At 35.8% G+C, this 72,089-nt stretch overlaps 6 protein-coding genes across 7 annotated transcripts; all 6 read left to right on the top strand.

Moving 5' to 3' along the window:
- The first annotated feature begins 6,597 nt into the window (after nucleotides 1-6,597).
- On the top strand, nucleotides 6,598-11,141 carry hoxc11b (homeobox C11b). Its single transcript, XM_049471898.1, has 3 exons — nucleotides 6,598-7,623; nucleotides 9,785-10,000; nucleotides 10,957-11,141. The coding sequence occupies exons 1-3, from the start codon at nucleotides 6,915-6,917 to the stop codon at nucleotides 11,013-11,015; spliced, it is 984 nt and encodes a 327-aa protein (XP_049327855.1). The 5' UTR covers nucleotides 6,598-6,914; the 3' UTR covers nucleotides 11,016-11,141.
- Nucleotides 11,142-23,965: 12,824 nt separating this feature from the next.
- LOC125787539 (homeobox protein Hox-C9-like) lies at nucleotides 23,966-26,722 on the top strand. The gene is made up of 2 exons (XM_049471901.1): nucleotides 23,966-25,067; nucleotides 25,920-26,722. Exons 1-2 carry the CDS (start codon nucleotides 24,527-24,529, stop codon nucleotides 26,159-26,161), a joined length of 783 nt encoding a protein of 260 aa, XP_049327858.1. The 5' UTR covers nucleotides 23,966-24,526; the 3' UTR covers nucleotides 26,162-26,722.
- Nucleotides 26,723-26,817: 95 nt separating this feature from the next.
- LOC125787540 (homeobox protein Hox-C8a-like) lies at nucleotides 26,818-35,667 on the top strand. Its single transcript, XM_049471902.1, has 2 exons — nucleotides 26,818-31,614; nucleotides 33,779-35,667. Exons 1-2 carry the CDS (start codon nucleotides 31,182-31,184, stop codon nucleotides 34,117-34,119), a joined length of 774 nt encoding a protein of 257 aa, XP_049327859.1. The 5' UTR covers nucleotides 26,818-31,181; the 3' UTR covers nucleotides 34,120-35,667.
- Nucleotides 35,668-37,540: 1,873 nt separating this feature from the next.
- Nucleotides 37,541-45,253, top strand: hoxc6b (homeobox C6b). 2 transcript variants are annotated; one of them, XM_049471905.1, is made up of 4 exons: nucleotides 37,541-38,514; nucleotides 39,918-40,028; nucleotides 43,744-43,906; nucleotides 44,505-45,253. In XM_049471905.1, exons 2-4 carry the CDS (start codon nucleotides 40,008-40,010, stop codon nucleotides 44,804-44,806), a joined length of 486 nt encoding a protein of 161 aa, XP_049327862.1. In that variant the 5' UTR covers nucleotides 37,541-38,514; nucleotides 39,918-40,007; the 3' UTR covers nucleotides 44,807-45,253. The 2 variants fall into 2 exon arrangements, with proteins under 2 accessions (XP_049327862.1, XP_049327861.1); XM_049471904.1 differs by lacking the exons at nucleotides 37,541-38,514; nucleotides 39,918-40,028 and having other exon boundaries at nucleotides 40,035-43,906.
- A 1,306-nt stretch (nucleotides 45,254-46,559) lies between these two features.
- Nucleotides 46,560-49,087, top strand: LOC125787543 (homeobox protein Hox-C5a-like). Its single transcript, XM_049471906.1, has 2 exons — nucleotides 46,560-47,716; nucleotides 48,648-49,087. Exons 1-2 carry the CDS (start codon nucleotides 47,311-47,313, stop codon nucleotides 48,860-48,862), a joined length of 621 nt encoding a protein of 206 aa, XP_049327863.1. The 5' UTR covers nucleotides 46,560-47,310; the 3' UTR covers nucleotides 48,863-49,087.
- Nucleotides 49,088-49,696: 609 nt separating this feature from the next.
- Nucleotides 49,697-57,770, top strand: LOC125787541 (homeobox protein Hox-C4a-like). The gene is made up of 3 exons (XM_049471903.1): nucleotides 49,697-51,764; nucleotides 54,316-55,657; nucleotides 56,415-57,770. The coding sequence occupies exons 2-3, from the start codon at nucleotides 55,252-55,254 to the stop codon at nucleotides 56,723-56,725; spliced, it is 717 nt and encodes a 238-aa protein (XP_049327860.1). The 5' UTR covers nucleotides 49,697-51,764; nucleotides 54,316-55,251; the 3' UTR covers nucleotides 56,726-57,770.
- The last annotated feature ends 14,319 nt before the right edge of the window (nucleotides 57,771-72,089 follow it).

Genomic DNA, 72,089 nt, shown 5'->3' with positions numbered 1-72,089 from the left:
GATGGCCTGAGGAGTCCAGTCCCAAGTTTTTGATAAGTCTCAGTCGGCTGTGTTTTATCTTTAATGTCTTGCGGGTCTGAAGGAAGAGTTACAGCACGGATAGATGGAGAGAGACGCGCGGGGGAGGGCACCGGGGGCGCGTGTTGGAAAGACGAAATTGTTTTACAATAAGAAAAGAAGATGTCATATATTTAAAGTGATCGGAACGCCAACTTCAAACGCACTCAGTCTCCCCTGACCTGAGAGAAACCGAGTCCTGAGTCGAGAAGGAAATTAAACGTCATAAAGTCGAGACTCAATTAGGGCCTAATGCTTAGCGCGACAGAATGCGGTAGGAAACAAAAACGGATATTCGGTAAGAAAATGCAGGTACTATTTCCTCTCTCATAAATCTGTTTTATATATCAGATACCACGAGGAGAAAAGCACACATTGCTGCCTGTTTTTGTCCATTAGTTTGTTGGAGCCAATTGCAGGAAGGTGTAGTTCATTTCATTATAAAAAAGGCCAGTTATACCAATTGTTTTTGATAAAAGCTATCGAGCTTATATACAAATACGTGATTATACAATGAATAAATAGAAATCAGAAATCATATAACATATACACTGCAAAAAACGATTCTTGAGCCCAGTAAACTTTGCTCATTAATATGAGAAGATTTTACCTAAAATTATACTTTTTGAACTATGCTTAATTAAAACAGTATGTACAACCCAATATTTTGTGTGTTTATTTTGTTTAGAAATTTGGAGAAATATTGCATGAATATTTGAGTAAAATCAACATGATTTGAGCCCAGTGATGTTTGCTCATTATAATGAGAAGATTTTACCTAAAATTATACTTTTCGAACTTTGCTTAATTACAAAAATAAGTACAACCCAATAGTTTTAGTGTGTATTATGTTAAGATTTTGTTACGCCTAACTAAATATTTTAAGGCTGCTTGGGAGACCACGAGGCACTGATACAAGTACTTATCTCCACTGATGAAGAACTTTTGGAAGGCAGCGAGCATGGACTGCATGGGTAAGAGCACAGATTATTTTTGAGATATTTACAGTTGTGCGTTATCTGTGTAGTTTAAGTTCGTTTTAGAAACACGGTGCTTCAGTGAACTATGTTGGCCTGCAGCTATAGGCAAGCATCAAACCGAAAGAAAGGGCAAATGTAGCTAGCTAGCACGTAGGCTAACCACCCGGGTGGCTAATCCGGCACTGGGCGCGTACAAACCGGGCTGGGCCGTCATGCTAACACCGCATTAGCGACCCCGGTGAGTAGACCAGAGTCGGTCTAGCTGGCTTAATCAACTTATTTTTAGCGTGCCGTAATGCTAACACCGCGTTAGCGTGCTGTAATGCTAACACAGCGTTAGCGTGCTGTAATGCTAACACAGCGTTAGCGTGCTGTAATGCTAACACAGCGTTAGCGTGCTATAATGCTTACACCGCGTTAGCGTGCACCGCATTAGAGACCCCGGTGAGTAACGCCAGATCAGAGTCGGTCTAGCTGGCTAATTAAAGTATTGTTCGCGTGCTATAAGGCTAACGCATGTTAGCTACAATGATTGGCCACTTCAACCCCTTTTTTACATTCTCCTTTTCACTGAGCAGCTTGGTGCACTTAGTTCTATAATTATCAGTGTTGGGAATAACAGCGTTATAAGTAACGGCGTTAGGTAACGACGTAATTTTGTCAGTAACGGGATAAAATAATTAATTACTTTTCCTGTCGTTACAACGCCGTTGACGTTACTGGTGATTAAAAGCAGTGCGTTACTATATAATGATATAATAACAGTAATTCGAGCGGACCCCTGCCCAGGCTAGTGAGTAGTAACAGGTGTTTCACCATGAACTGTGACCTATAGAGATCTGTGACTCCAGGTCTAAACAGGTGACAGTTCTCGGTGTAACACCTGTTGAACTTGACACGCTCTTAACACGCCCTGGCCCGACGGCGGGCCAGATAAATATAATAATTAATATCTGGCTGTGTTTATGAATAATTACAGGCTCAATATATCAATGACAGCCTGCTGACTCTCAGGATTACGGAGCTGCTAACCGTTTTACTGTCGGATGTACGGTTCCTGAATAAGAGTGCGTTAGACGGTTCGGTCTGTGAACACGCTCTTTGATCCGCCTGGGGTTACTACAGGACACTCCTCACACACAAACAGAGCATATCAGCGCGTACCTCAGAGTCCGGGCTTCAGAACCCCTCCAAACATCACAACATCCATCAGTCCAGTCTCCAGTAATCCTCATATCCGAGCACTGCTTTTAGAAAAAAATATTATCAACTTTAACGGTTTATTTTAGGAGTTTCTCTTTGTTCTACAGCGATAAACTGCGCATGCGCGTTTCCATGGGCTTCAGCCTGAGAAAAAAAAGAGGTCTGGGCTCAGCCAATCAGGTGGCGAGTTATGCGGGACAGAGGTGGTAGCCAATCAGAGCCAGTGTTTTTACACGTGTGCCGAAGCACACCTGTGACACTCTCTGTAACTGTTTACTTTTTGCTTTTGCTTTTTTTTATATAAAAAAATGTTTTTTTTTTAAAGGATTTTATTCTGCTCTATTCTGATGTGCAATAAATATAAAAAGTTATGTACAAACACCTTTCTGATCTACTTATTTCAACTGACTGTAAAAATGCTTTTTTTTCAGTAATTGGCCTGCAGGTTAGGGAGACAAAGGGATAAAATATTATTTTTGTTTCTACACTGTTTTACAGAGTTTTTGCAGATGAGCATAAAACACATGTATTTCTATAATTACAGACTGTTTGTTAAAAAAAATGGAGTTCATTTGAAATGGTCTAAGACTTTTTTTTAACTGCTTTTAAATATTTAATGTTCAGCTGCTCAACCTGCTGTCTTGCTCATGTTCATCTTACAATATTAAGTTAAGTTAATATTAAGTTTATTCACTGGACAAAGACATTTTTTTATGTGAAGGCGTAAAGTGATTTTTTTTGTACTGTCAGTATTAAGACTTTTTGAAAAAAGGACAAAAAAACTTTAATTAGTTTTATTTAAGAATATGGTGCAACATTTTTGCAAACGTATTATTAAGTATTGCCAGTTTAAGATTTTTGTTAAAAATTAGTAAAAAAATATTTGTTGGTTCTACGTAAAAATATGGTGCAACATTTTTGCAACCTTATTATTAAGTAATGTCAGTTTAAGATTTTAGTTAAAAATGACTAAAAAATATTTGTTGGTTCTACGTAAAAATATGGTGCAACATTTTTGCAACCTTATTATTAAGTAATGTCAGTTTAAGATTTTAGTTAAAAATGACTAAAAAATATTTGTTGGTTCTACGTAAAAATATGGTGCAACATTTTTGCAACCTTATTTTTAAGTAATTTCACTGTAATTTTTTTTGTAAAAATGACGAAAAATGTTTCTATGGGTTTACGTAAAAACATAGTGCAACATTTTTGCAAGCAAATTATTAAGTAATATCAGTTTAATATTTTAATTAAAAGTTATCAAAAAAGATTTGTGGGTAACACTTAAAAACAAGCTTGCAAAAACGTTGCACTATATTTTTAAGTAAAACCAGCACATCATTTTTTACAGTGTATGCTATTTTAAAAGGTAATAATCAATTTAAATTGTGGCGGAGTGTCTTGTTTTAGATTTTGAAATGTAATCTAAAAATAAATGTCCTTTAAAACACTTCTAAATTGGATTTATGTTGTATTTTATTCTGAGCAGTGAGGGTATAGACCACAGTATGTATATGTCTGTTCAAACTGCTCCTAAAAACCATGCGGCCTCGGTTTTGCAAAGTTCTTTATACATTCCAAGAAGAATAATTTTGCAAGAAATTTTCCCTGTGCCTCATAAATGATTACTCTGAAAAATAGAGTAGGAAATTCATTTCAGATGTGAATATATGTGCGGTCTGCAATGATAAATTGTATACAAGAACAAGACTTCTCAAACAGTGGGCGAGGATTAAATGACGTTTCCGACGCAGATTGACGGTTATTTAAATATGGAATATTGTGTAATAGTATATACAGAAATCTTTAATAAAAGATAAAAAAAAATAAAACGAATAAAAAAAACTTAAGCGTTAATGTAAATTTGTACAATTTCTGTTGACCCGCTCTTTCCAAAATCTTGTCACAATATAAACAACTGTTCTGTCAAATGTAAAAAATATATAATATAGATTCAAGATTATTGTGGGTCCGTTACGAAATACAAATTGTTGGCTGTAAATAATTAGAGTCTTGCATATAGAAAAGTATTTGGAGCCTAAGTTGATTAATATTATTATTATTATTATTATTATTATTATTATTATTAGTAGTAGTAGTAGTAGTAGTAGTAGTAGTAGTAGCAGAAGTAGTAGAAGTAGATGTTGCATTTGGTGGTTCTGGTTCTTTTTTATTTTATCGACGCTAAAAAAAATCTTAAAGATGTTTTTAATTCACAATCTTAAATTACAGTTTTGTCGATATAATTATATATGTGTATATGTTTACTGTTAATACACACAGAACAAGTATAACGACGAGGCCGGTTGTGTTACCAATTGCTATTTTATTAAAGCTGGACTGTTCACGGCTCATACAAGCGTATTTAATAGCTTGGCTTACATCCAATTAAAATGATCGGAGCCATGAGGGGACAATAACGTTATTTAATACGCTTGCCACGTTTAGGGCTTGTTTCCGAGCCGATTGATGAGCAGAGAGGGCATCGAACTATTAAAGGCATTTTTATTATTGTGGAGAGAAACACTGGAAAACTCTGTTTTTACCTATTTCTATTTTTTATTTACAATTAAAAGATAAAGAGTGATGGTATAGCTTGTAATCCACTGAAACACCCAAGTCGTAAAGTTTTTCCCTTTCAAACTTAGAAGGGTAAACATTTACTACGCTCTATAAGCCATACTCTTCGTGTTAAAGCTTCTGCCTGCAGAACTGGAGCTCGTTGCTCACAGACTTCTCTTGAAAAATAGAAATAAAAAAAATATTATAATCCAAAATAATTTTATGCAACATTTTATGCATGTATTCTGGAAAATGTCTTCACAGAAATTTTTTTTTTTTTGCTTTCCCCTTTTATTTTTTACATAAATTTGGCAGATTGTCTTTACATTTAAGTTATTGGTGACAATTGGATCCAAATCTTTGTATGGTAACTATTATCCATCGAGAGTGAAAATGTTTGTTCTTCTTTTCTCATTGTCCATGCCTATATATAACAAAGACAAGGCTTTGCACACAACTGCATGACATAGGAAGAGCTCTGAAACTGCACAGTAGCTAACATTGTGGAATGTAACTGGAAGAAGAAGGGGGCACTAATGGTCTTGTCCGGTGTGCGGTCAAAGGAAGAGGACGCGTTTTTGTCAGCCTATTTCTTCGTGTCCAGCTTAGGTTGGGCAGTTATCAGCCTCACTCAGTGTGGTAAAGGATGTGAATCTCCTTTTTTATTCCCGGTTGCATTACAAAGTTCCATTCTTTCTTGTTGTATCTCTCTCATTCGAACGGCATAGCCTATAAATCGCTTTAAACGTGAATATAATCTCACAGACCATAGATAAAGCATCAGTCTGTACTTATATTTAACCGGTAATGTTTAGGTATTTGTAATCTCCTTTGTATTAGAAAACACCTCGATAACTAGGCCTATTTGTGCTTTTATGGTGGGCTAGCTGCTCCCAGGTTTTTAGTGGTCAAATTCAAGGGCTGTCTGGACAGCTGTCTGGTTCCTTTGTACTTGATTGAAGGCGTCCAACCTTTTATCTCCAGGAACGGCCATTTGTACGGACTGGGCAGTGTTGTTTCCTATTCCAAGCTCTATTTTTTGTTGCACGGGCCTTTGCATAGCACCACGTTCTTTAAAACGTTCTCCGCGTTGCTCTGAAAGATATATAATAATATTTTTGTTTCTATCCAAAATGTTTTTGACTTTATTTTAGTTTAAACTACATTCAGGCCGAAGTGGATGTAAATGTTGCTGGATGCTTTGTTGCAGTTGACAAAGCCTTGGATTTAAAAGCAATTATCCCAGTGCCAGAGAGATCTTGGACAAAACGTAATTCAGTTAAATCTCATTCTACGCGGAGAAAAAGGGTACGTTTCTTGAAACTTGCATCTTTTAATATTTAACATAAAATATATCAAATAGGGGGTGCATTAGAGACAGAGAGATAATCACAAAAACAGAGGTACAAATAGGCAGAGATAGATTCGGTACACTAATGCGTGCCCATCTCTAATTCGATTCCCCACATAATGTACAAATGCCTTCATTTAATGTTCAAATCATAAGCTGCTAGAGATGGCAAATGTTTTATTATTTGAAAAGCTTGCGAAAACGGATATAGTTTAAAAAGCTTTTTGATTTATCTCACGTGAATTAAAGGACAGTTTAAAAAAGCTAACTATTCAAGGGGCATAATAGAATAGAAATAGAGATTAAAACTCGTTATGGATCATATATATATATATATATATATATATATATATATATATATATATATATATATATATATATATATATATATATATATATATACTTTTAACATGTGGATAGTGCTAACTACTGCGCATGTCCCACAATATTTCCTTGATTGAAACGTTTATGGTTGAACTTCAGGGGGACTAAAAAAGTGCAGTGATTACTGCTGATTTTCATAACGTTTCTGCGGGCTTTGAAAACCAATCGTTTGTGCCGCCTATATCTAAGTGAACCACTCCTACGCATGTAAGCTTTCCAAATTGATATACGACAATATCTACTTTCGATCACGTGTCTGAGACTGGCGACTTAGACGGAAAGCGCGTCATCTCGCATGCCCAAATTTTCCCCTTCTGCAGTTGGGATCCAAAACATCTATCTGCGGTCATCCGCGCGGGGAGCGCGGGGTTACAACGATGTTTAACTCGGTCAATCTGGGCAACTTCTGCTCCCAGACACGAAAAGAGAGGAGCTCCGAGTTCGGAGAGCGCGCGGGGTGCGCCTCCAACCTTTACCTCCCTAGCTGCACCTATTACATGCCCGAGTTCTCCGCGGTCTCTTCGTTCCTACCCCAGGCCCATTCACGCCAGATCACCTACCCCTACTCCACGAATCTTTCGCAAGTGCAGCCGGTTCGAGACGTGTCGTATGGGTTGGATCCGCCTGGGAAGTGGCACCACAGGGGGAACTACGCGTCCTGCTACACAGGGGAGGACCTGGTGCACAGGGAATGTCTTCCGCCATCGTCCACCACCACCATGACGGAAATGCTGATGAAGAACGAAAGCGTCTACAACCACCACCACCACCATCACCACCACCACCACCCCAGCGCGAACCACCCCGGCGCGGGCTTTTATTCAGGCGTGAGCAAGAATAACGTTCTGCCTCAGGGCTTCGACCGCTTTTTTGAGGGCGCCCACTGCGGACCGGACGGGGGCTCGCTGGAGAACTGTGCGCAGCAAAAGGGCGACCCCAAGCCGGACTCGGCGTCGTCTAACGCCCCCCCGGTCGCCCTCCGCGAGAGCGAAAACCCGGAGACCGAGGAGGATAACATGACGCCGGGCTCGTGCGCCTCCTCGACGGGGACAAAAGACGACAGCTCGTGCAAAAACGACCATTCTAGTAGGTATCTTCAGCTGAGAAGAGGTGAAGGGACAAGCCCAGCGTTTCGTCGGTCAGGTTTTATGTGGAGTTTTATAAGCGTTCAAAGGATTTTATTATAACCTACAAAAGCTCTTTCTTCCTACGAGAAGAATTTTTACGATGGGAAAGCGCTTTGAAAAAACGATATGTTACACACAGGCAAAGCTGTACACGAGTCTGTGAAATTTTAAGAGCCAGCTATTGTGACAAATGCTAACTTTGATCGTGAACTTGTGCTAGGCGTTTTTAAGGGATGTGGAGCTGTGCTGTGGAGGGTAAAAAGCAATTGGGCAGAACAGTGCTTTCGATGACTGGCTAGTTAATCCTATAGGTGCGGTTCAGCTCGCTGATTGTATTTAAAGCAGTTATGTGGCTTCACGTTTCTTGCTGCTGCTCTTGCTTTAGGTATTTGAGGTTCGTTTATATATATACGTTGATGTTGAACAATTATAAAATATCATTCACTATGATAAGATATTTAGCATGATTAAAAATATGCTGCATGTTTTTTAGTCAACAAACATTCAGTTTATCTAAAATAAAGCATTTTTTGTAAAGATAAGTGAAATATGTTAGACTGAAGAACTTTTAATTAGCCTTGGTTTGATTTATATATTTAAAATATTTTTATATTTCCTCACACACACCGTTGTTACTTAATAATTTATGGACCAAAAATAGTTGTTAAAAAGTTCTCTTATTGTAAGGTGAACCATTAATGTTCCAAACGCCATGCGTCCATTTAGATGGCAGACATAAGAATAAGGCACGGGATGTTCTTAGCAGAATTCATAGTATGGGATTCAGTGTAAGCATTAGATGCTCTATTCAAGTTAAACAGAAATATTTTGCATTAATAATTTGATATCACTATGAGAACAAAATGAGACATGAGCCAATTATCCATGGCCAAGGTTATACCCCTGCATGCATGCATTTGGTCATGCAGGTTTGTATTTGTTAATATGGTAATTAAGATGGTATTTATCTGGCAACTATGACGGTAATAGTGGAAATCCATATGTTTAATCGTTTAATCCGGGAGACTTTTTTATTTTGTTTGCATTGTGAATTGAACAGTTGCTATTATTTTTTATTATTTGTGCTATTATTAAACTTAACACGAGATACACGACAGTTAAAGTAAAGCCTGTTTTGTGACAAAGTAAAACTAAAAACCTTATGAGGTCATGGGTGAATCAACAGCGTACTTCCAATTGCAAGACTAGAAATACATAAGTCACTAAATATTGCAAGTATTAAAAGTATTATTGAGCTCGACTGTTGGGAACTTAAATTACAGAATCTAGTGTACAACAATAATATTAAATGTCATCGACACTGAGAATTTGTGCATTAAACATCATAAAATATTTAATTCTGAGTTGAACTAAATGACTTTAAGGAATTTTTTTTCGAAGTCAGTGTACTTATAGTAATAATGAACATCTTCAGGCGAGGGCTGTGTGCGCTTGCTTTGTCAATTAAAACACAATGCGAATGATTAAATATGTTAATTATTTAAAATATGTCATGGCTATTTAGATTGCATTAGTGTATATAGTATTTAGAGGTAGGATGATAATAGCTGTCATAAAATAAGATGTATAATAATAGCTGTCATAACATGTTAGTATTAGGTGCTCCATGTTCTTGATTTGGGGGTTAAAGAGCTAAAAGATATATGTAATTCTGAGTAAATTCGACTTAGACTATACACTATACATTCTAAGAACTATGGCCAAGGTTATGCAACTGTATTGCAATTGTCTATGCTGTGCGATAGCTATTTGTGTACCGTGTTGATTCAAATAGAATAAAATCAAGTCATATGTGTGTTTATGTTTTATCCAAACCAAGATCGACTTCAATTCTCGCTTAACACTGGGAATGAAAAAAGGAAGCAATGTGTTGGTCGCAGCACGTCATGCCCTGTTTACTCGCTCTGTTCGCTTTATTAAAACGAATAGCCTCAATATTAGAAACATGTGTACGCATAATTCACATTTATTCCGTTTATTGATGCAATGTGTGTGTTCTTTACGGTGTTTTGCTGTTGGCTCATGTTTATGGGGGTATAGAGCCATGCAACGCATTTGACCTTGCCCTCTGTTTTTGTTCTGTCTTAAATTGTTCAAAGGTACCCCAAGAACGAGAAAGAAGCGATGTCCGTACACCAAGTTCCAGATCCGAGAACTTGAGCGAGAGTTCTTCTTTAACGTTTACATCAACAAAGAGAAGCGGCTGCAGTTGTCCAGAATGCTAAACCTCACTGATCGACAGGTCAAAATCTGGTTCCAGAACCGACGGATGAAGGAAAAGAAATTAAGCAGAGATCGCTTGCAGTATTTTTCTGGTAACCCTCTTTTGTGAACTGGAAATAATGGAGGTTCGTTTCCAAATCTAGAGTGAACGAGTGATTATGAAGCCAGCAATGAAAAAAAAGTACTAAATGTTCTCGGACTTTGCAGATGAATAATAGGTACTCCATTTAGTACGTTTCTTTACAAACCGCCAACTTCAAGTACTAATGGAATCACAGCTTGTAGAAAGGGGAATCACATGCAAAAGGCGATCATTTGCATCAAGTGAAGGCCCTTTTGAATTTGGAATTTCGTCATTGTATTATCATTATGCTGAATTTTTAGGCCTGTTGTACTGTGAAGATGTTTTAGGCACATATACATATTATGAGTAATAGTAGACTCAATGAAAAGAGCTTTAAAAGGTTTAATAAAATGCAGTGGTGCAAAACTATTTGTCTATGCTATTTGTATTAATTTAAATATACGTCTTCTCAAATAAACACTTAATAATTAACCGTATAATAATATTTTCATTCTAATATACACATGTGCCTAAAACCTTTGAACAGTATCATAGGTTGTATGGTGCTTAATTCAACCGTGGCAAGCAGATACATGCGAAGAAAATACAAATACGCTACATCAACACGATCTTTTAGAACCATTATTTTTTCCACGTGCACTTGACGATGAATTGAGATGAATTCAGCAGCCAAAGTACCATTTATTTTTCACAGTAGTAATGTTTCAACATGTTTTGGATTACAAATAGTATCAGTAACATTATTGTTATTATTGTAATTACTGTATAATGTTATGCCTCCGACTCCCTGTATTTACAAGGGTAGTTGAAGAAATCGTCAAAATACTCACCAGAACATTCTTTAAATATTCTTTGAAACACTATGCAATAGCTTTATCACACGCGTGTTGTATTATTATCTGTAAATATGTAATTTTATTTTCTTTAAATGTTTGTTTTTTCCCACTTCATTATCAACTATAGAGAACTGGAAGGCAGAAGAAGTGAAGAATGCAGGGTTTTCTATTTCTACACCATTGTAAGCTGTTGTTTATGCTTGCTGTTTACATGTTATGCGGAGAAAAGGACGAAAACGATAAGTATTTGCATCACACGCGAAAAGAAAAATGTAACAAAAATAAAGGAAATTACTAAATTGCGGCAGCTCACATTTGCCCAGGTGTTGTATTTTATTCAAGCATACATAGTTAAATACATGTATGCTGCTTACTTATAAACATATCTTAATTGTTTAGCATGTAACTGAAATGTGCAGTTAGCAACATTTATGCACCAGGTCTATGAACCCGGTAGCTATTGATTTTTAAACGACAAACTAATATGCAAAGCATTTTTAGGTAGCTTAAGTGCGCCAAATGTATGCAGGAACACCATTTGGCGTCAGAGCTGATAGATCTAATCAGAACCAAAATCAGAAGATTGATGATGACCATAAAGAATCTTTAAAACCAGTACAGCCTGCTGTAATTGGAAAATCAGAGACCGTTTCCTCTTGCAAATCAATAACTGTGAAAAGTCACCAGCGCAGCGGTCGTATAGACGTTTGTTTTGCAAAAAAAGATCTGCAGCTAATAAGGCTTGATTCATAATTTGTCAGGGTTGTGCAGGAGAACGGTTAGTCTTGGAGACGAAACGTCTGCAAAGAATTAAGGCACGGACTCATGAGGGCGAATTGGTTTGCGTCCAGGTATGACCCTCATATAGCCTAGAGAAAACACGTGCATGATTGGCGTGTGCATGTGTGTGTTAAAAGTCTATAGGAGACTGCTAAGGGTGGGCACTAAAAGAAATTTCCAGCGGTCATTTGAAAACACATCCAGTCTAGACACTGTCGTAAATGCACCCGCACTAAATGGTATTTTTTTTCTCTTAATTGCACCTTCTGCTCAAAGGCACACGATTCCTTCCGCTGTAAAAGAGGAAAGATTAGGCTTAAAATCGGGGAAACCCAATATATCCTATTTTATTTTTTTTTACACATTTTTCGACCTTAATTTCATTACATTTCACAGTCGCCTGCATTTTAGAAGAAATAACGTCGTTTTGCAATATATCTACACTCTTTAACAGCTAACAGCTCAATTCTGAGACAATTCTACCAGGAGTTTCGGATGTAATGTCTCTAGATTTGTTAATGTTTTTAAAACATTTTGTGAAATTGCAAAATAGGTCACATAATCTGCTCAAGGTCCAAGCTTCTCCAGCACACAAATTGTCTTTGAACTTCCGTGAAGTCAAGGCCAGCACCTTTAACCCTGCGTCATAAAGTCCAATGTAAAAGCTTCTACTCTCCCGGAAATATGGGCACTGAATGTGTGAAGGACCAATCGGGGAAAAGAGCAAGAAAGTGGGATGGAAAGAGGAGCAAGGAAAACAACAGTAGTAACTTTATAACAGTGCAAACGTTGTATAAAAGTGGTTTGAGTTAGTTAGTTTTCCATTTTTGTAGTTAAAAATAGTTAACCTTAAATGGCTATTACACCAAGTCAAAAGAAAGAATGCTGGACTCAGGTATATAAAGTTATCAAATAAACAGAACTGAAAAATAAGTACATTACATTGCACATAACTGTACAAAATCCTAGAATCTTTGGTTTGTTTGGGAAGTGGCATTGGCCTATAAACTAAAGTTCCCATGGAGGCCGTCAAATAGGCAATTGAACATCTGGGTAACATTAATTTGTGGTCGATGGATCGTGTGTCAACTTTGAATAACATTTGTAAACCCATAATCGTGGAGGAAAGAGGAGAAGGGATGCGGGCATTAGAAAATTATCATGGGTTTTGTTTAAGTTTGACCTGTTTTGAAGGGATACATTTCAGTTTGTTGCTTAAATGAATTGCATGAATGATAATAACTAGGGCTGGAGATGTATATGTTCAATTATAACTTATAGAAAAGTTTAAAGATCTTAAAAAAGCAATTATACATGTCAACAGACATTCTTAAATATTGATGCAGACACAAAAAACGTAATACAATTTATTTTTATTAAAGTTAATTCATAAAGCATATATTTTCACTGTGACAGACGTTATTATTTAATCTTAAGCTTTCAATGTTTACTTCTTGACTAAACAGTTGTGGCTGAAACTTTTAGGCTGCCTATTGATTACGATTTGGATTAGGTTAACATACACTCTTTTCAACTCAGTCTTTAAGTATCATTGTAAACAATTATAGGTCATTAATTTGATTTTTATTTGTTTGTTTTTTATAAGAAGAAAAAGAGTCTAGGCTCCATATGAATCCTGAAATAAAATCCTTAAAACTTTATGAGGGAGAGTTTTCACACATATGCGCCACTAAATCTGACTCCAAGGAATTCCTACACTAAACATTCCTTGTCCCAGAAAAAGCATCCCTAGACAAGGAGGTTGATTGTATATGTGTGTGCAAATGAATGAATGAAAGATCAAGAATCTCAAAACTTTTACGCTCAGTCGCTCCCTGCAGAGAGACTTTGGCCCTGGCCCCAAGGTTTTCACGACTATGTAGTCTTTCTCCAGCATCGGGTTGCCAGGCCCCTCTTTAAGCCCGCCTCCTACTCGATGCTTCCGCCTATAAGGCAGCCCCGTGTGGACCCCAGCTGGGATCCTGCGCAGTGTCTGGCGGTGTCTGGTGTCACTCAAATTGCAGTACATAACTGCACTAATGTTGTAGACGTCGCTGCAAGGGAGGAGCCATTAAACAGTACAGCGTGTGATTGAGTGATAGCTCTAAACCCTAGAAAAAAGTATTTTGTTTAATATATAAGATTAGATTGGTTGCCCCAGGGAAAAACCTCTTCTGCGATAAGAAAGACCTGCTACTGTGCCAAGAGGAAAACACGGAGCTGCATTTTACTAGTATAAGAGGAATATCGAGTGTTAGAGCCGCTGTGTTTTTTTTGTCTTTGAAATTGAACTCCTGTAAATTGTAAGTTTAAATTTGAGTTAAGATATTTGTTGAAATTTGTTGTAGTAGAAAGTTGCTTACGTAAATAGCGTGCCATGTTTTTAAATTATATATATGTAAAAAGAATACAACATACCAATAGGAACTGTTATTTCGTTTCAGCAGTGGTAAAACATTTGGACACATGGCTATTAAAAAGAAAGCCCTGTTTGGGTGCTTCTCGATGGCTTTTCAAGAGGCATGGCTGACCTGTAAAATAAGCATGGCCTGCTTTAACCGTACTCTCCATACTGTAGTATATTGTATTTATTTGCTGAAATAAGTAACTTCTTCTGGATTTGCATATTGCTCAAATATATTATATAACTAGTCACATTGAACGTTGTTATTTTGTGTGTTTTGGCGTTTTCCTAAAACACTAATTTGCTTTGCTTTGATGTGTATGTGGGGAATTGTATTGTTTTATAGCACTGCATTAAACAGTTACGTTTGATACTATTCAAAGGAATCCAGCATTTGTTACTATTGTGCTGTATTGAGTTGTTTGTACCGGCTCGTGTTTCTAGCCTAACACAATATTAAAGATTTAATCTGGAAGATTTGAGTTTTAATATTCTATACTGAAACCCGAAAGAACTTGATAAATAGATGTTATTGGAAATATAACTTATGCAGTGTTGTGTGTGATAGATACCGTTTGGCACAGAGAATTGCGAATTTGACCAGATGAGTAACATGCAAACGGTATTTTTAAAATTGCAATATAATTCTGTTCTTTGGTGCAATTTGTATGGTCCCAATGTATTCATAGAAATTTAAAAAGCGTAAACTGGAAGAAGCTATTTGTGGTGACAGAACATACTGTGATTGTGTGCCACCCTTTAAATGATTTAAGAAATATAGTAGCTCCAACCTAGTAAATAAAAAGTTAAATTAATTGTAAAGACAATGTATATTTATATTGACCAGTTAATATTAAGGAAATATTCCAAATGTTTAGAGGGCTTGTAGAAGATATTCAATTATGTAGTACGATTGTAAATAAAATAATATTTTGAAATAAATTTAAATAGAGATAAATTATTATTTTTAAGGACGGAAGCAACATTTTTAACGTTAAATGTGTTTACCAGCGTAGGTTAACAAAAAATGAATATCGTGTTTGCAGGTGAAATAAATTCCATTGGATTTTCCCATTTTTATTAAATTCAATTGATAGGTAATTCAGGTAAACTTACTGCCAAACAAGATAAAAATAAAGCAAAAAATAAAAATAAGAAAATTCATGTGCAGGAATTATAAAAGGGATTGTTTTCTGCCACATCGGCCTTTCTTGAATGCTTCGTCTTTACGTCTGAAAATAATCGGTCTGACTAAAATGTTAAAAAAAAAAAAGTTAATAGAGCAAGAATGTGCAATAAAGTATGCATGTTTTTGTATCATAATTAAGAAATGTGTATTCTTTGATCACAGTGTGACAGTGACAGTGTCAAGTTATTGGCAAGCTTAGAAGTTAACATTTTTATTACATTGATGCGCCCTGCTAATGATAGGGGTAATAGTGTCCAACAGTCAAAACATACCGGTCACAATATTTCACATTCGACATAATTTATTCTACAAATAAAAAATAATTGTTGAATTAGTTTTTTACTTAATTAAGGAATTATAAAAGTATCGTTAATATTGTGAATAATTAAATGACGAATGCATGCCTACAAAACAATAAATGCTAATGCAAAACTAAATTAAATAAATTATTTAAATTATAGATCGCTTTACAGATGGCAGTTATCTGTTTTAAACGTTGTCTTTGTCCTTTTTTTATAGCCCTACTATGCAGGCTGTATTATAGAGTAACATGGTTTTGGAAGTATTATTTCTAATTTTAAGGCATGGTTCGGGTTTGGGGGTCCATTATTATTGCCTGTATGATGTGAAGAAAAGGCACTTTTGATTTTCTTTTTGTAATATATAACATTTTCATATTAGATGTACATTAATTCAAGAAATTAAACTGTACACGCCACTTGTAAATATACCTGTCACCAGTAATAATTCAAGAAGCATAAAAGAGAAAGAAGAAAAAAAGAGTCTAAAGTGTAAAAAAAAAAAAAAAAGCTCATCTGCAGTTACATCTTGTGGCCTTCACGATGGCGCCATTGCTCTGCACAAACTGAACAACTTGACTATATGACGTATTTCTCTGTCTGGATAGTCAATGCCACTTCTAATCGCCTATTAGTCTAGTAGTCATGTGGTATATTTTTAGCTGCACGAAAACGCCCATCGTTGATTCAAAAAACATATAGATGGTAAAATGGATCGTCTATGCAGTTAGCTTGACAACTGCAGTTCACAACACCATGAAGATCCTGTAAGTACCTGTATGTTTGAACCTGGTAAACCTGGTGAGAGACGTAGACAGAAACGTACACATTATTGATCTCCTCTGGATGCAAAATTGTATTTTGTCGTATTCACCTAAACAAGAAAATATAATATATATATATATATATATATATATATATATATATATATACATGTATATATATATATATATATATATATATATATATATATATATATATATATATATATATATATATATATATATATTGCAAGTACAATGATGAAGTGATATAATACTATAATAATAACATAAAACAGTATATATATATATATATATATATATATATATATATATATATATATATATATATAATGTTAACCACTATATACTACTATTTACTAGTACCCTCTTCGACACTTTTCCCAATTCACTTCATTTTCCTTTGTTTACTATGTACATTAACAAACGCTTATCATCGACCAAATCTCCATTGTAATTATTAGTTAGTATTGTTATTTATCACGTTGATGCAGACTCGGTTGCGATCTTGTTTCAGCCTCGTACGCTGGTGCAGGAAGACCAAAAAGATTCTGCCCATTATAGACATAGACACAAAAACACGGGTGTGACTTCTGTGAGAAAATACACAGAAGGGATCTGGAAAGGGATGTATATATAGTTTTTTTTATCCATGCACACATGCAAAGCTACTAATGCATTTATGTGAATATACATTATTTTCCCTCTACGCTTAGTCATCATTTGTTCATGTCGGTCAAGTTATCATTTGCGATGTATTGTTTGCTGTTAAAAGTTAAATTTACCTAGAATAAGTCGAGTAAGAAAAAATAACAACTTAAAAACAACAATGACGGTCTCGTGGATTATGTTTAAGAAAATTACTGCCAGATTTTTATCGTGACGTACTGGAGCTTCATCATGTGTAAAAAAACACATTAACTACATTTTAAAATCTTCAAAACTGCACGCACCGCCAGGAGAACATTTTTAGACAGACTGCCGCAGTTTTTCGAAATAAACACTGTCGTTCTTGTGTCGATATTCGTTGCGTCCATTATTGCTTCCTATTATTTCACATTTAAACAAATTGTAATTTTTTTTACCTACTGTCCAATCTTTGAGACTTTGAGAAATTGCATTAAAATACAGCATTACTAGTATTTGTATAGTTTTGTTGAACTGATTTAGTTAATGCATTCTTTTATAGAAAAACCACAATAGAACTAACACAGGAGTACCGCAAAACAAAATCATACGCCTTTATTTGTCGCATGCAAATAATAATGGTTTCTTAATTAAACGGGGTGTTATTAGTTATGTCACATTTCAGAAAATGTATTTCATTTGTATTATGAATCTTTCACAATTGAAAAAAACAAAAACAAGAGAATGTGCTTGAGATGGAGAAAATTAAGTCTAGTATAAGTCTACAACACGTACCTTACTCGTTAGCGCCGCCGTCAGCTTAAACTGTGCATCGCAGTTGCCTGCAAACAGATCATGATTGGGTCCGAAACCGGTGCATGAAGCCATGGAGATTTGAATACCTTCATAAGGTCTTCAGTTAAACAACCTACATGGTGTACACCTACATGTCATCAAGTATATCCTCTGGAGATGTCAGAAACAATGGGATCAAAAAACTGTCACAGAAAAGCGTTAAAAACTGTTTACATGGGCTAGTGATTTATGAATGCTTATCAAATGCATCTTAATTATCAAGGTTGTTATGAGCTTGCATGATCGGAATAATGAACAACATGACCATAACTACAGACGTACTATGGTTTTATGTCCACTACACCATGTGATAATTTGTGTAAATCTAATTGTTCACACGTAATGGATTAAATCGCAACAAAACGCTGTGGTAAAGAAGCAAGCGCGAGTAAAACCGCAAGAAGAAAGAGGAAGTAGATTCTATACGTGATTGTATAAAACTGTCCTCCTTCTGGAAAGGAGACACTGGCTTGAGAGAGAGAGAAAGAGAGAGAGAGAAATTGAGATAGAGAGAGAATGAGAATCCTACCACTGTAAGTGGAGGACTAAGCCATAACGTTGATTTAAATATTAGCCAGATGACCATAATAAGTCAAGGTCATAAAATATCAATGTCACTATGTTAGAGCCGGAGCGCTGGAGCTCGGTTTTATGATCTGCAAATTACAATGTGCTGCAGTAAAGTGTTCTAAAGGTGAAGAGGAGGATGGGCTTCTGCACGGAGCGAGATCCGGAGATGGTGCTGGCGATTCCGTACGCACACAAGGAGGACCTCCTTCTTCCCTGGCGTGATAGCCTAATTTTTTGGGAATAGCTTCGGAATTATAGAGCGGCGAAACAAACAAACAATCCTGGCAGATGAGGAATGGCAGGAAGGGAATGGATATGCTGAGACGCACGCGTTGCTGTCGGAGGAATACAGGACAGCCAAGCGCAGATAACTAGAACTAGACACGGCGGAAGGTAGGACCAGACAGTGACACTATACTTTTCTTTGCTTCGGATGGCAGAACGCTTGCCAGGATCATTCATAACTGGCAGTGTTTTATATGATCGATTATTTAGATTAGTATTGATGGATAAGATATGTATTGTGTTGTTTCTCGTTTCTCCAGTATATTTTTCTTTTGAGGCTCTCCTGGAGCGTGATAGACTTTGTACGTTAAGCTGTTAAAGCTGTTAATGTTTTGAAGATCTGTTGTGATAGAGCTCGTTGCCGCGGGGTTGAAATTTTAAATAGAGCCTTATTATTAATTTGCAATGCTCAGTTTTATTTCATTTAGTTTTATTTCCGTAGTTTTAAGTGCACATCGGGCGATTTTTCTGAATGTTCATAAAAATGCAAACGCGAGGAATGGTTTAGTGTTGTCATATGTTGAAGGTTATCAGTTGGCTACACGTCTAGTACAAGTAGTACATAGCAATTTTTTGGTTGGGCATAAGCATTATCTTTGTTTCAGACGCCACGAACGGGATAGCCTCTCATGTTCAGCTGATGCGTGGTTTAGGTAGTTTCATGTTGTTGGGATTGACTTCCTGCCTCAGCAACAAGAAACTGCCTTGATTACGTCAGTTCGCCTTCATCAAGGGCGTCCATTTCCGCCAAATTACCCCCCAGTCTCTGCAAATGGCATTGTAAATGAACCACCGTCGCCTCTGTTAACTAAAGAACCCCCACCTGTTCTTATACTATCTCCGTTGCACAGAAAAGTCATCTATAGTCTCCTGTGTCTGAATTGGGGTTGTAAAGTGCACGGGGGCTGGAAAGCCCGGTCTTGTCCTGTTCCCAGCTTGATGTTGAAAAACTTAGGCCTTGGGGGAAGATGCTTGTGGAGAAATAGAAGGATTGATAGTGAACTGGTTAGGATAACTGCTGCATTGCAAAAAGGGCCCTGTCTGCAGGTGCTGATCCTGTACAAATCAAGGATAGACAAAGGACCTTGTTATTATTTCTATTTTATTCTTATTCATATTATTGTTGTTGTCTAATTGTTGTCCTAAAAACTACCTTCACTAGTTTAGAAATTTAGATGTCACAAGATTCTTTAGTAGAAAGTTCGATTCTAAGTAAATATAACAAAGGCAATAAAAACATAATTAATTTTATTTTCAACGCTTTCCATTCCAACAATGTGGCAATATATACAGACCAAATGTAGTATTTACTATTAAGACATACATTAATATTGCAGGTCAAATATCCATCTCAATCATTTTTGTTGTTGTGTTCGTTGTTAAAATTTACAGCATCTAAATACCCTGATTTAAGTGATCTTAACACTGCCAGTACATTTTAGTACAGTTTTCTGTGAAATTTTGTCATTAACGGAAACGAAAACGCATGTCGTCGTTTTTGCGCAAACACCTGGCGTCCCTATTTTTAAAAAACGTTTTACTTTCATTTGCAAAAATGCAAATGCAATTTTATAAATGGTACCTAAATCTATAATTGTCGTTTCTAAAAGCATTTTCGCACAGCAATATCGTCTTTACTTACCCTGTCCTACTGAATATTTTATATCGTTACTTTATTATTATTTATTGTATTATCGTATATATTTCCCGGTTTATGTTTGTGGGACAATTTACACCAGTACTCAAAATTAATCGTTGCAAAGTTTTCCAAAGAGTTTCTTAATTATGATTCTGCTGCATTTCCCTTATGCCTTATTGCAAACACCATCAGTTTCGGGGTTTTTGCTCAGCACACTTGAACTCTTTCAATATGTTTATAATTGTACAATATTTCTGAAACTAGACTTAAACTACAGTTAATGCTCCTAATAAAGATTTTTCATCACATCACCATATTCACACCATACCTAAAACCTATCACTATTTTTATATTCTCTCTCTACCCTATTGGTGTGCGACAAACTTTATTTTAAATGGACAGACAGTTTGTTTTTGGAACAATACAAACCCTTTCCAATTATTAGATCAAGTGTTATTAACGTATCATGTCTTACTGAATTCGTTTGTTACACTAGGACAACGTTGTTTTTATGGATTAAATAAAAAATCCAACAATTAAAGGAGCAAATTTTACAACAGTTTGAAATACATTCCAAAATACACTGCATTACACCTCGCTTACAGTCAGGTATAATTTGTCTAATATATGTCAGAAGATAATCAAAGCTTTACTATTGAAAAGACTTACCTGATGCTATATGTTCATTCGCAAGCTATTTTATACCATAACGTATTGTACTTTATTGTTATGCATTAAACACAACAAATTGAAGGACGCGGTTTGCAGCAGTAACTAATTTGTTAGTCGAAACTTTACCGAAGCCAAAGAATATTCAGAGATTGCTGTCTGTTCAAATTTGAACAAAAATCGTTTTGGGATGAAAATTTGTATGACAGGGAAGGTGTTTTCTGACGTCGTCTTTGGAGGACAAGGTGTTTTTATTAATCACATCAGAAGACAATCTTAGCTGCATAGTAAAGTAAGAAATCATGCTCACATTCAAATCTACGTCAACTTTCCCAAATGATGTAAAATATAGTTCACAGTAGTGACAAGAGGATTAGTGGGATGTGTTCTAAAACACAAACGTCATCATCTTAAATTTATTTGAATATATGCTGTGTTTAGCAATCTTCCACTTCCTAAATGACACAGGCACTAAAATAACACCCACACACACCACACACACACACACACACACTTATAGGTAATGGGCCGAAATTATTTCATACTAGTGCAATCAGCTTTAGTTTACAGACAGAAATGCAATCAGAATATTCCCATTTCCATTAGAACAGTATTATATGTTAGTCATTGTATTTTCTTTTATAATAAATAACGTATCAGATATAACATTGCACATAGGGCTTAGATATAATTTACCTGCCTACATACTGCAGTATTAAGGTGAATTTCAATCTGTGAACTGTAAATATATGTGTAATATAAGTATTTAAATGAACATGCTAAAAGATTAAAATTATTATTAAATAGGCGTAAACATCTTGTTATTCTAAACAAAAGGCCTTCAATATGACAAGAAAAGTGTTCACATTGGTTGTCATTAAAAAAGAAATATAAACTGGATCATTTTACGTTTGCTGAACCTCGGAAATAACGGTAAAAAGAAAAAATAGTATCTTCACCTTATAGATTTGTTCAACATATTCAGCTAAACTAACATTAAAATACATTTTCTTTTAATAAAATTTAACAACTTTTTCTTATTTTTTCAGTGTTACAACCAGAAACACAGTACATATGGAAGCATTCCTGCAGTCTGTTTACTCTTCCAAAAAAATGCAATAGCACAACCTTATTTTACAAAAAATCCTCACTTTAAACACATTTAAATCGTGATTGTCATGACAGCTGTAGATTATGGTTTTATGTATTATTTCGTTTTATCGTGACATCTTTTTTTATCACACTGTGTTTGTAATATTCAGAAAACCCTTCTCAGTCCAGCCAAAATCTGCTGTCGCATGCAGGTTGTCAGATATCTTCGTTACTATGGATGGATGCTAAATAAAATAACACATAAAAAAATAAGCTTCCAAAATTACTAATTTAAAGGTTAGCCCATAATTATGGGTTATTTAGGAAACCAAATGACAACATTGCTGCAGGAAATATTTGTACATTTAAGAATATATTAATATAAATATCTTAAGTGAATACAAAAAAACTTCCTGCACTGAGAAAACTGAGAAAAACAAGTGACTGGACATCCCTGCAAACAGAAGTCTGCAACAGCGATTTAATTTCCATATTATGTAAACTTTGTGTTGTTATTATTATTATTAATAATAATAATAATAATAATAATAATAATAATAATAATAATAATAATAATAATAATAATAATAATAATAATAATAATAATAATAATTTATTTATTTTTTATTTGCATAAAAATAATATTTAGTTGTCCAGAACACAACATGTCTATCTTTTCTGCCTGACTTGCTCATAGATCATGCTCATAAAAATTTCGGCATATTGTGACAAGCTTTCTTACAAGAACATTGCAACTTTTTTATGATACATGTTGGATGTTTAAGCACGCCTTTCCCTATGCACTCTGGGTTATTATTCAGATACTGTTATTTAGATCCAGGGACGTATTATATTTTTTCATTATATACACATCCTAACTATTTGATTACCACAATGAAAATATGTACGTTATGCTGTCTGGAAAAAATAAACCTTGAGGTATTGTCCTGTATAGGGTTTAGTGGTTAACAGTTAACAGGTTTCAAAACCAATAACACCATTAAAACTATCTCAAAATGTGTACTATTCGATTTTTTTTTAAGCTGTTCAGCCGGCAGCACGAGAGGATGAAGGGGAAGCATAGCTGTATCTTATGGACGGCGGCGGCGCCTAACGATGTTTGGGTGACAATGGCAATTAATCAAGCAGTCGGCCACCGCAGTGCGGAGTCGGCTCTGTTTTTGAATACTGCTCACGTACACCACAGTAGAAGTTCATTTTCACACTGCCTCCCAATATTTTCCTCGAATGTTCTCCATGGAATGTTCTTCATGACTGTGATTGCGTCATACAACATCTATAGGCCAATACTAGCTTAGTGCTATTAAATAGCTCTTGGTGCTAATTAGCATATGGGGTATTTACTTAGCCTATGTTTACTAAATGTGTTCATGTAGGACGTGCATTGGGCAGAGTTTCTTAAAAGTACCACAGCATCGAAGAACATCTACATTACTTGGTGGAGTGTTACAGTGATAATCGCTGTCATTTATTTAGCTATTTATATGAGCGTTTATTTATTGGTTGATTTATAGAGTGAATACAGACTTTCTCATAGATCACATTTGTTTTTACATAATATATAATCCCATTTGTTTTATTATATATATGTACATATCAACATATTCTTTAAAAAGAGCAAGCTTAACCATTTACAAGATTGAGTTGAATGACGTGGCACATTCTTCTCCTTGTACAGCAGTATTTGCTTTGTGTGGTGCTTTGGTGATTTTGTGTCCTGAGGTTTTTAACGACACGCTTAAAACAATCAAATTGGCTCCCGTAAAAATTTATTGACAGGAGCTACTCCCCTGCCCACGTTTTTTTCTGTACTGGAGAGTAATATATTAATAATGGTTTCATCTGCTGTAAAGCCTTTTTTCCAGATATGTTCTGTCAGAGCTGCAAAGCTATAGCCAACATATCGTGCATTTTATTATGTGTGTATAAGGACTGACTCAGTTTTAGTAGCTATTCAATTCTTAAGTATTTAAAAATGCAGCCTGAGCATTCAACATACAATTTGGATCACGTTTAGCTATTTTTTAGTATTACGTTTAATAATAATAATAATAAAAGTTATACGCATGAAAATATATACGCAATGAAAGATAAATGACGCCTAAGTAAAGGAGAAATAGTGCCTGAGTAAAATGGCTAACGTTGCCTGCCTCTTGCTTTTAAATGCCTGTCAGAGGAGGTTCTCTGATTGTAAGGAATAAACACAGCGCAACCGTGGTCGATCGTTAGATGCGTCGACATAAGAAAATTGAGCGTTTATCAGCTGTTCACATCTCTAGGGCAGTTATAGTCCAAACAGATTTCGCGCATTAATCCACGTTGTAATTTTGGAGAAAATACAACCACGTGTCCACCGCCAGCCAATGGCAGCCAGGAGCCCCGAGAGAAATAATTACCTGACTTGATTGTACTACGAGCACATCAAAAGTACACATCTGCACTCCATAAAAATCTGATCCATGTTAAGGAGACCAGAGGAGTCGTCATGTCGACCACGGGTCCTATAAGCAATTATTATGTGGATTCTTTGATAAATCACGACCCCGAGGAGGTTCTCACGACGCGTTTTTCGGCGCAGGAGATACTTCCAGCCGGCTCGCGTCCATCGCCCCTTGTAGCCGAGTGCTCGGACTATCCATCCTGCAGCTTTGCGCCCAAAACTCCAGTCTTCACCTCTTCCTGGGGTCCGGTGCATTCCCAGTCATCAGTGGTGTACCATCCCTATGCCCACCAGCCTCGTTTAGGCACCGAACCGAGGTATGTGCGATCTTGGCTTGAACCAATCTCAGGGGCAGTGTCTTTCCCAGGTTACCCGAACAACAGCAGACATTATGGGCTGAAATCGGATGGTTTTTCAGAGCTTAGACCTGGAGAGTGCATTGCAACCAACGGACGCGGATACTCAGACTATTATTACAGCCCATCTGAGGATCCGAGAGACATAACGCTGCAGACCGCCTCATCAGAAGAATCTGAACCGCTATTCTCGGAGAAGGTTAAGGAGGATAAACCTGAAATAGATCCGAGTAAGTGACGTTTTGTTGTTTTCCGCCTTTTTCCACTATACACATGCGGTTATGGTGATATCTGGTTTTGTAGACAACGCTGTGTTATCTAATTCCACTTCCAGTTTCCTTTGAACGAGAACGTTTCTTCCTGTCTGAGAGCATTTTGGAGCAAATGCCAATGGCTTTAAGGTTGTAAATAGACCGGAGCCATAAAGCGGCTATAAAGTGAACAATCTCGGAAAACAAGCCTTTGAGGGGCGAGTTGAGGATCTGTTTAGAGCCAGAGAGTCTGGTAGAATGGTTAATAGTAGCAGTAATATCAGTCGTTATTAATTTTCATTTTCATTTCTGTTTGCACAAATCTGGAATTTGTAAATGTGAAGAATAAACCCATTGTGTACATTTTATATTGATATGTGAAATATTTGGAAAACTATTTACATGCAATAGCTCAAAATACTTTTCGAATTTCTAAAATATCTTTCCAGTTTGTTGAATGTGTAGCTAAAAGCAACATTAAGCCAGACTGTGATTTTCATGGTTGCTTAAAAAAAGTAGAGTTGTCCCCAGAATGGGTGGGTTGGCACCTGAAACCTAAGGCTTTTAAAGTATTTTATGAGCCAATAAAACCAATGGACATAGTCACTTTTTATGACAAGACTCTTTACACACAAGAAAAGGGCCTAGTGAAATATTTAGACCAACTATATATTTTAGTACAAATACAACAACCTAACACAGCAACAAGAGCAAAATATTAATACTTATGTTTTACTTAAAAGCCAACGCATATAGCAACGTTACTTAATTATACAATTGGGAGAAAATAACCCAAATCTAAAATAAACACTTTTTATATTTGTTTTTCAGATAACCCTGTGGCCAATTGGATACACGCGCGCTCCACAAGAAAGAAACGCTGCCCCTACACCAAATACCAAACTCTAGAACTGGAAAAAGAGTTTTTATTCAACATGTACCTTACAAGGGACCGCCGTTATGAAGTCGCACGTGTGTTAAATTTAACTGAAAGACAAGTCAAAATCTGGTTTCAAAATCGACGTATGAAAATGAAGAAAATGAATAAAGAAAAGGCCGAAAACAACCAGTAATAACGAGTAGCCAATGCATCCTGGTCGCAGATGATCTGGCTATGGTGAAGTTTCATCAGCAATTGGACCGAACTGGAGCTTTCTGGAGCTCTGAAACTCTTACACAAAAAAGCCTTCTGTACCTAGGCTTAAGCTTCTGCAGTCCACCCTAACACTTTAGTTCAATATTTAACGCTCTTTACTCTAGTTTGTCAGTCTAATATCAAGTATGTAAATAACCTGGATTAGCTTTTTTAAATTTATTTTTTTTAGTTGTACAGTTGAAAAAACAGACCATCGACAAGTTTAAGAGTTTGTGGTAGATGTTGGTTACATGTAGTCTAAAATATGTAGCCTATTTTTTATGTGCTGATGTATCTTACATGCTCTATATATTGTTCATATTCATATTTTGTATTTTGTATGAAATCTTTAAAATAAGAATGTGTAAAAAAATCGAATTTTGAATGTTTAATGTAAATGCTATATTCACTATGTGAAAAAGTGTGTATTAGCATTAGCCGTCAGAGAGAGCGGTGCTACAGAATTTTCTCGGTTCCACTAAAGTGTTTTGAAAAATAATTTGAGTACATTGTGTTTAAATTTTAACTTTAATAATAGCTCACTTTAACGCGTGCACAATGTATAGTCTCAATTTGCTTGTCATTAAAATAATAGGGGTGAACTATTTCGTGTTGAAACGTAGGGAAGAGTGTCGTTTCCGTTAGCTTTTACAGATTAGACGCTGTAGCATAAGCTATATTACGAGCAGCTGTGACTTTGGTCAACTTTCTATTCTTCTTCCTCCTCAATATTGTCAGAATAACTGAATCTAACACGACCCAAAATAAAGTACAAAAGTTTTTTTTGACAAAACTACTCATTAATACACTAAATAGTTATTTCTAAATATTATTTGTTGTAGCATCGATTAAATTGCAACAGTAAAGCACAATAGGTGCAACACTATACACGGCAAAACAGGTTGAATATTTACTTTTGTTTTGTAGGTAAATCGTGAATTTGGCTGTGTCATTCTGTACGCACTGCGACAAACCGGCCTTCTTTTTTTAAGGTGCCACAAAACAATAAGGACAGGATGCAATAGGTTTTAGAGCTCAATCTTGGACATTTCCGTTGCGAGGATCAGAGCAATGCAGGTTTACAGCCTCGAAAGGAATGAAACAAAGCAAGCCTGGAGAACTGGCTAGACGTCTGGGCTAAATTACTTTATTGTTTTAATTGGGGGGCAACGCTTGAGCTTCCTACAAAAGGGGGTTATTACACTTGTTTTTTGGTCTAAGGGTCCACTACAAACGCGTCTACCCTTTCCTTTATCACACCCCACCGCACCGGTCAATGGAGAAGGCGAGTAGGAAGCACTTGAAAAGCCTGAATCTCAACAACACAGTCGTCGTCTAAATGTTGGCGTTACATTTAACATTATATAGAAACACATCTCAAAGGCTTTTGAATTATATATTTTTGTGTATATTATGACATTGTGTGGCTTTAGAATTGTGTTCGTATGTATGTAGCATAGTACAAAATACAAACAAAATGTTTTCATTCGCATAATTAGTAAATTAATTGCATCTGGGTTTAAAATATATATTACTACTATTTAATGTTGCCTAGGTGTATGTTTTTTTATTTATTTAATAATCAATTACAATTAAACCTACGTTTATTTATCACATACGCGGCCGTTCATAGTACAGCGAGCAGCTTTAAAATATTAATGTTAAAATTAAAAGTAAATATTAAACTATGCTTTTCTTTGACAGAATCCGTTCATATTGAAAATCATATTTTTCACTGACTGTCTTTTCTTTAGAAGTCCTCTCGAATTGTACGCATCTAGTCGAATGACAGTTAATTTCAACTGCAGCCTTTTCAAAAAGTCTTGATGTGTAATGGCGCTTGGATTTTGATCTGTCAATTAAATGTTTAGGAGTCATTAGTTTCACACAAAAATAAAGTTCAGGCACACCAAAACTCTTTAGGAATTTTGAATGTTATATGATATACAAAAGCATATTCCCAATATAGATGTAACCATGGGGCTGTTATCTGAAGGTATTGCAACTATTTTCTGATGTCTCATATTTTAGAGCCTCACATTTATATTTAACACACACCCGAAGGCTATTGATGTCAGCATTAAAGTGCTGCTAGCAGACGGACAAACGGGCAGTTAATGAAATCTAACTTCCTGTGAAAAATCGTTGTTCTGAGCAGGAACAGTTAAATAAAATGAACGCTAGATGTCGCTAGCCTTCCACCAATGGTGTGTATCTTAGCTCAAAACCCTGGGCCTTACCATAGAAGTTATCTTATGATAGCTCACCAGGCAGATGTCATTGCAGATCCGAGTGTTCCCAGTAAGCTGAACCCATTCATACAAAGGTAATAATATGGTAAGATATGGTAAAGTTGGTTTTGATACATGCACTTTAATTTCGTTATGCAATGTAAAGGAATTGTGCAACATTTGGGGCTGGATAAAAATGCAGGAAGATACATTATTCTCATTAATCCAAAGGGATGTAGTCTTCAAACAATACATTAAATTAAATTGCAGCTAAATTACTTGGTCTAAAGTGAATAGGCTAGTATCTGAAAGTAAACTTCAAACACATGCTGTTCTTATTAACTCAATGCTCTACAAGGATAACCTAGACGCCTGTTATTATTAAATCAAGAATATTAATAGGACTTTATCTGCTTTTTTTGAGAAAGTACTGTCCACTGTCCTGGAAAGCATTTTGTTCTAGATTTTGGAGCATTGCTGTAAGAATTTGATTCCATTGAGCGAAAAAAACTTAATGAGGTCGGGATGTTGAGTGATCACCACCCTATCTCATCCCCAACTGCCCAACATATTTTTGGAGAGATCGTCATAATTTAAGAAAACACGGTTCCACTGCTCCACAGCTCAACGATGGAAGGTATTAAACCCACGCTTGCAATTAGGTATAGTATCAATCTTTACATTTATCTGCTTCAGTGAGTCATATTGTAATGGAAATACAGGGACTATAAATGTTGTGGTAAACATATGTATCAGCAGGTTGAATGCATTTATCAACGGTGTCCACAATCATTAGGGCATATTGCATTTTCCGGTCCAAATGGGTATTTTAACCTAAACAGATAAATGAAAACCAAAATTGAAGCAAAATTCCTTTCTGTAAATGAAATAGACTAGTATATATAAATATATGTCTAAGACAGTAGATGCATGCTTATTGGTTATACATAATTCTTCATGTTTTTGTCTTTTTTGCCAATTAAACAGCATTCGCAAACGCACAAACAATAACCCATTTTGACCACATTTGAATCAGTAACAGTAACTTATTGTGAAGTAATAAATCTTGTCTAAGTATAATGCAAATTATATACAATACAAATAATTGCATTTGACTTTATAGATTAGCATGCAAAAAGTTTTATACATGCTTGTTGATGCTACCAGTTGAATACTTGATCGCACTATCACATATACTCCAGCAGAGGGCAACATGCTTGGTCTCACAAACACTGAATAATCAACAGTTAACAGGTTTGATAAAAAACAATTACAAACCCTAGTATTTCTTCAGTCACATTTAAAAACCATTAGTAACCAGTCACCTGATATAACAATTTTATTAAAAAGAAAAAGCTGAAAAGAAAAAAAAAGAAGTCAAACTTTATTACAATATATACATCATATTTTATTAATTGTATGCATTTAGCATATAGGCAAGGGAGAACAGTACTGTGAACGCAAGTACAAGAAGCATTTCACAGCTTCTGAATGCCCTTTGCAGGACAATGTAAAAACGTTTTTATCTAGATATTGTGTCTATGTCTAGACACGTCTTCCGACTTTTTATTATAATAATATTGATTAGAGAGTTACAATTGTAATGAGCAGTATAGGACTTAACGCTGCCATAGCTTATTCCCTCGCAATTACACATTTTATTCAATACATTTGCTTTTCCACCATCAATGTAAGCTGTTTTATAAGTTACGGGTGTAATATCTTTGTGTTTTACTCGGTTTTACCCGGTGAAGCACTAATCAAAGGTATAGCATAAAACAACAGGCCTAGCCCATTATTAAAGTAGTTTTCCAAATTTACACTGCATGTGCGCGAAACACCCTGGAATGCATACACCTAATAATAGTAAAATAAAAAGGATTGTTAACTTTATTAGATATACTCTTGTAACTTCAGATAACTAATGATATCAAAGATGTAAGACAAATAGTCACACGTAAACCATCAACTGAAGAAAAATCTGATTTTTTTAAAAATTATTATTACTGATGTATCATTGGGGTGTTCGATTTTACCCGGTCAATCAATAACCAACGTTATGTCATTAAAACAATAGATTTAGTGCATTATTACAGTAGTTTTCCAAATTCAAAGTACATGTAGATACAAATGCCTTTATGTGGAATCTCTGTGGAATGCATAAATTGAATGAAACATGCGTACACGTAGTTATTGTATCTTTGTATCCAATAGTACAGTGTTTCATCACATACATGAGAAAAGCAGCCTCACATGAACAATCAACAACAGAACCTAGGTAACGTTGATACGGCGTGGATTCAAGGCTCGCTCTGCTCAAGGTAGACGTCTCAGAACGCAACAAGGAGGGGAGGGGGTTGAAGGTTGTCGAGGCAAAGGGGGGGTTGCGGGGCTCAGACACCGTTTGTGGCTGTCTGAAGAGCTAACCAGACCGAGCTAGCCCTCATCAACCCATTGACGACATTAACTGGATTAAGGATGGCAAATGGACAATAGGAGGCAAATGAGCCACCAGACATAACCGGAAGGTAGGGAGGAAGCACGAACACTGGTTTGGTTTTTCGTGGCTCAGAGCAGAAGGCTGCCTTGACTCACCTTTTTTGTAATTGGTGGCACGTTTGGTGGTGCGCTTGCATGAGTTTTGGAGCAGATCTGGGCTAGAACTCGAATGTCACCTTGTTGTTTAGGAGCACAAACACTTCTGGGACAAAGGACACAACACAAGACATGAGCACCTATTTTGTAAACCCGTTGTATTCCAAGTATAAAGGCAGCGAGAGGCTGGAACAAACTTACTACGACTGCCGGTTCCCTCAGAGTGTCACCCGGAGCCATGCCATAGTGTACGGGGCTGGGTCAGCCGCTCCGGGCTTCCAGCATGCATCCCACCACGCTCCGGATTTCTTCCACCACGGCACACCAGGACTGGCGGCTGCAGGCTATCAGCAGAACCCCTGTGCCCTGGCGTGCCACAACGATGCCACTACGTTTTATGGCTACGAGGCATTTCCGAGGCAAACGCTTTATGGGGCTCAACAAGAGGCAAGCGTGGTGCAGTACCAAGACTGTAAATCTTCATGTGGCACCCATCTAGGAGAACGACAAGGCCATTTGAATCAGAACCCACCCGGTCTTATGTTCCCTTGGATGAGACCTCATGGTTAGATCACCTATCGATGTTTTTCTTTCTTTTTTAAACTGTATTATAGTCAAGGGGACTTAATGTCCTATAATGCAGTTTGCATGTTTATTATATATTGATATTATGGGGGGTGTAGTCTATGACTACGCAATAAATGCATGTTATGAGCAAAAACTATCCGTAATTATTTATTCAAATATGACACTGAGCAGTTCATCCAGGCAAATGTTCTCGCTCCTCTCAGAGTGGAGCTATGAGTGCCTAAACCTATCATGTCATTAAAAAAGATGTCTTTATATAACGGTTATAATTTTAACAAATATCAGTGTGGTCCTCAGAGAAGGCCTAGTAAAATTTTGGGAGGGTAGTGTTTAGACTGGTATTCACTCTCAGTGCTTGGTTGTGATAAATAGTTCTAAGAAAATAATTTCATTGGTATAGAACCTTTACATGATGTGGAATTCATTTTTTTAATTTCTTCATAAAAATATATATTCTTTACAGTCAGGCAAATGTGTCTATTGCATGTTATTTCTCTCATGGTGCCATTATTTCGTTTTTAATAACTGAGATGCTGTGTATGTCATTGATACATGGCAACACAAAGTAGTCATTATGCTGTTTAGTACAATTGACACTCTCAACAGTAATTCATAGAAGGATATTTTTACAATCTGGATTAGTTCTGGTATATCACTACTCAAGATTCTCAGTTTCTGTATTATATTTAAGTATTTAAGTGTGTGTGTGTGTGTGTGTGTGTGTTTGTGTATGTGGGAGCGTTTGTGATATGTTAATAGTTAAAAAAAAGTATAAGAAAATTCACACATTATGATAGATATAAACATATTTACATGATATGATTATATTAAGGTATGAATGTTTATGTGTGTGGGTGGGGGGTGTGATTTTAGCAATACTAGTATCATAGATAACAGCAATACACAGTGAATTATATTGTACAGTTCAGTAAGATGTAACAGTGATAACATTCCATTGGTGGTTTAAGAAACTTGAATTGGTTCTTCAAAGGCACCACTCAAAAATGTCAAGTCTGAGAGTGTATGCTACAATTATTATATAATTTGTATGCACATAATAGACAATGACAATACACAGTACAATATAATTTTACAGTCATAACACGATTTCTTAAATTATTGTTTAGAAAACTTTAATTGTTTCTGTAATGCTTTAGCACCACTTTTGTACAGTAACACAATTTCAGAATCCAAGAATATTGAACAGTGAAATTGACACAAAATCTTATCTTATAGTATATTTAACTCGAGGACTGTATGTTGCATATTTGTGATATCAGCTAAATGATATCTACATTTTATATCATAGCAACACATATCACTGGATCTATAAAAGATTGTTTTGAAAATGTAACTTTGTTTAACCAGTTATATAAAATATAAAATATTTGGTCTGAGAGTGGTGTATATTTGTGATATAAATTATATCTAGGTAATGGATCATACCAACACATGGAAGTGAATCACAAACTCACAAAGAAAAACGTTTGATCGACTTTATTTTTACAAATATACAACAAAAATTGTAAGATAATGACAGTCATGTCATGAATAATGGTTATGGATAATTGTCAGACAATCCATTGAAGATAAAACAGTAAAATATATAAACAAGATACATATATCATAAAGTTTATTGATGGACTTTAACAAAGCCCAAATAAAGAAATGTTTGAATGCCTACATTTGTCATGTTGTTTGAGGAACCTGAAGGAATTTCAAGAATGTTTTGCAATAAACCGTATTTACATTCTTGAATGATTTAAGTCAGAGCAAAAGATAATAACAATACACATTATGATTTAACAATAATATTTTTTAGAAATGAGTTTAAAACTTGGTTATTCAAGACTTGGTTATTCTATTGAATCACAGTAAAAAAATATATGTTTTAGGAACTTTAATGACTACTCCTAAGTTTCCTACGTTTCTCAAAAGTATGTGCAACAATATATTTTTAAGTTGAATCAGCAAGAAAGCATTTTTGGAAATGTGGTACCAGGATTTTGCGCATGCTAAAAACGAATCACAGTATAGTGCTGACTGTCTTCTTATGTATCATAAACATTTGAAGTGGAAAAATTACAAAACATGTCTCAACGTTTATAAACGCTGAAATCTCTTCACCGTTTCCTCCCTAGCTCCGGGAAGGCGTAGCGGCCGCCAGACTTACAGCCGTTACCAAACCCTGGAGCTGGAGAAAGAGTTCCTGTTCAACCCTTACCTGACCCGCAAGCGCCGCATCGAGGTGTCGCACGCACTGAAGCTGACAGAGCGGCAGGTGAAGATATGGTTCCAGAACCGGCGCATGAAGTGGAAGAAGGAGAACAACAAGGACAAATTTCCGGGTCAGAGGGGCGAGACAGAGGCGGAGGGTGAGGGAGAGGGTGAGGGTGGTGAGGGAGAGCCGGAGGAAGCCGACGCTGAGGGGGATGAGCAGCATAAAAAGGAAACTGCGGAGGAAGAAGAGTCTAAAGAATGATTTTATGGCCTTCGTTTTATGGTTATATGACTTCAAGTTGAGATCCGAGTAAGTGTGTGATAAAGAGAGAAAGATAGAGAGACATAGAAACACATCGACAGAGAGAGAGAGAGAGAGAGAGAGAGAGAGAGAGAGAGAGAGAGAGAGAGAGAGAGAGAGAGAGAGAGAGAAAGAGAGACCACGTTTAACAACCAGTTTTTCTGGCTGAGAAAGTGGAACAAAAATTAAACACACCATAAAAGCTCTTCCGTCTTGTTAGAGGGAGATCACCACAATAAGTAAGAAAAACATACACCCAGTCCTTGATTTAGGATTTTTAACCAAAAGACATTGTTTAGGATATGCATATCCTAAACTGAATTTACAGGTTTAAATTTCATACTAAATGTTAAACCAAATATTACTACCATGTTACAAAACCTTATTTTGGATTTTAATGGGTAAATCCAAACGAAATTCCAATGCTTGGGTCTTCACTTAATCTGAGCCAATTGTGTTAGTTTAGTTAGGTTAGTTAGTTTTTTATTGAACATAAACCCTAATTTTTCTAACCGATAACAAGTCAAAGAACCGCTGGGATCATCCCAGACATACATGGAATTTAACCACTCCTAGTAATAATAATAATAATAATAATAATAATAATAATAATAATAATAATAATAATAATAATAATAATAATAATAATAATAATAATAATAATAACTCTTGAATTGTTACAATTATTAACTTTCGCACTAAAATTTAACAAACCTTTATAGGGACTTTATAGGAACAATTAACCGAATCCTAGCCCTATTTTTTTTAGACATTTAGGTTTTACTGTCTTTCTCTCTTTCTCAAATCAAAGTCATTCTCACATCACGATAGACAATTTTAATGTTTTCATTACTTTTTCAGTTGGTTAACTGTAAGTTTTAGAGAGGTTGTGTCTTTTTTACGGAAGTCGGTATTATAATTATTATCACTCGATTTTTGCATGTGATGCTACCTAACGCGGGAAGTTTGCAATATTCTGTTTATGGCAGGTTTTAAAACAGATTTTACACAACTAATTTTTGTTCTTTCGCAATTTTGTTTATTTTTTTCTTATTTTACTTGTAAAGTTCTCATATAATCATTTATGTAGGTTCCTCTATACCTAAGGTACAGATATTAGAGCTTAGTTACTTAATTCTCTCTAAAATTCATTTAATGTAATATTTATGTAGAAACGTGAAGGGCTTATAAAGTTCAACTTAAACTACCTATTGACATGCGTTTGGTGTTATTATTTAAACTTTGCATCGACCATGTCCTTATATCTGTTCTATTAAAACTGTAGAATGTTGAGGGGATTGGCCTAAATGTCTAAAGATTTCTTATAACTCCATGTTTCGGAGAAAGTTGTCATTCAGGAGATATTGGATGGATGTAAAATGTGTTTGGTAAAATATCAATTGTAACTCCAGTCACTGAAATATTTTTAGAATTGTTTTCTATACTTTCTGAGGAAACCTTATTTGCGTACATATTTTAAACTGAGCTATGAATAAAAATTAAAAATCATATTTTGCAGTCAGAATGTTTTATGACATCAGAAATCCGATAGATATAATATTTGGTTTTGTTTTCTTTATTACAAGTGTTGGATTTGTCAGATTAGTTAGCAGTGGATGTGTGGAGTGAGAAAAATAATGTATACTCTGTGACCTGTACTGTTTTAAAACAGTAAATCCGTATCAGCCTCATACTCGCCCTAAGTATCATACCAGAGCAATCCCAAGTGTAAAGGTAATGCCCACAGCGATGTGCATAGCATTTATTCTCGTATCTAAAAATCAAAACCATCTTTCAGTAAAAGTTCCAGGAGAAGTCAAAGTCTTTCGTTCCATGCACCATTGCATTTTAACACTGTGTAAAAAAATGGTAAACAAAAAAATCTATTTATAAACGCAATATATATATTGCGTAAACAATCTCAAACAATCTTCCTTTTTTTTAAATGATAAGTTAAGAAAAAGTTATTTATTAGCTTTTCCTGCACAACTAAACTGACCGTAGCACCAATTCAGCAATTGTCCAACAGTTAATTGATTGTAGGATCTTACAAATGATTGCTAGAGTTTTAGGAAACGTTTTTACGGTGTTATTTGCTTTTTAAGTAAGGCACTACTAAGCATTGCGACCAAACACACATTTACTCACAAGCTTTTAGATTTGTGTTTTTCGCTCGCAATCCTGTTAACAGAACCGTTTTGATTATACCTTAGCATATTTATTTGCCTCAGTTTTGTTTATTATTTATTTTCTATTACAGGGCATTATTTCATAAGTACACGCTCAACTCTAATACGTTCAAAACAATAAAAAATATTCATTTAAAGCACATACTTACCTGCAGTCTTCTGTCTTGAGCAATGCTGCTGACAGTCCGGAAGTTTTCTGAGGAAGTGACAATTGTATGGGAGTATTGTCCACCCGTCAGACCATTATGTTGTCTGTGGAAAATAACTCTTAAACTGGTCGGAATCGCCTGTAAATTTTATTGGAGGCCAATAAACCTATTGGCGTCTTTGTAAAATTGTCCCCAATAGCCTGTTGGCCCGATTCAGACAGTGTTATTCCCATGCTGTTTAGGGTTTAGCTAGAGCAAGACTGTCCTTATGTTACAGCTTGTGAAGGTTCTTATTTAATGGTAATAGAGGCCCGCTGAAGCTACACATTTAGTTTTTAATTAATGCATTTAAAATCATGCACGGGCACTATAAACTTATTCAATAAGTAATAGTTCTGTTTTAGAAAGGATGTTTTTGAAAGCTACCAGAAAACATACGGCCAGGAAGTAAACAAACTATACTACAGAACTGACCTTACCAATTTCTTTTCTATAAATAGCAATACATCCAGATTGTAATGTCGAAAATTATGTTAGTGTCAAATAAAGTATTTCATCTTACAGGATAAATATTAAGCTATATTAAAACGTTGCACAAATTGTAGGATATTGTACCTATATTTTTTAATAAAGGGGATCCATAGAGGTATATAGTGTAGTAAAATACTTTAATACTATAACAATACTAAAAATTAATAATACTTAATACATTTAAATATAATACAATTACAAGCATACTTTTTCCTTGGACAGTTAAATTATGACGTACACAGCAACACATCAAATATATTTATATAACTAAAAGAGAATGTTACAGTTTTTAATAGACTGGAATATTAACAAATTAAGAAAAGTATAATTAAGCCAAGAAAACCAGACCAATTAAAAAATATATATAATGTAAAGTTCAATTCCGTTTTATATAACATCTCTAAAAATGATTATATATTTTAAACGTGGATTTGATTATCACGTATTTCTGAACTAAGAAACCAGCTATTTTTTTATTATCAGAAGTCACTTAACTAATTATTATAAGCTCTAATTTTCTCCTGATTTCTTTGCATCACTTTTAAACTTTTAGAATTTTTTATGCTCTTTGGTTTACTCTATTTTACAACGGTTTAGCTCTTAGGCCTAAGATCATCATTTAAAGACTCACAACTGTGATCCCACGTAGTCAGTAAAACAGTTTTTGCAACAGTTTATTATTGAAAACCGTTTAATTAATTGTTGATGTTATGAGTTATACATTTAGTCGTTTGGTAAAACATTAAAATAAAGCTTGACATTTTAGGTCCCAAATTACCCTAAGTATGAATCAATGGATTTAAACAGATGGAGGACCAATATCCATAAAGTAGAAGAGGAATGAAAGGCTAAAATGCTGCTAAAAAGGCTTCTGGAACAATGTTTGTGTGGATTTGGGAACAATTAAGGCTTATGAGAAGTGACTGGAATGTGAATATCTGGACGACGATTTAAGAAGGCTCCCTACATTGAAAAGCACGGGTCTCTCTGGCTTGAACGGAGGCGCAACACATTCCTGGTTGTTTGGTGGGAAATTTACAGCTAAGCAATAAAAGTTTACGACCACGCCGTTGCTGGGATTGGCTGCGGAGAGTCACATGGCATGCCCTCCATGAACATGAACTTTATACTGTTGTCTTTGCTCATATTCACTCCCCATTTCTCCAGACGGAACGAAAATGGAGCATTGGGCGCCTGGTAGCCCTTCTTTAAAATCTATATGGCACCTATATTCTTCGTTTGTTCTGCTTCCTCACTTTGTCTCGCCTCTCGTCATCTCGTCGCTGCATCCGATGGCGAGCATGGGGCGCGTGTAACTGGTCTCAAATACTGTGTTCTTGGACGAAACCGAAATTAGAAAAGATATAATGTCTAATGAAATGATTTCAACCACAGACAGAATAACACCACCAATGCTCTCCCTTCAGTTGACTGAGTAGAATCTTCATCGCTTTACTGGGGGTCAACGGAAAGGTTGGGGAAAGCAGGTAAGCTTGCGGTTCCTTACGTTTCTTTTTGGCTTACATTTTGTCGACATAAAAAAGTGAAGAGCAGAGGTTAGTTCAGCTTAAAATGTAGTTAGTATATGAATTCAATTGGTATATGAAAAATTAGTTTGGAAACAGAAGATTGCAATTTGTAGATTTGCAATTTGAAGATTGTGTTTTTTTATTTTACTATTTCCTTGATGGTTCTGAAATATTGGAGACCACTGGGTTGACGAATGCGACCAGACCGATGCATTGACCCTGAAAATAAAAGGACATTATAAATATTTACCCCAAGATAAATAAAGACTAATTGACAAGTTTGAAGTTTTAAATACAGCAGAGAAATTCGAGTACAATAGACTAGTTTTCGCTCAGACTTTCCCTGGAAAATACACCCCGTCATCGTACTTTAATAGAGTAGCCTAAAGTTGAGGATAAATGAATGAGGTTTAAATCGCATGTTACAGTTACACAGGCATTAGAAAACCATCAAATAAGCTGTGAAATGCATTATATACTAAATTAGTTGCATACTCATATTTTTTATTTGGGTACAATGCTTTTATTGTTCTTGGTACATTTCTATTTGACGGTAAAAAAATACAAACATACAAACTAGCATACCACATAATATGCACCAACTGTTGCAAATTTAATATCTAGTTTAACATTTTGTGTAAATGTATTTTTATTTCATATAAGACACGTGACTTAATAACTAAGGTGCAGCTAATTAACTCTTAAGCTTTTTCATGCATTCAGGTTATCCCAAGATTAAATCTTATTCCAAAAAATATCAAATATGTATAGACAGCACCTAATTGTGTACCCACCATATGACACTGAAGAGTAAAGTTCTTAAACATAGCAGAGGTTGATGCTGCCATCTAGTGTTCAATAACAGACTGTTCTATTGTGTCCTTATGAGGGTAAAATCTATATCACCCCCCCCCCCCCCCAAAAAAAAATTAAAACAAGAAATAACAAGAAGAAAGGTTGTAATGGTGACATCATTTACAAATCTGATGTCATTGGAAGGTCGATCATATTTGTCTATGCATCAAAAATTGCATAAATATTAATAAGTAATCTTCCAGTATAGTATTCAGTTACAATAAAACAAAAAGAAATGACCTATAACAGATGTAATAATAATAATAATAATAATAATAATAATAATAATAATAATAATAATAATAATAATAATAATAATAATAATAATAATAATCTGTAGAAACACATAATTGGCCAGTAGCATTTTAAGTGCATTTTGTCTTCACTTTGACTTGAGAGGTTTTAGTGGTCTTTATATAGGTCATGACGTTATAATGTAAGGAATGTGGGAATTCTGCATGGAGTTGTGGTTTATAAAAGCTCATGATAAATTGTGTTGTCTGCAGTCGTTTGTTCTGGGTCAAGCCAAAGTGGGTGAAGCCAATATCCACTGAGCTGTGATATGGCCTGTGAATGTGGGTGGAGCTGTTTTGCCTATGTTCGGGAAGTCAAACGAGGTAATCATTTTAGATATGTCTCCCTGAATTAAAGTACAGACGAAAGTAAGTCCTCTTTATCATTCTAGAATAAATCTACAATATATACATACCTTTAGTACAAGCGGAACCAACAATTCATTTTAATTAGTAAATATACGTGTGATGATATGTGTGATGTCTAATACCTATATTTTTAAATGTCTGACACATAACCAGTTCCTGCCAAACTGTGATTTTTTTTATTTAGTAGGCAAAATAAACTAATATTGTAGCCTATTAGCTTATGTAGTGTAGTGTTTTGAAGGTTTTGACTGGTAAGTGCGCTAAACATATTGCTTTTCTTCATCCAATTATTTCACCTAAATAGAATCAATAATTTATGTTGAATTAATCAAGCACTCTCTGTGTATATTGAATGTTGACTCAGGTATCCTGCAATATGTATTACTGTCTAAGCAAACGTGGACCAATTGTGTCTATTTTACAACCCCCCAAAAGGTCAGCAGCGGAAGTCTCGCTAGTCTTGAAAACATCAGCAACACCCCATAATCATGTTTAACTGTGAAAGCAACAGAGGAGAAACCTCTCATTCTGAAGCTATAAATGATCAAAGGGCTGGCGGTTATAGCTCAATGTCACAGGGTCATGACTCAATAAAAAATTATATGATTATAACATTAATAAGTAGTTATTGTATGCTAACATTAAAGTGATATTGTATTGTAGTAGTGAAACGGGCGAAGAATAGAAAAGTATAAATGAAATACTAGTTTTTACAAAGCGGTGGGAGCTTCATAGGATAAGACTTGTTCATGGTTCTTCCCAGAAATTAGAATTTGTTAATTTGTAAGTGGGGTCAGTGGTTGTTATATAATTATAGGTGTAGCCATTATAATTATAATTTTCTGAGAATTTCCAGCAAAAAATGTACTAATAGCTAAATATATTTTACTCCATTTCACCTTAGTCAAACGCTTATATACTAATTCATTATTATAAAAATGTATTTAACTGTGCTCTTTTAGCTATTTTAAAGTAAAATAAAAAAACAATTAGAACTAGTAGCATTCTATATTTTTAAATTATGACTATTTGTGGAATTTAGGTCACTCTAGCCACCTTTAAATTTTGTGTTTTCGACTGCAGCCTAGTTGTCAAATAAGAGACATCTTCCAGTAGCTTGTTGAGACACGGCTCTCACGGCCCTCCCCAGAAGGATGCAATAAAACACTTTACTGCGCGGCTCTGCTTCACACTCATAAGAACAATCCGCTTCTCTATGCAGTTTATATTCCCTTTATAAATTATGCAATAGCATTATATAGGCCTAAAGGTGACTATCTTACCCATCTGATTTGACGTAGAAGTGCAATCGGGCAAGTTCATTGTATTTCCAATTTTTGTTGCTTATTTGCTACTTTTGACCTACTTTTAACTGATTTAATTGTCAGTTCTGTAAAAGAGTAATCTCCTTTTTTCTCACTGCCACATTTCAACTCAACAGCGCGACTCATATGGGCTAAATTATGGTAATACGCCTGTAAATGTGGTCAGAGTTTCAGATCAAAGTGACATTTCACGTTTGTACTTCCGACGATGTACAGCTTGGGGTACTTAATTAAAACATTTTTCTTCAGGTTCAGAAGAAAATCTAAAGTGTTTCTAGAGGTGATTAATTTTTTGTTCGTCTACATTTTTATGTTATTTAATTTAACATAATAGTTAAACAGCTTTAGTCTAAAACATTAGAACATTTCTGATGATGCTTTCAAGCTTTTGTTTGAAAGTAGTTTTAAAAGTAGTTTCACTGGCATATTAACAGTTATTAACGGTGAATAATATTCTTATGTCTGCAATTTTTAAACATACTTTTAAAAAAAAATACATAAAACTATAAAACAATAGAAAATGTGAAACAATAATTAAATAAAAATGAATATTTAATTCTGTAAGTGCTCTTACATTTAAATGTAGTAGTTTTAAATGTATGCATTGGTGAAATTCGAGTGTAGTTTGTTTAATTATATTTTATTATGTCAGTTAGCGCAAATAAATCAGTTTCTGCATAGCCTAGTTGACCGCATGGTCTATAAGCAGCTGAAAAAAAAAACATTCGCATCGTTCTTTATATTTTGGAATAAACTAAATATAAATCTTCTTTACCAACATACAGGTATCCCTGCTGTAGCCTATTCTCTAGCTCTAAATTGCGTGATTTAATTTTTACTAATTGAATAAATTCAGTTACACTGATGCTACAAGCATGAAAGCGATTTAGGTTAAACAGACCAACTCGTTATTGCAGTGCATAAGCAAAATGAAGAAGTATTCATTAATAAGATCTTTGTTTGGTTTCTTGTTCTGCTGGTAATCGTGCTTCTGCTGTAAGTCGACATTTGTCTAGTTTTATGACTCGGCTCAGGCGTTAAGGCATTCTTTCGCAGTAAAACTGCCATAAACCACCCCCCTTACATTTCCCTGTGCACAAAAGGACATAGCACACATTGAAGTGGTTTTACAAAACGCATACACCGAAAAATTCTCCCACGTTAAGAAAAAAAAAAAATATATATATATATAGTCTACATGCGTGATTTTGTTTCCTGAACATTTAGCTGTTGTTGTCGCTACATTAAAATCGAATTAGTTGGTAAATCAGTTTTTGCTACAAACAGAACTGTATTAGAAATGACCACAGTTCTAAAACCAAAGCTACACGATAAATCACTAGCAGTTTCTCCAGCAGTAAAAATTGTTGGATTTATCAGTCAGAGGAATTTTCTTTCTAACTTAAAAGCGAGGCAAAATGGGATGTAGATGCCTTTATGTGGATAGGTACACATTAAAAACCACTAAACATCTAATGTTATTCCCCTATATATTGTTTTGTTATTTGTTTTAAGTGCATTTGATGTGTTTTACACAATGTAAAACAATGTAAGTTTCTGGATTATGTCTCGTCTTGTTTTTAATGGAAACACTTAATGGTAACACTTTATTGAGAGAGTTTATATAATGTGCTAATTGTATGTGTATGAGAGGGAGTAAAAGGGAGACTAAGGTAGGGTGGAAATGTCTTACTAAAGCGGCATATTCTATGCATCTCAGCTGGATTAGATTTATCGTTAGTTGGGCAAAGAGTATAGGACAACAAAATAAATGTCGAGTTGTATTTTTTCTCCACTTTCTTTGTGGTCACGTTTTCCATTGGACTGAAATTGGTCAGCTGACACTGTCATCATTGTCCAGCTAGAAGGAGGCTTTGGAAACACGGTTGCGTACATGGTGTCTTTATTGGGTCTCGAAATTAAATGACATCGAAATCTATTAAAAAACAGACTGACAGAGAGAGATAGGAAGAGTTCAGTGAGGGAAAGTGAGAGAGAGAGAAAGAGAGAGAGGGGTGAGAGAGAGAGGGAGAGAGGGGAATCAGAGAACGTAAGGGAGGGAGGGAAAGAAAGAGTGGGAGCACGGTTTACGGCGAGAGAGGGACGGTATGAATTCCTATTTTACGAACCCGTCGCTCTCGTGCCATTTGACTGGTGGTCAGGAGGTTCTACCAAACGTGGCCCTAAATTCGACAACTTATGACCCCGTTCGCCATTTCTCCTCTTATGGCGCCGCTGTGGCCCAGAACCGGATATACTCCACGCCGTTTTATTCACCACAAGACAACGTTGTGTTCGGTTCCAGTCGTGCACCGTATGACTATGGGTCCAATGTGTTTTACCAGGACAAAGATGCGCTCCCAAGTTGCAGGCAGAGCCTGGGGCAAAGCGCGCAGGGCTCCTTGGCGCAAGAGTACCCCTCAGAACATGGCAGAGGCGCACCTCAGGACCCAAAAAGCGGCAACATTCAGATCTATCCATGGATGCAGCGGATGAACTCGCATAGCGGTGAGTAGGGACTCAAATACGAGGGGTAAAAAACTTTTTATGACTTGCAACACGTTTTATCACCCCATAAAGCATTAGAGGATCTCCTCGTCGTCTCTGGGCAGTAATGCCTTTTATCTCTTGCGGGAACCCCTTTTGGCAAAAATACACTCGCTCTCAATCCTATTCAAAACAAATCGCAAAATGTATGGCTTTATCTGGCTTAGCTTGGTTAAACGAACTGGGTGGGTTGGTTGGAAACAATATGAAAATAACACAAACACGAATGGCGAATGAGGCGAATGTAGGCTTTATCAGTTCAAATTGTCAGTTTAAATACTGTAATTTTTATTGCCTGAGATGCAACCTGGCATGCGAATGGAACAATATTCGAATATTGTGAATATTCGAATATGCGAATATTCAATTTTAATAGTGGTTAATTAAAAGAACCATTTGTTTTGGTCATTGTGAAATTTGGTTGAAGTTTGAAAACAACTGCCAGATTCAAACCAGGGCAAAACATGTATTTCATTGAGATACGGTGTTTGGATATATTTTAAGTTAAAAATGAAAGGTCAATGTCCAAACACTAATGATATACCACATTTTCCAACAGGGGTCGGCTATGGGTCTGACAGGCGGAGAGGTCGTCAGATCTACTCCCGTTACCAAACACTAGAACTGGAGAAGGAGTTCCACTTTAACCGCTACTTGACAAGACGCCGGCGTATCGAGATCGCCAACGCGTTGTGCCTTACTGAACGTCAGATCAAAATCTGGTTCCAGAACCGCCGAATGAAATGGAAGAAGGAGAGCAACCTCACCTCCAACCTCAACGACAGTGTCCCTTCGGTGGGAAGCCAGGACGCGAGCAAGGAGGACGACCCAGAAGGAACCAAAAGTGAGAAGAAGGAATAGATCCAGAACTGGTGTATAAAATCTATATCGCTGTACGAATCACTACCTATCGAAAACTACCTATTAAAGTTTGGCACAACGCTTAAAACGCCAAAACTGTTTTTAACAAGACAAATCGTCTTACTTTACTGTTTAAAAACAGAACACTGCATTCCGTTTCCCAATCCCCAGCCTTGCCTGTGTGGTTCAACTCTCAATGTGTATTCTTCAAAATTTTTACAATGAATGTATGTGTATACCACGCTAATATTATTAGCTACTCCTATGTTTAAAAAGTGTAAAATATACCTGTTAAACCATTTGACGAATACTTTTTCAGTGTACTGTGGCATTACATAAAATAACTTTTATTTTGTTCATTTATGTTGCATACCTTGTATTGTTGCTGTTTTCTATTGTTTTGTTTTTTTTTATTGTATGAAGCATTAAACTAATGGAAACCTGAAATAGGCTTGTCTGTGATCTGAACTGTGAATATAACTGAGCGTTTAAATAATAGAAAGCCTAAGACACAGGTACTATATCTATACTATCCATACTATATCCATACTTTAGACATCAATAAGAGGATTTCTTAAATATGGGAAAGTCCTAAATACAAACAGTAAAATAATAAAAAGGTACGTGTTGGAATGTATTACTACTACTAGTATTAGTATTAATAACAATAATAATAATAACAATAATAATAATAATAATAATAATAATAATAATAATAATAATAATAATAATAATACTTCGTACAATCCAGATTACCTACATAGTGCCTTAACAAATTACAAGAATCTCAAACAAGGTCCATATTAAGCAGTAAAGGCAAAAATGGCAATCGCTTTGGAAACTGAATGTATCACAGGAAGAGGTCGAAAACATTCTCTTTAAAAATTTTTGACCTGTCAGTGATTCTCACTTATTTACCAAGCAAGCAAAATCCAAACTATAGTCAAACTCTATCTTAAAAATAAATATAAATTAAAAATATTTAAGCGACCACGATAGAGTAAAAAATCACATTTGATTTAAATAGATATATGAATTAATCAAGCAGTGCATAAATTAAAAAATACAAACAATAAACAAAGCACAAATGTTCAAAAATAGTAGAAGAACTTTATTTGCGATAAACAGTTTGCAATCGATTGTAAGTGTAAAGAGCGAACAGTTTTATCTATTTCAAAAACATGAATGAACACCTAGAGCTACAGCTAAAAACAAAATAAATATGCAGATAGTTCACAGTACAGATAAAGCTTGTTTTGACTAAATTTAGGGTGGATTAAGGGTGATTGAAACATACGTTAAATGGCAAAGGTAAAATACATAAGGTTTATTTTCTTGGATAAAAGGTAAAATAGGATTTTTTGCGGAGCCCTATTCAGTATTGTAGAAAAATGTACCATTTGTTGGTCTACTATGTTCAGTTAATTGCAAGAAAATATGGAAAAAAATGTTCCAATAAACCTTAATTCACTCTTTGTTTTTATTAGGATAGTCGCCCATGGTGAGTAAAACAGTAAATCTTTTTAACTATTAAAAATACGAATATTTTGTTAGATTTCAAATATTAATTAATAAAACCAGTTGTGTTATACATTTATACAGTAGACATTTCCAAAAATCTAAATTATATATATATATATATATATATATATATATATATATATATATATATATATATATATATATATATATATATATAGTAATAATTATTTAAGGAAAATATTTATCTTGTAATATCTTGAAACGTGTTTATCTTATACAGTCTGACCAGCAGTAATGCACTCTCAAACTATTATTACGGTGCTGCTAAGGGTTCTTTGTATATGAACTACTTTGATTTCCTATAAAATCTTCTTTGCAAAAGAGAATTGCCAAGATCCTTTACATCAAGTCAAAGTTTATTCAACCTTTTAAGCTCATACATTTTTTTCTTTTTTACAATTACGTTTCTTTATGGAACCATATGTGGCTCTTGTGTGTAGTTTCCTTTAAAGAAATTTATTTTTATTTTTTAAGAGTATGCTGACAGGAGAGCAAACTATTTAGAAATTACATGGGAATTACTTGCCCTGTGCAGGCTTAAGCAGTAGATGACGCTATTGGTCTTTGGTCCTGTTTCTCTCTTTCACCAACTCCCCACCCATCCACCCACCAACCCCCAACCGTGTCCCCTTTACCAACTTATCAAATGTTTTGCCCACCTCCATCAATAACCTGCTGGTACGATCTAACCAAATTTATGACTGGACGATACGCGCACGTGATCTCCTTAAAACGATCCATATTTGGGCAAAAGAGAAAAAGCCTTCATCTATAAATCCAGCTGGTTTTAGCGTATAAAGCCCTCGTGTTCAAAAAGAGCCACAAATCAAACATTATAACAACAAATGCAATAACGCTGTCAAACTGCCAACTATTACCAACTACAAACTACAACTACATACTTCCGCACGCACTTATTCAGCTGCATAAATGTTCCTTTTCTGCTACGCTTCGACCACGAGATGATGACTTCTTACGTTTCCGGCTCGTGGTTCGACAAATCAAGTCATGCATCGTCCTCCTTTTCTCATGGTTCCTCGTCACCTCTCTGTGGATTCGGTTCTGCTGAGAACCGCTGTGGCTCCTTCAAGTTCAGGGAAGAGTGGAGCTTCAAGCCCCCGGAGGACATGGGCTCCGGTCGGCCGGGCAGCACGAGCCGCGAGCCGCCCATCGAGGCTCCAAGTGTCCCACGTCTCAGCACTCTTAGCCTGGAATGTGGGAAAGCCCAGGGAAGAACCAAACGCGTGTTGGAAAACGAACCAGGACCGTCCCGATCCGCCCAGGCGACGTGTGAAGCTCGTCAGGCACCACTGAGCTCCCAACAGCCCCAGATTTACCCCTGGATGACTAAACTACACATGAGCCACGGTAAAGTTTTCCCTACTGTTGCACCGAGGTGTAGTTTCTCACTCCCACTTCGCTCCATCGTCGCTTTTCCCATCCCTTCTTCATTCATTGTGTTTTTTTCCTCCCTTGAGTTTTATAGAGAGCGTTCGGAAATAATAAAACTGGCAGTCGTAAATTTTATGACAAAGGCTTCAATTGCTCGTAAAACTGTCCGCTTACGACGAGGAGACGATCTCGGACCAAATTTATGACGCAGTAATTGGATAAAGGAAACAAACCGCACCACCAAAATTCTAATGTGTTTGAAAAGAAATATTCAGTTGTTTGTTCACAGAAATAACTGTGGACAAACTTTTAAGATATCTAGCACAGTTTAAATAACCAACAAATTGTGTTTGTATTAATCCTACTGCCAATATTAAAATGTTCTTCAGTGCCCACTTTACTATAAAATCGCTGTCAAACAAATAAGCCTAAAAATCTTCATCTCCATTTCCTTCATTTTAGTTCACCGATATGAATTAATAAATAATGACATTTTTTATTTCCGCAACACTGTCCTTGTCACGCAAAAACACTTTATACAGAAGAAAAAAATATTTTCTTTCAGTCGAGGTCAGTTTAAAAATATATACTTATTCGAATAATTTAAAAAGTGTTCTACTGGTTCATTCAACATGATACAATGTATTTTTTTTTCTAAATATAAAAATGTAAGTGTAAAACAGGGACAGTGACAGTGACTATACCAAACTGATATGTTTGTGGCGTGCTAGGAGGTTCATTCTCATTTAGAACTATTCAACATCTTTAACTTGGAAAATAAGGTGTGTAACGGTATTTTAAGATATTTAAATGAACAGCGATTGCATGGTACACATGAGCCTCCATATTTGGCCTGTTTTAGACCCGGTTAAAATTGTTTCTATATCTTATTTTGGTGCCACTCCAGAATCGGATGGGAAACGTCCGAGGACGAGTTACACGCGATACCAAACCCTGGAACTGGAAAAAGAGTTCCATTTCAACCGATATCTCACTCGTCGAAGGCGCCTCGAGATCGCCCACACCCTGTGTCTGAATGAAAGGCAGATCAAAATCTGGTTTCAGAATCGTCGCATGAAGTGGAAGAAGGATTCCAAGCCAAAAGTTAAACAGCCGTTCTGAGTGGACAGAGTTTATCACAGCTTCCAATTCGAGAATAAATGTGCTTATGTGGATTTAAATGTCTTATATGTGTTTGTTTGTATGTATTATCTTTGATTTGTGTACTATTGGGGTGAAAAATAGCACTGAAGTAGTAAATCTTTGCTGTAAAACCTCATTCAAGGTTTCCTTATCAGACACATTACAATAATGGGGAAAAATTGAAATAAAAGGCAATGTAAAATATTTTATTTCAAGTAGTTGTTGCAGCATTTCTATTGTTGAATGAAAATGTGTAAATGTAAAATACACCAGCCAGATTCAAATTATTCCAAGTGAAAAAACGGAGATGCAAACTTGCCTGTGTATGACTGTGTATAGATATATAAAAATGCACACATGTAAAGATGTGCGTTTTGTTGGTGAAGTTAATATAAGAATGTACACTTCTACACATAATCCAGTAGCATTTTATTTGTAAAGAAAACACAACTGACTAGCACACCTCAGCTCTTGACACTCTGCTCCACTGACAGAAATATTTGTTTAAAATGTGTGTTCAATAAGTTTGGTACCTGTTACATGCTTGTTAGGACCTTAAGTATTTATTGTACTTTCTTGTACACGTGGACTTTGAGTGGAATAATTGAAATTAAATATTTGGATTATTTAATAAAGCAACGGGATCTGCTAAGCAAAGAAACAAAACAAAGATGCACTAATTATCCAGGATGTGGGATTTTTTAGTAAGTATTTAATAAACATTATTTGGACTCTTGCTTGCTAAATGGTGTGTGGTGTTTGGGTTCAACAGGTCTGCTAGTTAAATGCATAAAAATTAAGATAAACAATTTGTAGGCATTCAAAAGTAAATATTTCCCTTATGAATCGTCCCCCATTGCTGATAAAACGCTAAAAACTAATTTAAATTATTATAATATTATTATTTATACTATTATCACCATATTTTACTCATGTTGTTTATATTGTAGTTTTAAGCCTTTTATTAGTAAAGAAGCCTATAGACAGTAGCGGAACACGCATTACACTACATCCAAGGGTTATGGGATTTCTGCTGTTCAGTCATAGTCCAGCTTTGGTCCGGCCTCCCTGTGGCCCTTCACTTCCTTAGTAATTGTTTACAGTACAGATGCCTGTAAAACTTTTACGGCCCTGACGCGTAATAAAACTTTATGGCTTTGACTAGCACCTCTAAAACGACGACAGTTGTTTCCTGTCTAACGAAACAGATGGGAACGGAGATAGCCCTTACCCTGACACATTGCCATTTCGCCTTTGATGCGTGTGTGCAGCTCGCTCCTGCGCACGAGACTACGTTAGCTAAGTATGTGATATAAAAAGAAAAAAACTAAAACTACGGCAATTAACATAAATCAAAGGTAACCAAGACTTTGCAGTCAGTCTAATGGTGTTATGGGCTGTTCTACAGGTTTATAACTAACACAGAGGAAAATTCTGATAACATTTTTTCAATTTACAAATGTATTTCATTATATTTAAAACAATAGTTAGCAATATAATTATGCAAGTTAAAAATGTGATCGATTGTTTTGTAATTTTTTATGAAAATTTAACTCTGGACATTTGGTCTATATATACAGAAAGTTTCAAAAGTAAGAAAGAGCAATACGAAATGGAAATACTTTTTCAGACGGTAATGCAGTTTTAGCACAAGCTATGGCTCCTAGGCCATGTCTCCTAGTGTCCAAAAGTGCATAACCAAACAATTTTTACTTTACATAGGTGTTTTTTTGCTTTCGAGACACCCTATATTTTACATTACTGTGCAAATGTTTTAGAGACCTGCAAGTGCATATAAAAGCTTCTAATCTGAACCGTAGGGATGGGTTTTTCAGACAGAAATGAAGCCTAGACTATATTTTTATTTCAACTGGAAACTTTTTCTAAGTGTTTGTTTGTGCACTAAATATTAATATTACAATTATTCAAATAACATGTATACAAAAAATATTGATTTAATATGTTGATTCAACCCAATCTCCAATTCAATCTTTAAATATCTCCTCATGGCCTATATTATGTATATGTTTTGATAATATCAATAGCTGGCTTGTTAAAGTTTTTACTAATGTTAAATCTGGTGATCTTCTAATGGAATTGAACACATCCATTTGGGTCCTGGCTGTGGCGTCCAGGAGAAATCTGGAAGCGAGTTGCTTTCTACAGACTAGCTTACAAGATCTCCACTGCTTTCTTTAATTAAAAATGTCGCTGTATTTGAATGTATTTATAGTTACCTTCATCTGTTCTAATGCAATATACAAAGGCAAAATACACAACTCTCAGTGGAAGTCAGTGTAACCAACCGTCAAAAAGAAAAAACGACGTTTGACAGAATCCTACCATAACAAAATAATAGAAGCTTGCATTCCACAAACAGACAGGAGACAAGGATACCATCTTTCACCGCCAGAGCCACCAGAACACACCACGCTTAGACTATAGGTTACACTACACAGGTAAAAACGTTAAACGTAGTCTACTCACCATCGCTGTAAAAATCTGCAAGGGTTTACTGAACACTGTCGAACAACATCAAAACTTCTTCTACAGTATCTCCTATTAACCACTGACCTTCTTCCACAAAGCGCGGGTATTCACCTTTTTTATTTTGACTTTTTCAACTTTTTGAGGTTGCATGAAACACAGGGCCTAAGGGCAATGACCGTGAGTGGCTCGCGGCCAGCACGTGACGCTATTAAAGTAAGTTTTATGGTTAGGCAGAACTGACAAAGCCCTCAATATATTTACATCAAACGCGTTAATTGTCGTGAGCGGCTGGTCTATCTGAGTGGTGTCTCCGGTCTGGTGGGGATTGACTTGCTCCAAATGCTCCGCGCGCTTCTTGCTGGACTCCAGCAAATGGCTCCCACACGGTGCAGTAAGTTAATAATCTTATTTCTCAAAGCTTGTAATGAAATAGACACCTGCCGCACTGTCACCCTGAGGGACCTTAATTAATGCACTAATTTAATGTTTCCTTGAGAAAAGCTTGGCTATTTTTGGCGCTAATGGCTTTCAGGCAGCCCTGTAGGGTTCTGTTTAATCGTGTTAAAGCTTTACGACAGTGTACCCTCAAGTCGTTGTGCTTTTGCTTGGTCAAATGTGGTGGGATGCTTTCAAATGGGAGATTATGTGTATTATTATCTTTAAAATTGAAAAGAAATGCACGTTCCTGCTGTACACGCTTTGTGTGCAAACACCTTTTCATACCAACTGCAGTACTTGATGAGCTAGATTGCAGATTCCTTTGAAAGGTAATTAGCACCTTTGCTAGCCAGATAAGACGAGACGGTACAACTGGAACGATTGTCCTTCTTTTGAGGAGAAACTTTTTTTTATGTTAAGAACATTGTATACAAAGTAATTATTGCTTGACCCGTGTTGATATAATTTGGACGCATAATAACAATCGGTATAATATGAACACCAGCTAAATAAATCAGGATAATGCTATAACTAATATAAATAAAAATGTGTTTTAGAACAGTAATAATAATAACTAGCAAAATTAACATTTTCAGGACGTTGTGTATTCTTATTGTAGTTGTCACTCAAAAACATCATATGTCCAAAATTACATAATTTTATGACAAATTTAATTTTGCAAAAATATGTTGGCGTTTTTGGAGCATTTTTATTGCTCCCTTAAAATACATTTGGACGCAATTTAAAGGCCAACTGACTCAAAGTATGTAAAATATGATTAGTTAAAAAGTGAAAACTACAAAATGTAATGAATGAAATTAATTATCCATACTGCTTGGTAAGCAACATTTATTACAATAAGAATCCTTCTTAAAAACTGACCAGTGATGGATTAGCACTGCCAAGGAGTTTAATAACGTGTTGTCCTTTCTTACGACACATTGAAATAGTGTTATAATCACAAAGGGGCACATTTCTGAGCATAAAATAAATTCAATATGAGCACAAGCGAAAGGCAGCTCTGAACAAAAAACGAATTAAATGCGATTCAGTTGAACTCTGTTGGAGTTCATTCAGTTCAGATCATTGAAATCCAGATATTAGAAGCCGATCTATTAATGAGAGTGAAGAAGGTGCCAGATAGAAAATGAACTATGGAAGTCGTATAATCAGTTTCACATAAGAGCAGGATTTAGACTAAAGTCTAGACTAAAACACCACAAAGCTTCTATTAAGTAAACTATAGTGAAGATCATGACCTAAAGGCTTATGAAGATTACATTCACCTTCGGTAAAACCTCCTACTAGTGAGTGCAGGACAAATGGCATTTGTATTGGGACAAATTTCATTGACGGTGTCTCATCAATAATTTCCTGGCAGAGAGCCTTTGAAACAAATCTTATGGCGGGGTGAAACGCCGGTCAGGCTGTCTAATATTAAAATATGCCTTCAGCAAGAGAGAGGGAGGAGAGAGGGAAATGGGGGATGGGGTTGCAACATCCCTGGCATCTAAGATTTATGGACGGGTATATGAAAAAGCATTTGCAACTGATTTGAGAGATTTCACCAATAAGCCATCTAAAATATAAGTTCTGTATATTGCAGAAATTCAGTCTATTTCTTCTGTTGTTTTTAATTAAATTAAAAGTAAAGGTCAGGATCTTCACTATATATATATATATATATATATATATATATATATATATATATATATATATACGTATATATATACGTATATATACATATATACGTATATATATATGTATACGTAATAAACATGTAATATGTATATATATATATATATATATATATATATATATATATATATATATATATATATATATATATACATATTACATGTTTATTAAATCAGCACAATATTAAATACACCGATATAAACAAAAGACATTTACTGAGTTTTAGTATAAAATTAATCAAAACCTATCCGCATCAGATTTGTACACAATAGTGGTAAATGGAAGTAGACTTATAAAGCTCTAAAAGCTCTCTCACAGAACGTTATTACTTGATTACATGATCATAAATAGTTTTCTACGGGCTACATTGGGGCTACATCATGTTTAAAAATCATGTATACTTAAAATGGTGGCGGTATACATGTGCAAGGGGCTGTGCGGCAAAAAATAGACCACAATGAAAACTGTATTTGTAAAGAATTGGCACCACTTTATCATCATGAACGTTCCATATGAACTAAAGACACGTGTAGGTTCACTGATATTCTATATTTGTTGTTTCATTCAAAACGAAGACTCTGAATTAATTTATTTATACATGTGCACATATACAAATAATTTACTTTTATACTAGATGACGGTTAGCCAATTTAAAAAAACAGCAAATAAGAATAAATGTGTATATTTTATAGTAAGTTGCTCTCTTTTTTTCTCTCTCTCTCTCTCTCTCTCTCTCTCTCTCTCTCTCTCTCTTACACACACACATACACACAAACACACACACACACACACACACACACACACAGATATTCTATACTGTTTGTCAGGCTGGGGTTGTTTGTAGTCCCTTTGATTGTGTATCTATTTATACGTCGTCTATATGCACCCTGTAGAACCGAATTTGTGTGGCATCTTAACAACCGCAAATTCGCGTCTACGGGAATACATGGGCGATTCCAGATCTCACAATTTGCGCCGATTGTGGACCACGAGCAATCAGAGAAACAGCTTGTATAACATCAGGCACTTAATTATTGGAATGATGGAAAAGAAAGGGGACAATATTAATTTCACTGCGTTACGCATTTTCTAAAATGTTTTAAATTTAAATATTCTTGTCATAATATATGTTCGGATTTCACAAGATAATAGGCAATGCTATATTTTACGTGATGGGCTGTAACAAGGAAATACCATTAAGGTAGAACCCTTTAAGCAATGTCGTACCCCATATACACTGATTGCAGTTAATAATCAAACTGTGTTATTTTAACATGATTTATAAAATGACGAAATCAGCGATATCTCTTTTACAAATGCGACATAAAAAGACAAGTGTCACTGGTGAGTTTGGATAGTAAATAAAATAGCTGCCTTACATATAACCTATTGCTTAGTAAAATGGTTTTATAAAAAAAAAAACATACCAAAGACTATGCTAACAACATTTGTGAGACGTCCAGAAAGGAAAAAGTCGAAAGTCCCAGGACGTTTAGTTTTAGTTGGTTTTGGAATGTTTATTATTTAAAAAAAAAAAGCTCTACCATCCTCAAGTAGACAATTAAAAATAAAAAAACAGGTAAACACTGCCTTCCGTGTCCGGGAATTACCTCATCGTCTACCATTGGACTCTTACGTCACGTGGTCCCAGTAACTTTACGGGGTCCCCTCGATGGTAGGAGGGCTTTACAGAGCAGAAAAACGACAAAGGTGGGAAAATTTATTTCTCCCTCCCGAAATTAATGACCATGAGCTCGTATTTGATGGAGTCTACTTACATCGACCCTAAATTTCCTCCTTGCGAGGAATATTCACAAAACAACTACATTACTGACCACAGCCCTGATTATTACAGACGTACAAGGGACGCCGGTTACCAGCATCAGCGCCAGGAGCTGTACCCTCAGCGTGTGGTGGGCTATCAGGGGAGTCAGTATGAATGTGAAAGCATTTCCGAGCCCGAACCTCAACAAAGACACGGGCTTGCCCACGAGGGGGACCTGCAGGCGGCTCCGACCTCCCCGTCTACTGCGACGGTTACTGCCCCACCAGCCTGCAGCCAAGCCAACTCTGAAGTGCCCGCCAACCCGGCCGGGGCTAAACAACCGGTGGTTTACCCCTGGATGAAGAAGATTCACGTCAGTGCGGGTAGGCATGGCATCGTTATTGCGTTATTGCTGTCCTGTAGTTTTCTTTCTTAATGCGTCTCGTTACCCTAGTCCCTTCCCATTACTTTGCCTCGATTGCTTGCCATTACCAGTCGCGCTGGCTACGCCGTCAGGGCTGTAGAAGAGGAGTTCTTTGAAGCAACGCAAGCGAGGCGGATTTACGACCAAGCGCTGGCAATTACACCCACCATAAATTTTGCAGGAGAGGCAATAGTCTGGGCAGCTTGTTCCGTTATGTATGTGAGGTGGTGGAGGAGGTGGAGGAGGTGGTTGGAGGAGACCAAGATGTGGCAAAAGAGTCTCTAAGAATTTGCATCTGCAATTTCAATAAACCATAAAATCCCACTTGTTATAAGAATACAACAAAACGAGCCCAGGTATAACAGGTTGGTACTGAGAAAAAAAATACAAAAATACATCCAGTCCTAAAACACAAAGAATCACGTTTGGTTCTGCAATGAAGCGTGTTTATAATATGTGAGCGTGGAAAACTTCTTATCTCACACTTTACATCAGGTGAGATGTTTTTGAATCAAAATATAATATTCTTCGCTCCCATTGCTCATCTCAATGACATATCTGGCTGGCACTCTTTTCACCACCCACCTTTATTTAAAAATGTATGGAATGCAAACAACAATAAAAAAGATGGAGTGCGTTTCTAGACACATTCTCATCATTTTACTCTCTTTTTTCTCTCTTTCTATTTCCCTTTTTCCCCTCCCTCTATTTCCCAGTGAACTCTTGCTATAGTGGATGTGAACCCAAACGGTCCCGCACCGCCTACACCCGTCAGCAGGTTCTAGAACTGGAGAAGGAGTTCCATTACAGCCGCTACCTCACTAGGAGAAGGCGCATCGAGATCGCCCATGCCCTGGTGCTCTCCGAGAGGCAGATCAAAATTTGGTTCCAAAACCGCAGGATGAAGTGGAAAAAAGACCACAGGCTTCCCAACACCAAAGTTCGACCCTCTTCATCTTCAGCTTCCCATTCTGGCTCCAGCTCGGCGCCCAACGCTGCAGCGCAAACCCCCCCCCCGGACCAGTAGCGGATCCTCAACCGGTCAAGTCCCAGATACCAGACTATAGGCACGGGGATCATTTATGGACTCAAGGAAGAACAAATAGTATTTATACAAATCTATTCTTTTTATACATCGACCAGCACGAAAGGTTCATGTGTTCGTTTTGGTTAAATTGTTTTTTTCCATATTAGTAAAGCTGTACATTTGGAATGATAATGATTTTATTCCCAATTACCTTCAAGATTGTTCGGCTAGCAGGGTTTAATTTATTTTTTTAACGTATTTATTATAGCTCTTTTATTTATTGAAACTTGAAAACGTAGTTTTGTAGATATTCCACCAAACATCCGCCAACATGCACAGTGTGATGCATTTATAAAATTCATCTCATGTTTATTTGAGGTTTTTTGGCACACTTCAAAAAATAAAGATGCTACACAGTGTTTCTAACAGATGCCATGAAAGTAAATAGATTTTTTTTTTTATAAAGGTGACAGATGTGATGAACCTTTAATATACTTATTTAATATTTACAAGGTTCTTTACTTACATCTCTTTAAAACATTCTACTTTGTGGGCGAAAAGTGGTTCTTTTTCGTGGTTCTTCTATGTAATAGCTGGAAGAATGCTCTGTAGTATCTTTATAAATTGTAGGGGTGTATAAATAAATTGTTAACATATCGAAATTTCGAGAGCTTCAACGTGAGAGTCTGCTCACTTTAAACACAGTTTTGATGTGGTAGGCCTAGTGGATAAACTCTGTTTCTGGGAAAAATTAAGAGAACTTTTCAAATCATCCCTTTTTCTGTTTTTAAAAAATGTGCAGGGTGTAAAGACAATATAGTTTCATTCAACTTATTACACTTCTTTCAAATTCTAAATGAAAATATTAAAAACATCGTGTATCAGTATTGTCTGATGTGACCACAATTAACCGGATGCCATAGGAGAGGACTCTTATTTTTATTTTCTGTTTATTAGATTGTGCTTTAACTTGTAAAGTGTAAATTAAGTAGTGTTTTGTGATGCAAATGATTGTGATCAATAAAACAGTTTTACTGTAAACTGAGATTGGCTCATTTTGGAAGATTACCAATTCTATACAAATATATTTGCGTATTTTATAGTGTTTTTATTTATACATTGGTTATTATTATTATTATTATTATTATTATTATTATTATTATTATTATTATTATTATTATTATTATTATTATATAGCTTAAGCTAGCACGACTGAAACTTTTGTAGTTCCTAAGTAATATAAACAACGTAAAGAGAGCAAGCCTGAAAGTTCTTCAGGCAGAAGATGATCAGGACTAGGGTTCACAGCGAGGCCAAGTGTCCTCCGCTAATGGGTGCTGACCTTTTTAAAGACGTAACCCACACCCTACAATGACTATGGTATGCGCTCGCGTGTGCGCGCGTGTGGGCGGCATTTTTTAAGAAAGCTTCCAGACATACTGTGTAGATTTATATAATAGAAAATCCCTAAATCAGGTCTTGGATATATTTGGATAGCATCAAAAGCATTGAATTAGAAACACACATGGAGTTTATATTAAATTAAGAAATTGTAAATAATATAATAATAACATACAAATATTTTTACGTATACCTTTTTTCCATGTGAGTAAAATTAGATCTTTAAAACGATACACTAATTGTCAATCATCAACGCATTATCTTAAGGGTTTATATGTTGGTGTTTATAAGTTGGTGTCCAGGGTAAGGACCCTACTTAAGACAGGCTGACCACGTTTAACACTACAATAAAAGAAAATGCTATGATATGAGTGTGCTATGATATTAATACACTTTTACAACATCGACTATTTTAGACTACATCTAATTCCTAAATCTTCGAATTCCCTTCTAATTAAACAATAAACAACAATTTGTAATAACCGTTGTTTAATAAAAGCTATGTGTCAAATATTTTTAATAACCCTATAACGAAGAGTGTGGAAAAACGGGTCAAACTTTCAGCGTGGAAGTGAAATATCTTAAATTATATTTTTGCATATCAACATCAAGCTACATAATCATAACATTAACAATTTTTTTGTTTTCAGAAGGCTATTGTGGCTTACAAAAAAGTTTAATATTCTTTAATGAGACAATAAAAACGCTTTTTTAATGTATTAGCTATAACATCAAATGTAGATAATTTTTGATTATTTGCGTATTTTTGTTACAAACGCACGCCAATTAGGATACAATGTCTTTTAAAACACCAGGCAAGCAACATCGTAGTGCCATTTATATACACAGCTAAAATATTTTGTACATACATAAGCATAACATATATATAAAAAAACGTATATGAACAAAGTATAAAGTTTAAGAAATAAAACTGGAAAAAAATATGAAAAATAGTACTTCTGGAGAAATCAGTGGTGACAATAAAAGTAGGATTGCGTTAGAAAATATAATATATATATTTTTCTGAGTAATATCTTGTTAAAAAAAAAAGCTGCCCAGTGACGGGAAGAGGAAATATGAAAGTATTTTTCTACTCTCCACAAGCGTGGACAAGATGAACCAACCAAACACATGAACACTGAACACTTCACAATTCTTTGGACACCAGGGAAGCTTGTAGTTTCAGGGCTAGTGTCTGAGACCCTCAGACAGCAGAGAGGAAAGTGAGATGATCTATTATTGCGACTGCAGTTCATCCAGAGTTCATGCAATGCGCTGCCTGTGGCTGCCAGCCTTGCGGTGACCCCCGCGACCTTACAACCTATTGTCAGAGGGCTACAAGGTTATCCTGCAGGCTAGAGCCTGAGTGGCACTTCCCAAGAATGGTGAGAAAGGCAACTAGAAACGATATAATGTACATGTATAAGCCACACTGGTTTAAATGGTGTTTTAAAATCAGCAGGTGTTCTGAAAGCTGATGTACTGGGAGGAAAAGAAGACCATACGTAATTATTAGATTTCCCCTGCCCAACCGACATTTCAACATCATGTTTAGGTTAAATCAACTTTGAATTATCTCTCAATTTTTGCGAAAGACGTTTAAGCAAAAGCATCAACAACTAAATAATTTGATATCCTTACTAAGGCTTTGTGACTTGATGTGATGTAAAAAAAAAGTATTTAAAAAAAAAGTATCAAAATTAACATTGTATCATGCTGAGTCCTAAATGATGTCGTGGATGTTTGTGAAAAGAAACTCTTTTTCATAGTTTCTGTGTTTGTCTTTTTTAAGCACTTCCCCTAGTGCACCAGGAAGCACCCAAGGTAGCAGACCATTAGACACAAACATCAAGGGGCAGTGTGTTATGGTGCCCATATCTATTATATTTGGAAATGCATACGTCCCGCTTAGTGATGAGTCCTAGTTTACATCCCCAGGACTCAATCTAATACATCCATCAGATAACAATACAAGTTACTAGGCAAATTTGAATGTCACCCTGTGCCCTTGCCCATGAAACCCAGCCACAGGCTACTGGTATAACTGGCAGAAGGGTGGAGCATCTACGCAGGTGAAAAATGCTAGAGCATCACAGGCTTGATTAAAAGCTTGTCAGCCCATTTATATCTCCACTTCTTGCCATCGGGGTCCCAGGTGCCGTCTTGGACCTGGGAGGAGTAAATACAAAATTACAAACACTAAAATGGGATGATTAAAGAGCTGGTAAAACCACCCGAATTATACCTAGCAGGGCTTTTTATTAATTTAATTTATTGTTAGGCAGGTACAATATATAGGCTGCTGGTTCAGGGACGGGCTTCTCAAAAGCTTCGCAACACTAAGAACTTTGTCGCATTGATGCCAGTAGCTCAACTATCCCTTGTCTGGATTTTAAGGATTTATGCGTGGGTTTGACTGGTCAATTAAAGTACGCCAAATGAAGCTACAAGCTACAGACAATTTGTAATAATTTAGATTCAACCACGGAAATAATGACGATTTTTCTCCCTCAAAATTAGTTTCTGGTGTTTAATGTTCTGGGGTGGGTTTCCCGAAGGCTTCGTTAACTTGTACTTAAGATTGATCGTTAATTAAAAAGTAGTTCCCAAAACGGTGCGGAACTAAAGTACTATGTAAACTCGCTCGCAAATGAACGTGAGTAGTAACCCGACCAAGTCGTTATTCTGAAAGTGAATTCTCGATTCTGCTTGCAGTTCAGCACCTTAAATACCATGGACATCCAATTTTAAGTGAGAAAAATATTATTTCCGTGGTTGAATTATTATATTGTATTATATTATAATGCCAACTTTGTCTGTAGCTTGTAGTCTAACTGAGCATATTTAAATTGACCAATCAAACCCACGAATAAATCATTAAAATCAGAATTAGCGAAGGTAGAGCTAATCTGGATTAGCGAAGGAAGATTGCTGCAATGCAATCAATTAATTCCTGAAGATGATGCTCACGGTCTAAGCAAAGCTGCTGTATCCAAGTCTGTGCATTCTATGCTGTAACTGTGCCACACACACATATACACAATTCCCACCAGGCCGGGGATTACAGCAAAACACAATATTCCATGTCTTTATTCACACCTACACGTATTGTAAAGGGGACTCGCAGATAATAGTTGATAATAAGGGGCTTCTAACTGACATTCTTGCCGTTCATCTGGGCAAACTCTGGGGTGTGTCACCTCCAAAAATAAATTGAATATCAATCAAAAGTTTGGACACGAAATTTAGTCTCATTCAATGTTTTTCTTTATGTTTTAACTGAATTTATTTTCTACATTGTAGATTCATATTAAAAGCATGACAACTATTAATGGATGCATATGGAATTAACTAGTAAACAAAAAAGTGCATGGCCTCTACAATCCCCTGACCTAAACCCAACTGATATGCTGATTTGGGACGAGCTGGAGCATGAAGGAAAAAAAGCAGCTATTGTTCAGCACCTCCAAGAAATTCAAAATGCTGAGAAACTATTCCACATATATATAAATATATGTGGGGAAAAAACTAATTGTCTGAATTAAAAAATAACAGAGTTTTGTTCGCCATGGTCGTGCAGCTGAACTTTTTCCATCAATGTTTATTGGTGGAAAAAGTTTCCACCAATGGTTAGAGGGAGAGACTGTGTGAATCAGCTGTGTAGCCTGGGGTCTGTGTGGGGAACCGGTGCTCTGTTGAGTTATGCTTTTTTATGCTTTTTTGAGATGTGCTTTTTTATGGCACTGCATGCGCCGACCAACATTTTTTTGTATGTTTTCATGTTTTCCATGATAATTCCTTATGGTTTTATTGGGAACATTAAAAACTCTGCTTGGATGTTAAAAAAACATGTAAATAGCAGTTAAAGCATAGCAATGGCAAGTTAAAAATTAATAATAAACTGTAAACTATAAAAATACGGTTTATAGTCACCAAACTTTTTAACAGTAAAGAAAAATAAATGGATCATAGAAACTTGTTCTTGAAAATGATTTATGGGGTGGTTTGAACAAATACTGCCTGAAAGGTCAAATATAATAATAATAATTAAGTAAAAATATTTAATTTATGATTTGTACTTTTTTACATCAAATAAATAAAAGTATGTAACTTTTACTCAAAATAAATTTTAAATTTGAGTACTTTTTTAATTTTACTCACTTAGATTTTTAGATGGGTACTTTTACTTTTACTTGAGCATATGTATATGTGTGTGTGTGTGTGTGTGTGTGTGTTTAGCACTCGTTGGCCCCTTTGCCTTCACTCTGCGGTCCAGCTCACCGCAAACCATCTCGATTGGGTTCAAATCCGGTGACTGTGGAGACCAGGTCATTTTTGTTAAGTGCATAAATAACTCCACATGTGTTTATTTATAGTTTTGATGCCTTCAGTGAGAATCTACAATGTAAGTAGTCATGAAAATAAACAAAACGCAGTGAATGAGAAAGTGTGTCCAATCTTTTGGCCTGTACTGTATTTATATATTTCTTCATGAGGTGCTTCTTAGTGGTGCTGAACAACTGCTAGACAAGTGCTGCTTTTTGCTGTAAAGCTCCAGCTCATCTCAAATCACCATCTCAGTTGGGTTTAGGTCAGGGGTTTGTGGAGGTCATGCACTTTTTTGTTGACTATATAATTACATATGAGTCAATTAATATTTTTCATGGTTTTAATATTAATATCTAATTAAGTTAATTAAGTTATTTAACTAAGTTAAATAAAGAAAAATAAAGAAAAATATTGAATGAGACGAGTTCAACTTTTGACTGACACAGTCATAATAAAAAGTTTGGGCACCGCTATTATTCTTAATCATTTTTAGTTCTAAATATTTGGGTGTTTGCAACAGCCATTTCAGTTTGATATATCTAATAACTGATGGACACAGTAATATTTCAGGATTAAAATGAGGTTTATTGTACTAACAGAAAATGTGCAATATGCATTAAACCAAAATTTGACCGGTGCAAAAGTATGGGCACCCTTATCATTTTATTGATTTGAATACTCCTAACTACTTTTTACTGACTTACTTAAGCACAAAATTGGTTTGGTAACCTCATTGAGCTTTGAACTTCATAGCCAGGTGTATCCAAGTTGTTCTCCTATTTGAATCTCCTCTGAAGAGTGGCATCGTGGGCTCACCAAAACAACTCTCAAATGATCTAAAAACAAAGATTGTTCAACATAGTTGTTCAGGGGAAGGATACAAAAAGTTGTCTTAGAGATTTAACCTGTCAGTTTCCACTGTGAGGAACATAGTAAGGAAATGGAAGACCACAGGGACAGTTCTTGTTAAGCTCAGAAGTGGCAGGCCAAGAAAAATATGTGAAAGGCAGAGAAGAAGAATGGTGAGAACAGTCAAAGACAATCCACAGACCACCTCCAAAGAGCTGCAGCCTGAGGTGTGCCTGAGGTGCAGCCTGAGGTGTGCTTTTGCACTTTGACTCTGTTTGTGGCGTGCTTGCAGAAATGGCTTCTTTCGCATCACTCTCCCATACAGCTTCTCCTTGTGCAAAGTGTGCTGTATTGTTGAGCGATGCACAGTGACACCATCTGCAGCAAGATGATGCTGCAGCTCTTTGGAGGTGGTCTGTGGATTGTCCTTGACTGTTCTCACCATTCTTCTTTTCTGCCTTTCTGATATTTTTCTTGGCCTGCCACTTCTGGGCTTAACAAGAACTGTCCCTGTGGTCTTCCATTTCCTTATTATGTTCCTCACAGTGGAACCTGACAGGTTAAATCTCTGAGACAACTTTTTGTATCATTCCCCTGAACTAGGGGCACCTTAAATACGATGCACCAAACCATGAGGTTACCAAACCAATTTTGTGCTTCAGTAAGTCAGTAAAAAGTAGTTAGGGGTATTCAAATCAATAAAATGATAAGGGTGCCCATACTTTTGCACCGGTCAAATTTTGGTTTAATGCATATTGCACATTTTCTGTTAATACAATAAACCTCATTTTAATCCTGAAATATTACTGTTCATCAGTTATTAGATATAGCAAACTGAAATGGCTGTTGCAAACACCCAAATATTTAGAATTAAAAATGATTAAGATTAATAGGGGTGCCCAAACTTTTTCATATGGCAAGTTGACACAGCCATGATCAATCTAAACTACGGGTTAGCGAAGTTCTTAGCGTTAGAAGCTTTCCTGAAACCCATTCCTGGCTCGTTCTTTACTTACATCATTCGTTAGTTCGTTCGCTAAGATTGATCGTTTTCGGGAAACTCACCCTGAACTGCAAGCATAAACCACTTAAAGAAGTACTTCCAGAACAACGACTGGGTCGGATTGCTCCTTAATTTGCGAGCGAGTTCAGGTAGTGCGTATGTAAGGGTTTGTGAAATTTAATTAACAATCAAATTTTAAGTACGAAATATCGAAGTTCTTAGTTATGAAGCTTTTGGGAAACACACCCCAGGTTCGTCTTTTCTTAGTCATGTGTTAGTTTGATGTTATTCGGTAAGATTGATAGTTTTCGGGAAAGCCATCCCTGTTCTATTTAGTATTCGTACGTAAAAAATATTTCTTGTTGTCTGTTTAGGCTAAACCATAATGGAGCTAAAAGTATCGAAACGGAACTGTGGAATCATTTTGGATGTTGGTAATAATAAAATAACACTGACTCACAAAAACTCGAAAACTGAGCCACGATTTACTTACATTTTCGTATTATGCCACAAAAGTATCACTACACAGATGTGTATTATAAGCATCTATGTTTATTATAGACTAATATATAATGCTTATGAATCCTATAAAATGCATTTAATGAATTTAATGATTTAATACCTCTGATAATTTCCAACACTTCAATCAAAATAATCACACGTTTCAAGTAAATGTAAAATATCCATAACACAACAAACAAAACATACAATATTTTTAAAACCTCGCAAAAATAACAAGTGACATTAAACGTACATGTAAATGCTTAAATGGCAGCCCTTATAAATGTCTAGAACTAATTTTGAGATGTTTGTGATGTGAATTAGTAGCAGTGTTGAGGCACTGAAATGGCGAGAAAAAGAGAATACGCTAAAACATTTTTAAGGTTTAGTTATTAATTCCTAACATTGTTAGGCAACAATATAAACTAATGCATATGCTTTATTGTGTCAATAATAAATGACCGTCTCTGCCGTTTAGGTGTTAAACCAGGGATTAAAATACAACACTACATACATAAATCCTTATAACTACACTAAGGACCTTCACAGAGTCACAAAATCACACAACTCAACACTGTAAAAAGTGAAGCATGGAGCTGTTCATTCAAGCTAATAAATATGATTGAACACATAGTACAATTATTGACTTTATTGTGAAACTCAACCTTTTTGAATTTTGATGTGTCAATTTTGATTCAGACTAAATTAATTACAATTCTGAAGGAAATAAACCAAATGTTTTGGTTCCACTGAAATCATACTCGAAGAAAAGAGATAAGGATGTAATATTTTTAATTTGAATCAAACATGAATTGCGCATGCGCACTGTGGAGCACGGGAGAATTTGTAGAGAAGTGCTTCAGAGCACTGAGGGAGAGAGGGAGAAAGTGCCTGAACGCGCTCGCGAGAGAGAGAATGAGAGAGGGAGAAAGTGCCTGAACGCGCTCGCGAGATAGCAACGCATGCTTATGGTATTGTGGCGTCGGGACTGGAGGGGGGGCGGAAGGAATTATGGGAGCTCACCCTGTTGGGGGAAGTGGGTGTTTTTCTGCGTGTTTATGTTACTGTTTATCCCAGAGTTTCATGTCATGTTTTATTATCACTGTTCTAGTATTATTCATGTAGTTATCAGTTATGTGGTTGTTTTGTGTAAGTGCCTCACCCTTTGTGTGTTTTCTGTGTGTGGGAGTGGGGTTAGCTGCGTTGGAGCTGTAGTTGGTTTCACTTTCAAAAGAGGAATCCCATGTAAATCCAGCTCTTAGTGTCCTCCTCAGAGCAAAATAAAAAGAGCAAGAGAGCACTGAAACGAATCTGGCTGGTAATCCGTCCTCTTCCACGCCACAGTAACTTCTGGAACTTCTGAATATGTTGCCATGTTTTTTTTTAAGTTCGGTTCAATTTGAATGTATTAGTTTGGTTCCGAAACTGAAATGTAAAGAATTTAACTTGGATCACGGTGAATAATTAATATTGGGTCGAGTGAAGTAATATGGTTTATGTCAAAATAAAATAATCAGGTTGTAACAATTGACTTTATTTAGATTGAGTGAAGTCAAATAGTTTAGATGCAACAAATGGACATCAATTTTTTTAATTTGAGCAGGGCTACACTTTTTACAGTGAAGCTGAATATTTTAATTTTGTTGACGTTGGATGTAGTTTATGTTATCTGATTGCTTTTTCTAAAAAGAACAAATGTTTACATATACGTCTGTGTGTATGTGTGGATTTGTGCTTTTTTTTCGAGCGCAAAACCAGTAAGGCTGTACATTTTTTGAAGGAGCTTTGGCAGCACCTGCCGCGATCTTTAAGATGGTCTCCTAGACGTACGCGTCTACAAATGGGTCATAATCCTCAGAGTAAAGTTAAGAACTACTAAACCTACGAAGAGTCATTATAAGAATGTTCTTATTCAGTTTTTTTTTACTAAAAGTATGTGTTCTAGCTTAAAACATGTAAAACCAAGGAAGCCTGACAAGCTATGCTAATCCCAATTAAAAATGCTGTTAATCAGCTTAGTTTTCATCCTGACAGTGATAGCTTAAAACATCCAATTTTCCACAATAAACATCTTTCAGAACACTAAAGTACAAAATAATAACGATTAATATCTATCTATCTATCTATCTATCTATCTATCTATCTATCTATCTATCTATCTATCTATCTATCTGTCTGTCTGTCTGTCTGTCTGTCTGTCTGTCTGTCTATCTATCTATCAAAAGGGTGTTCTGTGGAATCTGACACAAAGACTAACCTTACAGCAGATCATTTATATCAAGTTATGAAGTCCTGCACCTCGCAACAGTGAGAGCCATAGGCACCTATGAGTCTTCATGGAGCTCTTTTGGTAGGTATCAACCACTGCACACCCACCCTACAAGAATTGCCTGATGTTTAGAGATATTCTGACCCCATTAATCACTGTTTGTTTCTTTTCCTCTTTCAGCACATCAACATCAAGACAGGACTGTTCACTTGCTGACTAACATATACCTCCCGTTATTGGTGGAAGTGAAAAGGTGCATATTTCTACCCTGTTTCTATACACAGGATGTATATATATATATTTTTTTTCTCAAACTGTGATCTTTAAACATTTAAAGAAAAATATTAAGTGTTAACTTATTCACTCCCATAACTGCAGAAATATAATTATTTACATTAATTACACAGGTACTACAATATAGCCCTGACAAAAACACTTATCAAACATCCTACTACACTAGATTGCTAAAACAGACCAGCTTTGCATGATTGTTAAAGAACCAGTTGTTTGATCAGTTGTTTAATTTTTGAAAATAACCGGTGTAGAGCATCCACTTTCATTAATAAGTTTCCTTAATACTCAGCTCAAGCATCCAGAAAAAAACAGTAGTATAAAATTCTACAGTATTCCATTGCACTTTACCTGTAACCCAATCAATTTCTGACTGCTCTTTCACAACGACAGCCATAAATCACCCTCAACTAGCCCCCACATGTCCAACATGCCAAGAGATGAGGATACAATGATGCTTGTTCAGGTCTCAGGGTCATGCTTGAGCACTGTGTCAACCAATCAGGTCATGTCATTTCAAAAGGACTTCTCAAGGAGTGAGAACTTAACCTGACTGGCTTAATGCTAATGTACTGTAAAACAAATTATGGTCAAAGAGCTGGTCATCCAGGCAAAAACATACCCCATACTGGTATTTCAGCCAAATTTTGGGGATGTTTTCTTTTTTAGCTTGATATTCTAGGTGGTCTATTGGCATAACCTAGTTCAAATTTGATAAAGCTGGGAAATCAGTTTAGTAGTAGATGGTTTCATCCGTGCTTAACAGACTATCTGAGATGTCAGCATGGTTACCCTGGTTAAGCAGGTCATCAAGCTGATTGTACTGGTGGACCAATGTGGTCAGGCCATGATGGTAGAGCAGCTAAACCCCTTAAACCTAAACCCTTAATGTTAAACAATGGTGCTTACTTGTCATTGTGTCAGGTTGTAAAAATTACAGGACCATATTTGGAAGCCATGCATACTTTTTTATTTAATTGCCATATACAATCACAGCTTTGGTGGGATCATAGCACTCTCTACACACATGATGCAATCTGAATAATCAATTGATCATGTTAATAGGGTTGTAATGAGTCTTTGTACTTTTTTGGAGGGGGGGGTGATGCAGTGACAATGTAATGTGAAGGAAATGTGAATTACAATAGGGAAGAACAGAGAAGGACTATTAAAGGATGGAATAAACACGACAAGCAATGACTTCATGAGTGTTTATGCAAGGTGTTGGTGAGACGAGAGAACGAAAGGGAGAGCGATGCAGACGGAGAGAGAGAGACAGATGGAGAGAAAGGGTTAGGGAGATGCCAGGCGAATTGATATTCTGAGCATAAACAGAGAAGCTGCAGCAGAAGATTCATCAGCCAGGGGTGGGGGGGGAGGACAGTGAGACAGGTGAACCCTCGACGACCCCATGAGCCTGTCACTGAGAAGGATATGCTTATTATGCAAATGTAAAGAGTGCTGCTATTGATTGCAGCCTGTAGCGTGCCATTACCACTCCCAGCTGGGACTGGGAGTATATATATATATATATATATATATATATATATATATATATATATATATATATATATATATATACAATGTGTGTGTGTATGTGTTGGCCCATAAAGGTCTACCATTAACTGTACCAATTATTTTTTGTACCTGTACCTGCTGGCTGTACATCATCTGTCCTGAAGTATAGGACATCCCGGATAAATCTCCATGGTATTGGAAGATAATGGTTTTTCATCACAGTTCTAAAAAGAACCTATAGCCATACATTGCAAATTATGTTGTTTGTGCATTCTCTGCTATAAATACACACCTGCCTTAGTTCATGAAGAGCTTGATAATTACTTGATGTGTTTAATCAGGTGGGTTAAGAGCAGGGAAAGCACAATAATGTGAAGTGCAAGAGTCTTCAGCACTGGGACCACAAACCACATGACTAATACCAGCATTTTCATTTACAGCACTGGGCTGAAGCTCTTGTCCAGAGTGAATTACATGTGGATAATTTTACGAAAGTTACAGGTACAAAAGTTGATTAAGAAAAAAGATCTGAGCAACTATAAAATTTCAGTGGTATGAAATTGTTTTATTGGTTTGAATACCTTTAGCACTAACTATTGGAAAATTTGTTTGGTAAGCTTTTATGAGAAAAGGTTAGCCACTTTGCTGAAATGCAGCATTATACAGAAGTTTCAGTGAAGTTTCTCCAGCAGTATTAACATTAGTCACTAATCGCTAGATCTTTGGCCATTCAGAAGTATTATCACCCATTAGCCTGCTGCTAACCCCAGCTAGCACTGCTGGAGCAGCATTAGCATTAGCCACTAACCGCGCTAAGCACTAGCTCTTTTGCCATTCAGAGGTGAGTATTATTGCCCTGTAGACTGCTGCTAACCCTGGCTATCACTGTTGGAGCAGCATTAGTATTACCTGCTAACCGTTTTAAGCCTAGGTCTTTGGCCATTCAGAGGTGAGCTACGTGGGAGAAACCGCTAGCTAATGTTGCCCTGTGTTACCAGAACACTTGGGGTTCCTCAGTGTAGCACTGTCGGGCACAATGCTAATGTTGCAGCTTTTGTTGAAATTTGCGAATCTAAGCTTACTGTAAATAAAGGTAAGCGCTTTACTCCAAATAAACAGTTTTCAGGAGAGATATCTGTGTAGATTTACATCCAGCTCTCATGACTTGTCTTACTCGTTTAAAATATTATTTTTAAGAATTACAGATTTGTTTACCACCCCGTGGAGAGACCTGCTGAATTTAAAGGAAAGCATGGCAACACCCTTGTTCCTTACTAGTGTCGCATAATAATATAATTATAATCCAATGTGACTTATGTATGAAAATAGACCAAAAATAATCTGGTGTGCCTTATACTGCGAAAAATATGCTATTCAGTGCACTTTGCACAAGAAGAGGCTGTATGGGAAAGTAATGCAGAAGAAGCCTTTTCTGAGCACATGCCACAAACAGATTCGCTTGAGGTATGCTAAAGCTAAAGCACATTTGGTAAAGCCAGATTCACTTCCGAATTAGGTGCTGATGAAGGTGGACTGATGAAACTAAAATTAAGTTATTTGGAGGGGGTATGCATGGCGGAAAAAGAATACAGCACTTCTCATATTCACTGTGTTTGTCTGATATATGATATATTTAACTGAAATTGCTGATTTAAACAACCAATGATTTATTAAGTAAAATCATGAAAATTATCAGGAGTGTAAAACGTGTTCATACCACTGAAAGTTGAGCAAGAAGACATTTGGGGAAATGAGGTACCAAGTAATTTTTTTCTAGTGTAGAAGAATATTAAGTTACTTTTGTCCAAGGTGTTAGAGGTGTTGTGTGAATGGGTCTTGCTCTCATATTGAACCTGAGTTTGTCACAGTGTTGTTACCTGTTACAATAAATGACACCAAAAAGTATGACATAATGACATAAAAAAGTACACCAAAAGGTTATTTTGATAAAAATCTATTTTATGTAACAAAACCTTAATCTCAAATTTGATGATGTGCTTCCATGTTATAGTTTCAAACAGAACCCTCCACTTTTTATGTTTGTATTTTGCGACTTATACATTTTTGTGATTTATGATAGAGAAGCATTGGGCATGTGGGAAAATATGTTTTTTTTTTCTGGTATGTTTGTTTTTATGTATATTATATTGTTAATTAAGCAACAGTTGTCCAAAAAGGATAGAGCACCTGATATATTGTTTATTTAGTTAATTGTTTACAGTAAATTTTAAAAAAGATTGGACAAAGGGTAGAGTTTATATATATTTTTGTGCAGTTGCACATTTTCAAAAAGTGTAATATAAATAAAACCTCAATAACTGTAATATACCCATATATAGCTTAATACAAGTTGTGGATTTATACATTATTTAACTTTACCCACTACATTGCATGATCTTATCTACCTGTCCTCACAGTGTACTTGTTTTTTTGTCAATACATTAAAATACTTTATTTTTATTTGCATAATATTATTATCTATATCCCTATTTCATTATATATATATATATATATTTCATTATATATATATATATATATATATATATATATATATATATATATATATATATATATATATATATATATATATATATATAGTTGTAAGAAAAAATATTTGAACTTGCATGGAGGAAAAAGTATGTGAACCCCTAGGCTAGTGACTTTTCTAAGAGCTATTTGAAGCCAGGGGTCAGCCAACCTGGAGTCCAAACAATGTAATGAGATTGGATGTGTTGGTTAAAGCTGCCAAAGCTATAAAAACACACCAATTTTGAGTTTGCTGTTTTTAAGAAGAGTTGCTTGATATGAATCATGCTTCACACAAAAGAGCTCTCAGAAAACCTACGTTCAAGAATTGTTGACATGCATGAAGCTGGAAAGGGTTACAAAAGTATCTCTAAAAGCCTTGTTGTTCATGTGTCCACGGTAAAACAGACGCTTTACAAATGGAGAAAGGCTCTCCCTAGGCGTGGTCGTCCTGTAAAGATGACTGCAAGAGCACAGCGCAGAATGATCAATGAGGTGAAGAAGAATCCTAGACTGTCAGCTAAAGACTTACAGAAATCTCTGGCACATGACTTAGATAAAGATCAGAACACATTTACAGACCTATTTATGCAGAAATACAAATAATCCCAAAGGGTTCACATACTTTTTCTTGCAACTGTATATATACAGTATTGTGCAAATGTTTTAGGCACCTG

The sequence above is a fragment of the Astyanax mexicanus genome, chromosome 24, assembly GCF_023375975.1.
Source record: "Astyanax mexicanus isolate ESR-SI-001 chromosome 24, AstMex3_surface, whole genome shotgun sequence".
Lineage (NCBI taxonomy): Eukaryota > Metazoa > Chordata > Actinopteri > Characiformes > Acestrorhamphidae > Astyanax > Astyanax mexicanus.
The sequence above is the reverse complement of the archived record's forward strand: the minus strand, read 5'-3'. Positions and strand labels throughout refer to the sequence as shown.

Bases quoted from the DNA above. Each gene is read 5' to 3' on its own strand.
- hoxc11b (XM_049471898.1), top strand. From the start codon at position 6,915: ATGTTTAACTCGGTCAATCTGGGCAACTTCTGCTCCCAGACACGAAAA. The intron at 7,624-9,784 runs GTAGGTATCTTC...AATTGTTCAAAG, and splicing joins GTGCAAAAACGACCATTCTA to GTACCCCAAGAACGAGAAAG. The intron at 10,001-10,956 runs GTAACCCTCTTT...TATCAACTATAG, and splicing joins TCGCTTGCAGTATTTTTCTG to AGAACTGGAAGGCAGAAGAA.
- LOC125787539 (XM_049471901.1), top strand. From the start codon at position 24,527: ATGTCGACCACGGGTCCTATAAGCAATTATTATGTGGATTCTTTGATA. The intron at 25,068-25,919 runs GTAAGTGACGTT...TTTGTTTTTCAG, and splicing joins TAAACCTGAAATAGATCCGA to ATAACCCTGTGGCCAATTGG.
- LOC125787540 (XM_049471902.1), top strand. From the start codon at position 31,182: ATGAGCACCTATTTTGTAAACCCGTTGTATTCCAAGTATAAAGGCAGC. The intron at 31,615-33,778 runs GTTAGATCACCT...TTTCCTCCCTAG, and splicing joins CCCTTGGATGAGACCTCATG to CTCCGGGAAGGCGTAGCGGC.
- hoxc6b (XM_049471904.1), top strand. From the start codon at position 43,507: ATGAATTCCTATTTTACGAACCCGTCGCTCTCGTGCCATTTGACTGGT. The intron at 43,907-44,504 runs GTGAGTAGGGAC...ATTTTCCAACAG, and splicing joins GCGGATGAACTCGCATAGCG to GGGTCGGCTATGGGTCTGAC.
- LOC125787543 (XM_049471906.1), top strand. From the start codon at position 47,311: ATGATGACTTCTTACGTTTCCGGCTCGTGGTTCGACAAATCAAGTCAT. The intron at 47,717-48,647 runs GTAAAGTTTTCC...GTGCCACTCCAG, and splicing joins TAAACTACACATGAGCCACG to AATCGGATGGGAAACGTCCG.
- LOC125787541 (XM_049471903.1), top strand. From the start codon at position 55,252: ATGACCATGAGCTCGTATTTGATGGAGTCTACTTACATCGACCCTAAA. The intron at 55,658-56,414 runs GTAGGCATGGCA...TCTATTTCCCAG, and splicing joins GAAGATTCACGTCAGTGCGG to TGAACTCTTGCTATAGTGGA.